This window comes from Gadus macrocephalus, chromosome 21 (assembly GCF_031168955.1).
Source record: "Gadus macrocephalus chromosome 21, ASM3116895v1".
In the NCBI taxonomy this organism is placed as follows: domain Eukaryota; kingdom Metazoa; phylum Chordata; class Actinopteri; order Gadiformes; family Gadidae; genus Gadus; species Gadus macrocephalus.
In genome coordinates, this window is record NC_082402.1 from 15,237,692 (window position 1) to 15,303,812 (window position 66,121).

A 66,121-nucleotide genomic window follows, 5' to 3' on the forward strand; every position below is an offset into this window, starting at 1 on the left:
CTGGGAACAGGCCTGAGGCGCTGGTCTTCATTCCTTCAGAGGTCTGATAGCCATTATGGAGATTCCTGAGATACCAGAGAGATCTTTATTGATCCACTCGGGGACATCTGGACAAAATATGGGGCCAGCTGAAGTGTAAGGAATGTGGGCTATTGTTTGGTGGTGGGATTCTGTGGGATGTGGACCAGCAGGCACACAACACACGTTGTGTGCCTGTCGCACACTTTTGTGTACAAAAGTGTCAAGAAGGCATGGTGGCCTATGAACACGTATAACATATTGTGGGCCCCCCCTCCTCCCCCCAGGCCATCAACAAGCTGACGGAGGTGATGAACCGGAGGCAGACAGTGCAAGGCGTCCAGGTGGTCAATGACACAGAGGTGCGGCGCCGCAAGAAGGAGAACCAGAAGCTGCAGCAGGAGCTGCGCTCGGAGAAGGAGAAGCTCAACAGCATCATCATCAAGTACCAGCGGGATCTCAACGACATGCAGGCGGTGAGCAGTGTGGCAGCCAGCAGACCCAGGGCTAGCCACACGCTGCAGAGGGTCACTGTAGGGCAGAGGGCGGGTTTCCACTCTGCCGAGGCTTAAAAACAATGTCTCCCCCCCCACCTCGCTCTCGGGTGTGGTGACAGGTGATCACGGATGAGGGCCAGTCGCGCCTGGAGCTCCAGATGGCGCTGGACAGCAAGGACAGCGACATCGAGCAGCTGCGCTGCCAGATCACCTCCCTCAGCATCCACTCGCTGGACTCCACCAGCATCAGCAGTGGCAACGACCTGGACGCCGACGAGGCCTACCCAGGTAACCCACGGGGGCGCTTCATCACGGAAACTGACCCTTTTCTCTTTCCTCACTTGTTTCTGTCCAAGTCCTCAACCCTCTTTACTGTCGACTTTTGTATTTTTTCTGTCTAATATTTTCTGACCTTTTTCCATCCATCCCCCGCCCTCCCCTACATGCACACGCCTCCCTCATTCCCCCTCTGCTATTCCTTCTGCGTTCCTTCCTGTCTTCCCCCCTCTCTCTCTCTCCCCATGCTGGGCTGCAGTGCGCGTCACTCACTCACACACCTCCGAGTCCATGTCGTTCACGTACCAGCGCACGCAGAAGTCGGTCAGTATCGGCACGCGGCCTGACCTGCGCTCAGCCCGCTTCCACTCCTCCGGCTCTGAGGAGGAAGAGGAGGAGGAGGGACCTGCCAGGGGGGGCCCACCCTTGGCCCTCACCTGTGGGCGCCCCGCGGAGCCCGAGCGGGCAGGTGACTGTGCACGGCAGCACGCGCTCGTAGTGTGGTGTGACGGGGGGTCGCTGCGGGCTACAGCGATCCCGTTTAGAAGAGTTAAACACAATGAGGCCACCACTGGGCTCCTGGGGAAGAGACTTTAAAGTTGTGCAACTGTGCTGTACGATTTGTCTCCCGGTTATGTGATTTTGTTGACAATAGGTGCCATGTTTCCATAGACTATTTTGGACAGTTGCATTATTTAATTACTCTTACCCAGTGACCGTACTGTAGCTTTAGAGTGGTAGGATCAACTGGCCCAGTTACAATGCAACACTGTCTTAAAGTGGTAACTTGTCGGCAACATTTTACATCCCAAGAATTGCATTATTTTAAAGGGAACCAATTCCTGAATTGACATTTTAAATAACCCATGCAGAATTTTCTAACCATCTGACCTGCAAGTAATGATTCTGCTTCTAACAGAATCACGTATCTCATCTTCCCCTATTGTTATCTAACCCCTTATTTGGGTCATTACTCCTGACTCAGACAGTGATCACTGAGCATTGTTCCACCTAGAGAAAGGCTTGTATGTGTGAAGAGGGGGCGGTGTCTCTCTTACCTTTAAACTTACTACGTGGCCTGATGGTGTTGTTTGCTGCCTTGTGTTGTTTCTAAATCCAGAGAGCTGGTTACTGATGCATCTTTCTCAACATAAATGTTTTCCTGCTCTAGGCGAGACAAGGGTTTCTGCTATTTATGGTTCCGCCACTTTTGTTTATTTTCTTCTCATTATTATTATTATTATTATTATTATTATTATTGAGAGATTATTTTTGCCCTTGTGGTGACACTGCGGCATGCTGTTTTCAGTGTGTTTTCTAAAACACTGTTGCATACCATGATTAGGATTATGGTTGATGATGTGAACTCCTCCAGATGTTACAGCAACAGTTGTACTTGACATGAGCTCCCTGTGCTTCTGGTCTCTTCAGCTGACTCTCGCCTGGAGGGCTGGCTGGCCCTTCCTACCAAGAGCTCCAAACGCTTTGGCTGGGACCAAAAGGTACACTTTCCCCATCCTATTTCTTAGGTTTGGTTGTCGTTCCCGCCATGACCACCACAGAGACCTCGTCCTCTGACCTCGCGTTGTGCTTCTTTCCATCTCGGTGTTGTGTAGTACGTGGTGGTGAGCAGCAGGAAGATCCTGTTCTACAACAGCGAGCTGGATCGAGAACAAGCCATCCCCTTCATGACGCTGGACCTCGAGTGAGTAACTGCAACCCCCGCTTCCCCCCCCCCCCCATCCTCAACATCAGCAAATTACTTTACCTCGATTTCGCTGAATTCATAGTTTTGGTGATTAGATTCCCCCAATTTGTGTGAATACCTTCCCAACCGTTGAGTTTTACCTGATTGTTGTGTCTTGACTCTCGACTCTCTCTCCTCCCACAGTAAACTGTTCCATGTGCGACCTGTCACTCAAACGGATGTGTACCGCGCCGATGCCAAAGAGATTCCAAAGATATTCCAGGTGACACTGCATTAAATCTCTCCCTCCATAGATTAAACTCATTATATTGCATTCATCTCCTCTTATTGGCTGATATGGTTCTCCGGTCAACTACTGTTTGGGCGTTAATGGGACACACCTGGCCTCCGCTTGAAACTGAATGGCAGCAATTCCAGACTTACAATAAGTACATTTGTCAGAAAAAGGAGATAGAATATATCGCTGTCGTAAGGATAGTAAGGATGTAGAAACAAGTACCAAGCACTAATTATCGCTAGGTTAACCCATTCCCTGTATACGAAAAAGAAGGCTAGGATAACATTTTACTGACTTTTAACACGTATTCCTCCACCCCCCACAGATCCTGTACGCCAACGAAGGCGAGAATAAGCGCGAGCAGGTGTTTGCGGCGGAGCCGGTGGCGTTTGGCGAGCGGCCCTCCTTCATCCCCCACAAGGGCCACGAGTTCATCCCCACGCTCTACCACTTCCCGTCCAGCTGCGAGGCGTGCACGCGGCCCCTGTGGAACGTCTTCAAGCCCCCCCCGGCCCTCGAGTGCCGGCGCTGCCACACCAAGTGTCACAAGGACCACCTGGACCGCAAGGAGGAGGTCATCGCGCCCTGCAAAGGTCAGCAGCGCCGGGCGGGAGAGGCGTGAGAGAGAGGCCTGCTCCTCTCATTCAATCCATTCAGGGGATCTTGCTGACGCTTTTTTCCAAAGCGACTCAACCACTCAGGGCGACAGCCAGCTGGTCAGGAGCAGTCAGGGTGAGGCGTCTTGCTCAGGGACACCTCGCCACTCTGCTAGGAGGAGCCAGGGATCAAACTCAAAACAGTTTCTGGGGGCCAGCCGCTTGTGCTCCTCTCAGCAGCCCAGGATGAGGCGTAGCTCATTTTTTTTTAATGGATGCTGGGTTCAGCGTGGAAACTTCAATGATTTATTTAAACTAATACAAACATTGCAAATTCTCCCACCCCTGCTGAGAGCCAGCCCTGTGCAACACTGGGGGATATCGTTTTTATCATGCAAATAGATTAGGTTTTGGTTTCACATTTTGGCACTTGGGACAATTGAGAGAGGGAAATGGAAGCTTTGCTCTCCCAATGCGACTCTGTTGGCCTCAGCCATCAGGCAAACCTATGGTTGAACCCAGTATGGGAGGGCAAAACCCCACCACAGTGCCTTTGACTGCAGAACTCTCAGAATAATGAGCTCACAGAATAAAGATGACTTCCTGTTGTGCAGTGATTATGACACCTTCCTGCCAACAGAGAGACTTGGGAATGGGAAGTTCCTTTTGGTTTAGGTAATTGATGAGATGATGGTGTAGCTATGAATCTCTATACATAAATACATATATAAGTGGTGTTCGGTGCAGGTCCGCACACAGTTTATCTGGAGTTATTCTACCGTAGCCAAACAAGATGTAAATGCCTTCGAAGCGAAAACTATCGAAGAATAAGCCTCATGAACAAAATGCATTTAGCCGCTATGGGCAATGAAACTCAGTCAACCATTGAGTTAATTTATAATTGTGTCTTCCTTTGAGTCAAGTGTATTTTCTGCAGAAGTCAGAATCCAACGTTGGTTGTGATACAGTATGTAATAAGTCCATACAGCAGTTTGACCTGAATAGAAAAGTGATACTCTGAGTGTATAAATGAGAAGATGCTTGTTTTCCAAAGGGGGAAACACCAGGTCCAGGAAGCAAAACACAATCCTAATCACGGTGTTCGTGTCACCAAAATAGGTTATTATCCCAGAGGTATCACAGAGGAAGTAATGAGTAAACTCACCTTGCTGAACATCAGATCGTATGTTCGATCCCAGACTGGGTATTTGAGTCTCCAGGAGCAGAAACGTGGCACAGTTTGAACCAGTCATTTTCCTGCCCAATGTTATCTGGTCCACGCCCACCACGGACTCAGAGAAAAATGAATTACTGAGAGAATAGTTCATATTAAAAACTACATGAAGTAAATTACAATAAATACAAAACCAAAAAATGAAGGCTGGTTAAGCCAAACTGAAAACAAAAAGATCATTGGTTTACTGGTCAGGCCCAGAAATAAAAGCCATTAATGAATAAAACCAGAGGTTAAATTAGTAACAGCAGGGGGAGGGGCCTGTAGCTCAGGGAAGCCCCGCCTCCATGCATGGCGGGACCCTACAGACGACTCTGACCTCCCTTCCTGTCCCTCAGTGAACTACGACATGTCGAGCGCCAAGGAGCTGATCCTGCTGGCCTGCTCCCAGGAGGACCAGCAGCGCTGGGTGGGCCGCCTCCTCAAGCGCGTCCCCCGCCGGCACCCCTCCAGCGCCCCGCCCAGCCACCCGGCCGCCGCCGAGCCCTCCGCACGCTCCTCCCCCATGCTGTCCCCCCGGGGCTCCCCCCGGGGCTCCCCCCGCCTCTCGCCCCACCGCAGCGCCATCCGGCTGCAGAGCAGGACGCAGCCGGCGGCGCCGGCAGCGCCGGCGGCCAGGAAGCCCAGGTGAGCCCCGCTGGTCGGGAGGAGGGGGCTCTGATCCGTCGGAGATGGTTCCTTTATTCGTTTAACACAATGTGGTGCTGCACCCAGCCGCTGTTCTCTGGGTTAAGGAGCGTAGTGAAGCCCGCTGTGATTCACCCACCGGCTTATTAAACCACTGACGGCATTAATGCATAACACCCGCCCGGTGCATTAAGTGATGCTGGTTGGATGTGGTTATCCTAATGGGGTTTTGAATGGGCTTGAACGTTGGAGGCATCTCAGGAGAGGCAGTCACCGTGACCATCAGCAGCACTCTGCAGTAGGCGCGAGGTACAGGCCGAGGGCTGGACATGATCACAGCCGGGCTGATGTTCAGTGACACAGCAAGACCTCCGGTGTGGGGTTAGCTTTATACAATAGTTGTACACCCGCCGTTTGTTAGTTAGGAGTAAGAGCTGCAGAGGTTAAGGATTTGTTTGTTTGTCTTATCATTTAGCTGGCTCGGCCAACACAAATAGTTCCGCCACTGGACTGTTGCCCGGCAACACCTAAACACTTTTCTACACACTTGCTTTCTACTTTGTGTCAACATTACCGCAGGCCAGCCACTGTGTATCATGTACATCCTACTGTACGTTTCCATCTATTGTGCCACCAGAGTGTTGACACCAGAGGCGCTTCAGTGTGTGGTGCTGATTATGATCCTTAATGTCACTGTTATCAGAAACACCTGTGCCTGTGCTGTCACACTCACTCAGCACTCATGGAATGCCTCCAGTCCGATCAAATCACTTGGACGTAACTCGCTGTTATATTTAAGTGTCTGCCTTTATAACCCGTTGACTGCATAACGTAGGTGGAATTAAAAACGATTTTAGAAAATGCTTCTCCAGGGAAACCTGCCAAAACGACCTGGTCTGAGAAGACTTTGGTTTGTGGAGCCTCACTTCCCTTAACTCACTGTAACCCCCCCCTCCCTCCTCTTAGCTCTGGGCCCACCATGCTCCGCATTATTTTCCACTGACCACCACCATCCACCCAAACCCCCTACCCCCCTGGCCCTCACCATCCCTGTGCCCCTCTTGCTAGGATGCTGCGTAAGTAGTAGTGAAGCCTGACCCTCTGCTTGCTTGATTGTGGCCCTCGATGCCCCAGACCTCCTCCTACGTGGGCTGTTTTTTGAACTCATTATTTTTGTTTATACAAACTCACCTCGAGGTGGGGGGGCAACAAGATTAAATCGCACGGCTTCTTCACAACGGGCTTGGCCTGAAAGCAACTCTCTACCGCCACCTGGCGACAGGGGCATGTATTGAGCCGGCTCCACCTGGGACGTGGGCATGTGGTGAACCTGTCTCCAGCTGGGATGGGGGCATGTACTGAGCCTGTCTCCACCTGGGACGGGGGCATGTACTGAGCCTGTCTCCACCTGGGACGGGGGCATGTACTGAGCCTGTCTCCACCTGGGACGGGGGCATGTACTGAGCCTGTCTCCACCTGGGACGGGGGCATGTACTGAGCCTGTCTCCACCTGGGACGGGGGCATGTACTGAGCCTGTCTCCACCTGGGACGGGGGCATGTATTTAACGGGGGCTGAGGCCGTGCTGGAGGTCCTGAAGGCTGTCCTCCGCTGTTCCAGGTTGCTAGAGTTCGGCCTGGGGGACTGGAGCTGGTCGCTGGATGAGGTGGATAGTGATGAGGATGATAGGTTCTTCTGAGGAAGGGCCGGATAAACAGAGGAAAGAGGGGGTAAATGATGACGCATGGGTTTGAGGTGTCGTCCACGTAGCTAGCTGCATGACCTGTGTGCGTTCAGTGTGCATTTGGAGTTTGCATTTTGTCCTATGTTTGTTGTGGTATGTAGATGTATTTTAGTTGCTGAAATACAATTTTCTGTAGACTTAAGATGTCTGAAAGACCTCGAACCACATGGTTAACCACAGAACAGAAGAACATAAGAGCTGGAAACTCCTCAACCTTTCCCTCCAGTTCCTTAGCTCCCTGGTGGACGCGTGGCCGTGCGAAGCCCCTGGCCTCTCTCTTGCCTAGCAAACAGGTTGCTGATGAGATGCATGATGGCACTAGATGGATTCTGATGACTCATGCTCTGTAATTGGCTTTTTTTTATGTGGTTATTTTGGACATCAGTGCATTGCACACAATTCAAGTAATAACTCTTCTGCGGTTCACTAAACGGGTAATGTTCCAGTGAGCTCTAGAAAAGACTTTGTTTCCTTTGTTGGTTTACTTTGAGCTCCGTCTGCAATAGAATAAAGCTGTCCTTTTTAACCTGTCTTCCTCCTGATGTGGGTGTGCATCTTGTGCCTACTGATTTTCGCCTGTCTGTGCGTGTGTGTGTGTGTGTTTTGGTTTCTCACTTTCTGTTTTTCTTTCCTTTCTCCACAGTTAACCCTGGGCAGAACGAGGATGTTTGGATGATTTTAATTTTATTGTACTTTGATTCTACATTTGAGCATATTCTGTGAGGTCCAGTGTATATAGACTGCAAACTGCAACCGACTTATCTACCATCAGATACTGGATCGTCCTGGAATCTTTTTGTGAAAAAGAATAAAGAACATTGGCCGTCTGTTGTGTAATACAGATGGAGGGAAGCCAGGAAGAAACCATATAGACAATGAGCACCAAAGAACAAATACATAGAGGCCTTGTGTGTGTGTGTGTGTGTGTGTGTGTGTGTGTGTGTGTGTGTGTGTGTGTGTGTGTGTGTGTGTGTGTGTGTGTGTGTGTGTGTGTGTGTGTGTGTGTGTGTGTGTGTCAAACAGTGTCTGTTTATTAATAATAACCCAGAGAATTGTAATTAATTTTCTCTTTATGACATGGCTACCAAATCTAACTGCACATATTATATATGTCTCACCTGTAAATGATTGATATTCTTAAGAAAGGGGATAGCATTGCATTATAATCAGTCTTGACATATGGATGTATTCTAAAAAGGACTAATGTTTATTATAATATAGCACACATTATAAAACAATGTGAAGAAACAACAAAAACATTGTAGGAATTCAGATATCTATTTCTCCATCTTCAAAAATAAATGGTTATACAAATAGTTAATATCTGGAAATAAGTCGTTTGGTTGTTCATTATTTCCATCAGTTAATTTCAATGTCGGGAATGTCAAAATGCATAAAATAATATATAAAAACACCACTGCATTCTAGACACTAAAGATGTGTTTTGCAAATCCTAATGGTACCTGAAGCTAGGTCAAACGTGGAGCGTGTTTCGGGGCCATGTCGCTGGATTGTTGGGGGATGCTTGAGGTCTCTGTCTCAATTGGTCCATAAGGTGGATTCCATAGCGTCTCCCTCTCCGTTTGGGCCCATTCTGTCTGACCCACCGTAATGCCTTCACAACAGAGGTGCCTTAATATATTGTTCAACAAATGTTTATTGTGTGGGCTAACTGCTTGTATTTTTGTTTTGTTCAATGTTGCTTTTGAAACTCCTCTCCCCTAGCCCTGTTAGCTTGTTATTAAACCCTTATTATGCACTAATGGTGTAATTTAAAACCAAGTCTTCAGTCATTAAGTCAGAGGCGGTGGCACGGGCGGGCCTAGGCCCGCCTACTTGTCAGTCTTGCCCGTCCAGCTCAAGAATCTGTCAAATCGTGAAATCCTCCATCCCATGTCTTGAGACCGCCGTGTCCCTCCCCACTGAATTCACGTCCCCTTGCTGCCTCCACAAGAGCTGTTAATTATTTTATGTCGAGGCCATCTGCATTGCAATTGTGGGCTGAGAAATAATTGACCTGTCGATTAGTCAGAATTTCTCAGCCCACAATTGAGATGCAGATGGCCTGGGCCCGCCTACTTGTCTGGCTTTGCCCGCCCTTTTTTTTTTTTCTCAGCAATTTGAACATTTATGGTTACGCCACTGCGTTTAGTTGTCGAAACAGCCGCTCAGGACCGACTCCTTTAGCCCCGGACCCCACCAGAGGTCGCTAGACTGCGGCCCTCTGCTGCGGCAGACGGAGCCCGGACACAACGTCCACGACGATGAGTAACGGAGACCCAGGGGCTGCATCATCCCTGCAGTATAAATATCAATAAAATGTATCAATATCAGAAAAAATGGCACCGACATGTCGAAAATAATGTACTTGTACCTGAAGTGTTAATCTTAACTGCACACAAAAGTGTTTCAAAATGTATTTTTCTATATATCGCCTATGAAATCGTTTGATCTTCGTGTAGCAATTAATAGTATATAGAAGTCTAGTTTAAGTATTACCAGTACAGCTTTTAAAGGTGGACTATTACACATTTGGTATTGAATTCTGCTACTGACGCAAGACTTTCCTTTCTCTATTGCTTCATTAAACTTATATTACAACGAGGCATGGGGATGGGTTTTCTCTGCTTCAGAATAGAGAAAAGGGAGCAGCACGCAAGGTGTTAATCCTCCACAGGCTGTACTGTATGGCAGCATAAAGCCTCTCCCACCGTTAGTGAATACTTGCATTGTAGAAAGAACAGCCTGCCTCGACAGATTAGGAGTTCTTAGTAACATTAAACTTGACGGATACTCTGAGGGTTATATGTGTTTTGGCAGCTCAAGGGAGAAGAGAAAAGGTGTAGGGCCTATGTTAAGGTATCATAAAAAAATGCTGTTAAACAGATTTTATGTGCTACTTAATAAATGCAAAGTGGTCAAGTATGTTTATTGGTACGCACAAAACCACACTTGTGTGTTGTATTATATGATAAAAGATGGAACACGGATGATAAATATTATTTGCTAGAAACTTCTATAAAGCATAGTGAAAAATAAAGTAAATATTTGTAACTGAAAAATAGTTGCCAAGTATTTGGTATTTTCACCTATTTTTGTCACCTATTTCTAAAAAACAACTAATGAATGATTCAAATCCAACACAATTATGCGTAAATGGTGGGAGGGCAAATTGAGAAGAAAGGTTTCCACCATATCGAATTGGTGAAAATCAGGGTTATTGGAGGCCTTTCAGTCAATTGTCTCTTGTAGCAGAGCTTCCATTAAGAAGACCCTTTCCTTACACACTGACAATGCTCTGCCATTTAAAGGGAACGCCAAGCTCCCAGACAGCTAGCCTTGATAATGAACTGAGCGCACAGACTTGGTTAATAACCCGTCATATGTATACTGTCTTCTATGGATCGTTGAGAAGGAGTCACTAAAATAATCTATATGTTCACTGTGGAAGTCATAAATACTAATCTCCATCTAAGGTGTTGATGGAGATCAACATGAATATACATTGAATTCATGGAAACATACAAATAATCTGCATACGTCAATTGCATCAGTTCAAGATGTTAAAGATGAATTTCTGAATTGAAATGTAAGCTACTTTTGATGAATTTGAGTGTGTGATTTGATTGCAACATATAAATCTGTAATCACATCAATTCTTCTTAAGGCAATGCTCTTTTAATACTGTAAATACAAACAAGGTTTTTTGGGTTCCTTGCATCATTATCCATTGATGATAGTTGAGATGTTCCTCATTACAGGCAGGTCGCTGTATAATGTCCTGCATTTCCTCTGAACAGATTGTCCAGAGGAGGTCCATCTGCGCATTGCATGGGTACAAGCAGTTAGCGAGCATCGCCAAGATAAATCTTTTAAATCAGCCTAAAGCAAATTGGCAGTCATACATTATGGAGTGCTTCATGGCCTCTAGCGTGTGCCAACCGCTCTCTAAATCACATTTCATACTACTGGTCATTTCCAAGCCTAGTTATGATGTTTCTTGGAAATATATTTGTCATGGGGGGCAGTGGCGCAGGAGGTAGAGCGGGTTGACTGGTAACAGGAGGGTTGCTAGTTCAATGATCCCCGGCTCCTCCTAGCTGTGTGTCGAGGTGTGAGTGCCCTGAGCAAGATGCCTAACCCTGGCTGCTCCTGACGACCTGGCTGTCGCACTGCTTGGTTGACTCCGCCGTCGGTGTGTGAATGAGTGGTTGTAAGTTCTTAGGAGGAAAGCGTCAGCAATATCCCCTACATTTAAATTTGTAAATGTAAGATGTCAATATGCGTCTTCATCCAATGACCCAATATTGCACATCTATTGATACTATTGTTTCACAGGGAGGTAAGTGAACGATCGGAGAAGCCAAATAGCGCGGTAGAAGCAGACCTCCTGTCTGTGGCCTCTGGGACTTCATATGAAATGAGACTGTCCTGCCCAGCATGCTCTAACTGTACTGTGAACACACTGTAACTCTACGTACTGAACCCCTCTACAGTGAACACTCTGTAACTACGTACTGAACCCCTCTGTGAACACTCTATAACTCTACACACTGAACCCCTCTACAGTGAACACACTGTAACTATACACACTGAACCCCTCTACAGTGAACACACTGTAACTCTACGTACTGAACCCCTCTACAGTGAACACTCTGTAACTACGTACTGAACCCCTCTGTGAACACTCTATAACTCTACACACTGAACCCCTCTACAGTGAACACACTGTAACTATACACACTGAACCCCTCTACAGTGAACACACTGTAACTATACACACTGAACCCCTCTACAGTGAACACACTGTAACTATACATACTGAACCCCTCTACAGTGAACACATGTAACTCCACGTACTGAAACCCTCTACAGTGAACACACTAACTACATACTGAACCCCTCTTCAGTGAACACACTGTAACTCTACATACTGAACCCCTCTACAGTGAACACACTAACTACATACTGAACCCCTCTACAGTGCACACACTGTAACTCTACATACTGAACCCCTCTACAGTGAACACACTGTAACTCTACATGCTGTAATTTTATAGGGACCTGTCAATAAGTTATTCTTGGATTGTTTTATATGGGAAGGAAGAATAATGACGACAGAATAATGTGTATTGTATAATCTTAATGGTTTTAACAAATGAACTATAGTTTGAGCAGTGTATGGAATAGTTTGCTTTAAGCAAAATGTAAACAAATAGAAACACCCAAAAGAGTGTAAATCAATAATAAACACAATAATGAACCAGTGTGTGTGTATTTTATTAATCAAATGCTCAGTATAACACAACAATTAAATTACTTGGACATTGTAGCAACAACTGCATAGTTGGCAGAGAACAAAATATTTACCCATTTTAAAAAGAGTAATCCAGCAGGGTAAAGAAAACGGCCCAGAAATGTCCCAACACGGTAAGACATAAATAACCTAATTCATAAGTCACTGGTAAGCCTTAAAGTGTGTATTGGAAGTTAGATACTGCAGTGAAGAATCATATAGGAAAAAAATTCTAATACACGATTATTTAGTTCCTAATAAATCTACACTACAAGTGGCATCTTGAGCCACTTGTAGTGGCTCAAGATTGGGGTTTAACTCATTTCTGAGGACCAGAGAACACAGGGCAAGGTCAGTTCCCCTACCATCTCTCGTTTGCATACGATTTCCAACAGAGACATTGGGAGAGGATGCTGTGATCTGTGGTGGTATTGGATAGCATGCAGTCACATCTGGTTCCTCCTATAAGTAAACACAACGTACAATCTGGAAGAAGGCCTGTGGCGGCTCTTCATTCACCTGTCGTTGATGATACTTCCGTCCCGACGGCAGAGACCCAGTGCAACACAGGGCTCCAGTCGCTCCACTCTGATTTGTACATGGCCTCGCTAGGACGGACTCGGCTGCGCGCCTGGTACTGCCCTCCCTTCTCCAGCCCGGTTAACTCCATCTGGCACAGGGGATCGCACTTGGTTTCCATCGTAATGTTCTGAGCCTAATAAAAAAACGACAAGAGTTTCATAATGCACGTGATGGACCTATTGAGGACGTGTTGCAATGAGTTGTATTGCGTTCTGTTGCTTTGAGTTGAGGTAAATTGTGTACCAAACACACACACACCTACCCCCCATGGTTGACCCACTTTTATCCACTGCAGTTGGATGTCACGCCAGTCAATGAATTGTAATCTAGGGACCTCAGAGAATAAGGAGACGGCGGTCAGGTTGACCTCAGGCGTGCTGGGTGTCTTCAGCTTTACTACACACACACACACACACACACACACACACACACACACACACACACACACACACACACACACACACACACACACACACACACACACACACACACACACACACACACACCAAACAAGAAAAAGGCGTTTTCAGTGTTAAAGTTGGCCCTGGGCTATGAGCAGTAAAGGGAATAAAGGGTTAGGTAATGCTTAGTACTTACTGTAGTCTGCTGGCCTGTAGATGATGGTGGTGTTCACAGACTCACAGTCCAGAAAAATTGTCCACTTCTCAGTGTGTCTAAACCCCTGAGGGGAAAAAAGTCAACAAGGAGAGCACTTATTCTTGAGCCCTTGAGGGTTAGAGTTTTGCTTAGGGTCAGGGTTTGCGTATTAGGGTTACCTGGCCTACCAAGTTAGGGGTAATTGGCTGATTATGGTTCGGATACCTTGGTTAGGGGATGGGGGGGTTAGTGTTATCTTGATGGGTATGGTTAGCGGAAAGAGGGTTAGTGTTACCTTGATGTGTAGGGTTAGGGTAAGAGGGGTTAGGGTTACCTTGAGGGGTAGGGGTAGGGGGAAGAGGGTTAGTGATACCTTGAGGGGTAGGGGTAGGGGGAAGAGGGTTAGGGTTACCTTGATGTGTAGGGTTAGGGGAAGAGGGTTGGGTTACCTTGAGGGGTAGGGGTAGGGGGAAGAGGGTTAGGGTGACCTTGAGGGGTAGGTTGGGGGAAAAGAGAGTTAGGGTTACCTGGTTCATTTTTGGTGGTAAGACCAGGTTGCATGCTCGTAAGGCTGGGTGAGCAGGGTCCCGGGGCCTCATATCACATTCCGATTTATAGCAGAGTTGATCCACCACTGTAATGAAAGCAGTATTAGTGTCAGAGTTTCATTATAGTAATTTCTGTTGTTCTATTCTAATCCTGTTCTTTTTGTTTTTTGCTATGGCCTATGTTATTCTAGCTCTGTCAGTTCAAGTGCTGTTTGTTTCTATGATATTCTAGTTCTAGGTTCTATGTTCTTTTCTATGCCATACTATTCTACTCAATGTTATTCTAGTGTGGTCTGTTTTGTTTGTACATAGTGGCTATTACACTGAAGTAGCAATTCACTATTGTCGGTCAGATTTATTCTACATACTGTACCTTGGACTTGTAAAACCTAATGTATACGGGCCGTACATTAACGGCATGAGCTGATGTGAAAAAGACGCAATCACTGCCCTGGCGCATCGATTACACAGTGATTTGTTATGTGTCACACACTTCTGAAGTTTTGAAGGTCCGCAAGCATAGAGTTGCAGTCCATAGCCAAGTCCCGATATAAATGCCATGATTGTGTGTGACTGCCTGTCACTTCGCAAACAGTGCATCGCAACTATAAATTACGCTCAACTCTCCGTCCCGATGGGAGACTCTGCAGGTTTTTTACACCTTCATACGGTTAAACAACATATCATCATAATGGTGGAAACTAATGATCCAGAGGGGACTTGTGTGAATACCTGGGGCGTATCTTTTCGGTTTTGAGCTTGCATGAGGTGGCAGCCGTGATGGGAGGAAACTGGGCCCATAAAGAGCTGTTCCAATCACAGGAGATGGTGGTGTTGAAGTCACACAGACATTTGAGACCTGGGGGATGGAGACAGAAAGGTGATTTTACAGCTTTCCCGGGACGCTGGGGCTGTTTTGATTAAACGCTTATCCAGAGACGCACCGAACCTGAGCTGAATCCAGAACCTGAAGCTGGTTGGGATTATGCCGTGAGTTCTGTTTAGTTACAGATATATTCTACGAGAAAATGTTTGCGAGCAGTAGCCTACGATTGACCTTTCATAAGAGGATTTCTAGTGTGGCCGGCCGGTCTACAAGGTGTTGATTTTAATCCCTTACAGACCCTTTGTCTAACAATATGGTTTTCCTGTTTCAAATATTCGGTCTACAAGATGTTGATTTTAATCCCTTACAGGCACTTTGTCTATGAATATTGTTGTCCTGTTTTAAAGGACAACATGCATGCATATTTTGTGGTTCATAAATAGCCCCTCTTAAAACCATTGTCTTTAAGCACTTGTTTAACTATGTATTTAACCTTCTAGTTAGAATGGATCATTAATAACTGTATTATGATCAAAGAGTTATCGGGGGAGGACGATAAAAATGCACAGTATCGTAGTACTCACTACACCGAAGGCGTCACAGATAGGAGGTCTAAACTAGGCCACTGGGACCATGCAGGGGGCACACACATGAAGGCTCTACTGTCTGGTGATACACGTCTCCTCTTGAGAACTCGCCAAATCCCGCGGGAACACGTCCACTCACATGGACAGGAAAGAGGTCCGAGAAGTGTGCTTGTGATATAGCTTCTGGATTTAAGGACACCTCTCTTATGAACGGTGAACAATGTTGAACATTTCTACTGACACCAATGTTCCAAGGACCGCTTACAGCCTGTGTTTCTCCAGGTTAGGACTTGTTGCTCTGGTCAAGTAGCCGTTCAAGCCATTTCAAATGAATGGGAAGAAAATCCTGGGTTTATATCTGATTGTTATTATTTTAATCCAGATTTCTGAGTCAACCGTTATTTCTTCCTGTTGTCTGTTACCAGCGTAATCACAGATCTTCGTCTCAGTCCCCCCCCCCCCACGCTACCCAAGCTGAGCCTGATAATATCAAACAGGTTGGAAAACATTTTTGCCCTGCCGACTCTATAGGGGTCTCCCCACTCGCTTTCTGCAAGTTGTAGGGTTCCATTACCCATGGTGCATTTGTTTTCAGCTCAGCCCCCTGAAGGCATCCTTCTCTCAGCTAGCCTCGTTAGAAGTTTTGGGTGCGGACGGACCAGTTACATTAATCCCTTGATCTGTGAGTGTGTGTGTGTGTGTGTGTGTGTGTGTGTGTGTGTGTGTGTGTGTGTGTGTGTGTGTGTGTGTGTGTGTATGTATCTTTGTGTGCATGTGTGCGTGTGTGTGTGCGTTGTATCACTGAAACCCATGGAATGTGTGTGTGTGTGTGTGTGTGTGTGTGTGTGTGTGTGTGTGTGTGTGTGTGTGTGTGTGTGTGTGTGTGTGTGTGTGTGTGTGTGTGTGTGTGTGTGTGTCTGTGTGTTTGTATTGATAGACATGTTATGTGTTTATACTGACAAAAAGTAGTCCAAAAATGTAAAGGTTATTTTCTACTTACTTATTATTTATTTATTTATATTATCAGGAGAGCCTTTAGAGAATAAAATACGTTCTTCAAAAGTGATCCGACACTATACAACAACACAACAAGTCACATTAAGCCTCCACAGACAACAGGTAACACATCTTAGTAGAAACAAATGTTTCTGATTCACCGAGATATCCCAGGTAAATCCATGCTAAAACAAGTACAGGCCGTAATCTGACTCAAGGCCCGGCTGGATGAAAGAAACATGAAACAAGTCCCTTCATTCTGAAGTCAGTCTGAAGCTGGTTCCACGTCGAAGGCACAAAACAGCTGAAGGCTTTTTTTCCATTGCTCTATTGGTACATACAAATATATAGAAAGGGAAAGTCGTGCAGGAACGGCCACCAGAGTCCCTCCTACAGAGAGAGGCAGATCAATACGTTATTGATGTGATCAGGCCAAGAACACTGTTAGAAATACTAATGATAAAGAGGCCAAAGCTGCGCCGGGCTAGTGGGGGCCACCAGGCGGTCACATGCAAAGTGCAGTGATGTGTCAGAGTGTGTGCATTAGTGATGAACCTTAGTGCACCGTAATACACTGCGTCCACCATCCCATAATGCAGCCCATGCACATGAGGGTAAAACGGAAACGTATTCGAGGAGCGGCATAAAAGTAACGTTATCAGCCGTTACACTTATTTAAAAATAAGTCCTAACTTCACTGTCTTGATCAGATTTGAATGTGTTCATTAAAGACTTCAATAAGGAGACAAAGATATGTGTAGCCTTTTCCACCTTTTCACTCTCCTATCCCTCCGACAATACCTAAGGGCCCTTTTCTGGCTCTGGAGAAAAGAATGAGCTTGTTTGTGTTTGCATTAAAGACAAGCTTTAAACTGCATAAACGGTGTAGTGCAACATCAAAAGCATTCTGTTAATGTTCAAAGGCTCAGAAAAAAGCATAAACAATGCAGTGCATAATAATATGCATCTGCATAAAAGTGAAAATTAGCCTACAGAATATTGTTTCCAAGATGATGAATCTAAATCTTATAAAGACTAGGTCCTGGGCGATTAATGAACTTTGACCATTGGGTTCTACCAGACAAGTCATTTAAGAACCAGCCAACCGACCAATATCTAATGACCTCTGCTTCAAAATACGACGATCAACCGTGTCGAAAGCTCCACAAGGCTTGAAGGAGTGAAGCTGAGTCAAGTGACTTATGTATTACCTTCATTCCTGAAGAGAGACTGAAAAGAAGAAAGGATATCCTGAAGATGAAGGAATTCCTAAAGCTTCTGACTAATCATAGATCCTAGTCCTTTGGCAAGAGGAGACTGTTTTGAAAAAGGAATCAACGTGCTTGCATAAAACAATTGAACCCTTCAGTATGATCATACAGCAACAGTGTCATTAATGCCACAATCAGGGAGTTCATGAGTGTTGCTATTCCCAGACATAGACTTCACTGTTCTCCTCAATAACAACCACAATGTTAAACCACAATAATTACAAAATGTAATCATCTATTCAAACTTTGGCTGTATTGACATGCAGGAACCGTGTAAACCTTTACTCTTTCACCCTCTTTTTGTCTCTCAAACATCAAAATCAATCCAAAGTACAAAACTGTACAAACAAGGGCCAAACCAACTGTCTGTTCCTTATAAATGTGACCATTTCCCCTAAATTGGAGAGTAGAACTCACAAACAACCATTTATTTTAAACTTTGGATAAACGTTGTGCAAAACACTTATTAAAGAAATCGTACATTTCCATTGTGACTCAAATCCCAGTTGCGTCACCATGTTTTGGAACTGTACGTCCTCAGCTGTTGGCTGTACCATGGCTGGTACTGATTAACTGAGTCAATAGGGACTATATCTGAGCGACAGGTACCCCTAATAACCCAGTCTTTTGGAAATGGGGACTGATGGAGCCGATATGACGCACTGTTTGACTGATGTACCTTTATTTTCGGACAGTAAGTTATTCAAATATATACATATATTCAATATGTATTCCTTAATGATCTTTATTAAAACACATTTTTAATGCTGTACGAATACCTATTTTCACTAACAAAACGTATTTAATCAGTGTATTGTTAAATCCTGGTCAGACCTTTTGACTCTGAAATCCTGGGGGTGAGGTCTAGTATTTGAATCCATTTGATTTCCAAACGCCCGTCGGCTGCCCTTCCCTCCCCTGCAGCGATGGCTCCCCGGCTGCTGCTGGTGTTGCTGTGCTCCACCCTCCTCGGCCCCGGGGCCACAGGGGCCTGTCCGGCGCTCTGCCGGTGCTACCCCCGGCGGGCCGAGGTGGTCTGTTCCGGGGTCCCCCTGACGGAGTTCCCCTCCGAGGGTCTCCCCGCCAACACCACCATGCTCACCGTCCAATACACCAACATCTCCGCCATCTCCGAGCTGCAGCTCAGCGCCACCCCTCTGCTGGAGGGCCTCCACCTGTACGGCAACCAGCTGAGGAGCCTGTCCCCGGACGTCCTGCGCGGCGTCCCCCTCCTGCACACCCTGGACCTCACCGGCAACCGGCTGGCTGACCTGCCTGCCGGCGTCTTCGGCCACGCCGCGCTCACCACCCTGGTCCTCAAGGACAACCTGATGGAGGCGGCCGAGGCCGAGTGGTTCCCGGACCACAGCAGCCTCACCTGGCTGGACCTGTCCGGGAACCGCCTGACGGGCCTCCCCGCCGCCCTGCTCCACAAGCTGCCGCACCTAGAGAGCCTGGACCTCTCTCACAACCGCCTGGAGAAGATCCAGGCCAAGTCCCTGGACACGCTGGTCAAACTGGAGAGGTTGAACCTGCAGGGGAACAAACTGGTCCGCCTGGAGCCGGCACTGTTCCACCACACGGCCAACATCACCAACCTGTACCTCACCAACAACCGGCTGGAGACGCTTCCCCCGAGCCTGTTCCAGGGCCTCGGCCACCTCAAGGTCCTGGGTCTGGAGGAGAACCAGCTGGGGTACCTCCCTCCAGGGCTGCTGGATCAGCTGTCCTCCCTGGACGAGGAGGGCTTGGACCTGACGGCCAACCCCTGGAGCTGTGACCAGAAGGTAGAGTACCTGTGGAGATGGCTTCAGAAGAACAAGGGGAAGGCTTTCCTGGCAGACACCGTGCGCTGTGCCGCGCCGCAGCCTCTCGCCGGCCGCGCGCTGCTATCCTTGACGGAGAGCGAACTGAACCTTGAGTCCTAACTCATCCGTGGCTTGATATCGACGCGTGTACTTTCTCTTACCATTGATTTTTTTTGCTTTCATGAACACAATTCTTCCTTTTTTACCAAACTAATAAAATGTTTATTCCGCTGCTCCATGTTCCAACACATTTCAAAGATAAGAGGAAGTCTATCATGATTATTCAAATAAATATAATTAATTAGATCATTCAATTTAATCACATAGCTCCATATAGCACAGTCAACATATATATGTATACAAAAGTTTACATGTATTCTTGTGGTTAAATGGACCAACGTTGGGTTGTTAAATAAATAAAGATTGCAAGGCAAAATTATCTCTGGTTTGAAAGAGCTGCTCCATTGGCTTAGCTTTGTTTATCTTTTGCAACATTTTCTGCCCACGCAACACCGGGCCTCAAAAGCAAGCAGGACTAGCAACAAAACAACAGAAGGCACCGAGCAAGAGAATCGAGCAACAAATCTGACGCAAATATGGGGTAAGTCATGTATGATTATTTTGTCTAATCCACTACAAATAAAGGACTTTCATCAGGATTCAATTAGTGATAAGAATCAAATCATTGTGTAGATTTTGGAACATAGTTAATCATTCATGAGTCATCTATTCATTCAGCCTGACACACATTTACAACAAATCCACTCTGTTATACTGAAATATCTCAATGAGTTCCTCAGTCCAACACTATCAACATGTCCCCAATGTCAATCCTGCTCTGTTTTGTGTCCACACAGCGGTCCAAAGGTCCTCCTCCACTTCCTCCTGGTGCTTGCCGTGCTTAAACACTACGGCTGCCATCTTGGCGGTCTGGGGCCCCCCTCCTGTCCGGCTCAGTGTGAATGCAGCCCCTCCACCTGGAGCACCGGGGTGTCCTGTACCCAGGGTAACCTCTCTCAATTCCCCGTAGACGGACTGCCCAACAGCACCACCAGACTCTCCATCCAGTCCACCAACCTCAGCGCCATCACCGCTGAGGACCTGCGCGCCGCCCCGGGCCTGGTCTATCTCCAGCTGTACCACAGCGACCTGGAGACGCTGCCAGCCCACCTCCTCCAGGGCCTCCCTCACCTGACCACGCTGGACCTCACAGGGAACCGGCTCGCCTACCTGCAGCCCAACGCCCTTCACCACGCGCCGCTCCGCAACGTCATCCTCAAGAACAACCTGATCCAAGCGGCCCATCCCGACTGGTTTCCCCCCAACAGCAGCGTGACCTTCTTGGACCTCTCAGGCAACCGACTGACAGAGGTCAATTCATCCCTTTTCCGGAACCTGCCCGCCCTGAGGAACCTGGACCTCAGCGATAACGATCTGCGAGGACTGGGGGCGGACGCGCTGAGGCCTCTGCACCGACTGGTGTCGCTCAACCTCGTCGGTAATAAAATAAGCAGCCTCACGGCCGCCACTTTTGCCAGCACCCCTCAACTCACGCGACTGTACCTCCAGAAGAACCTGTTGCAGGAGCTCGACCCAGATCTGTTCCAGAGCCTCCAACGGCTGGAGCTCCTGTTGCTCGATCAGAACCGCCTGCAGAGCCTTCCCTTCGGCCTGCTGGGGAACTTGTCTTCCCCTGAGGAGAAGTGGGGGAGGCTGGTGAAGGTGTTCCTCACGGGGAACCCCTGGGTGTGTGATGAGGGCCTAGAGTACCTGTGGAGGTGGGTCACCACCTTCCCCCAGAAGGTGGGCTTTGCGTCGGACATGCAGTGCGCTTTCCCCAAGGCTTTGGAGAATAGAACAATCGTGTCTATCAAAGAGGAAGAGCTGGGGCTTGGCATGAATGTTACTCATAATCTCTGAAGTCTAACCAATTCGGTTTTTCATGAAATTACTTAAATGTGAATTGAAGTATTATTTGGTGCCCAATAGTGATGGCCAAGCAGTATTTCCCCTGTTGTTTCTTACTGGATAGACGGAATGATAACGCATTACATAGTGTTGCTTTGTTCTTGCCCTATAGCGGTTTTAATGAGGCTGCCCTGTTTTAACGATGCTGTGGGAGTTTGTGTGTGGGCAGTAAAGAGCTGAACCTTTCCCTGCTGAAGTCACTTGTGCACGTTTACATCACTATCAAGGTGTCTGTTGCTCGGTCGCTACGCTACGCTCTCCCTTTCTCATTGACGTAGTCTGGGTCTACTGTGCTCCAGCAGCCTCTGCGCTCAAAAAGCCTTGCTCACTTTGAGTGCAACATATATATATACACATATATATATACATATATATATATATATATATATATATATATATATATATATATATATATATCATATATGGACGACTGTTATACATATGTAAAACACCTGATTCAGTGCCTGTTACTTAATTAAACCCTGTTGCTCCTCAGTGAGCAACGCTACTCTTGTTGACGTTTCTTTTGAGGCTCTCGGGAGGGTTCGATCATCATCTCAGGTTAAATGATGGAATAATGCACTGATGACAGCATTAGTAGAGGACTTATTTAATTCCTTATGTAAATAAATAATAAATTGATATTTTAATGTAAAAGAATGGGCTTTATCCAGCTATATCATGTGAGCAAGGTAGGCTACATTACCTACACTTGAATGAACGCATTGAGGAACAGCGTATTTAATTTAAATGTATTTATTTTCTGAACATACTGCCATACAACTAGACCATATGCCTTTGGCAAAGTATGATTAAAAAAAGGGAAAGAAATTACAACAAATGTAGCTCCACGTGGAACTGACAGGTGTGATGTTTGTCTGCATGAGATTTGTGGCATTATTGACCTCGATATTGAGTTTAAATAAATCCTACCTCTAACAAACTGTTGTCTCTCCCCTTTTTCACTGCAGTGGAAGCATATTGTAAGGCCAGAAACGTCATAAATCATAAATCTGGAGATAGGCATGGCTGCCTCTCTTACAGAAAACCCATTTTCCCTCAATAATATCCTATGCAGTGTTTCCACTGGCAAACAGTTCAATTCAAACAGTGCATTTCATCTCCAAGATGATTATTCCTATTGTCAGAGGCAGCAATGACAGCCAGCCAAAAGGCCACCACTGTTGAATTTGATGACAAAGAAGATTAAGGACAAAGAACAGATAATACACACAAAAACACAAAGTTAGTATTTAAAGCTTCCCGAGTCTAGCCCCCTGAGGTGAAACGTTAGTCCTTTATCTGCACTGCAGCAGCCGGCTTCGCCTCCTCTATCGCATCGCACGCCCCGCAGACCTTCAGATCTCATCTCGGCCAAAGTCGTCTTTTGTGTCTCGCGATAGCTCAACGCAAAGCTTGAAAGTGAGTGAGGTGACTTCGGGCGTCATTAACACACCACCTGCAGCAGCTGGGTGAGAGCAGCGGGTGAGATTAGTCACTGCTGCCGGAGGTTTCCGTTGCCGATTAGCATGCAGGAAAAATACTGACATCTAAGCCCTTCGCACCGCACGGTGGAATATGAGGATAAATTAAACTGTAGGCGATAGTCAGCGTCCCCAAAGTCTGCAGGGCTTTCTCTCTTTCTTACATTAAAGGTTTTTTATGTTGGTATTTTGTGTTGCATGTCTTCAACAATGCACTTCATTAAAAGAAAAAAATCAAATGTTATGGAAACAGGCTAATAAAAAGGAATAGGCCTAACTCTAATCCCTACTTGTATCCATAACATCCATAGTTTTATAAAAAGCATTAATGCCTGAATGGGCACCTTCGTGATGGAACACATCGATTAGTAATTGTCAACGACCACCGTGTACTAAGGTGGACCTAAGGTGGTCCTAAGTGTACTAAGGTCCTGCTTCCTCTGGCTGTTATATCATTGCATCTCTTGTGTGATTGGTGGTTGTATTGTATATAGCATCTCGTCAACCATTCTCCAGGGAAACGTTCAATTAGGAGAAACCGTCCTGATGGATGCTGCATTTTATGCAACGCCATGAAGCTAAGCTGTTTAAGTGCAAGACGACAGAACCAGGCTGAATACCAGGCATAAGTCATGCAGGTGTAGCGAGGGCAATAGTGGGGAGGATTGAGGGGAGAACCGACAACGCCACCAGGGGAATTACACCCCTGGAAATCAGTATAATATGGTAGGTTAATTGTGTTGAATATTATGGACAACACAATACTGATGAGGCAAGCAGATTTGTTTAACTGAACGGACAGAGACGGTAATTCCAAAATAAACCAAGTCTTTATTTAAATGGGAACAAAAATGTGCATGAACTGGAACTGCTGAAAATAAGGATTATTGTAAAACTCATAAATGAGATAGCTAAATAAGGAGAACATATTCATTTTAATCAGTTAAGATATTTTGTACATAAAATCACATTCTAAAATAGCAATCCAATACTAAAACAAAACCTAAGTGTGTAGGTTTTGTTTTAGTGCCTAGGGGTGCTACCACTCACCTCAAGTGCCTCACATCAATCATCACTGCAAACTAAAACCGGTGGAATAACGCATTGTATCCCAGTGCTTACTCTCATGCAAGTGAAGGGACCTCCCCATGGGTGCCTAGCCTCCCTACAGTTTGGCGCCCAGCTCCAGCCTAAAGAAATGGAACTAATACAGAATTAAAAAACATTTAACCCCCAGTTGGTTTAATAAACCCAAAATATTGTAACCAACAACACAACAAAAACAACAACAACACTTGGTGTGGCCCACACTACTAACCTCACGGGTTTGAGGGAATGAGTCCAAAGTCGACCAAACTGCAGGGGGCTATCTTAAAGCTAAATAGGATGAATGGGAAGCTCCTACTAAAGTGTCCATCCATCAAAATGCTACTCACATAGTTGCCGCTACAGCAGGGACACAAGCCATACTAAGGCACAATGGCCACAGCTACCTTAAGGACAATCTGGGGCTGCATTCAAAAGCACTATGCTAGGGTTTCTAGCCTGCTACACAGGCACTAGTAGGAGATGCATTTCCTTCCATTGTATGCATCGATCATGGGTGCTACTCATGTGCACACACGCACACACACTCAATTTGTCACACTCCGTCATCCATTGTGAACGTCCGTATGAATAGTTTATAGTATGGATGATCTGCCACTTGTTGTTATATGGATACACACATGAGCTAGTGATTGCACTAAACAAGGCAGTCTTTAAACGGAGGCAAGGGCTTTGAAATCGGCAATAAATCAACATGAAAAAGAATAAAAGATTTGACCATAAAGCCTCAGCGGCAGAAGGCAGGGCATTTAAACGGCACTTGATATACATGTTCAAACTCATGACCATCAGCCAAAGGTCACAGGAAGTAGATCCATGTATGGAGATTTGTGATAATTAGACCTTCCAGAGTGGGGGGATGCTGACTATTGATTTCCTGTTGTTCGTTTTCAATTGACAACCTGAATGCAAAGACAAGGTCATGCCAGTTCACCTCTGGTCCCTGGCAGGGGTCAAACCCAGATATAATGATCTCTGCAGCGGCAAATCGTCTTTAACGCCTCTCTCTGAAAAACAAACCGGTGTGTGTGCGTGTGTGTGTGCGTGTGTGTGTGTGTGTTTGTGCGTATGTGTGTGCGTGCGTGTGTGCGTGTGTGTGTGTGTGTTTGTGCGTATGTGTGTGTGCGTGCGTGTGTGCCGTGTGTGTGTGTGTGTGTGTGTGTGTGTGTGTGTGTGTGTGTGTGTGTGTGTGAGTGTTTCCTGTGTGTGTGTGTGTGTGTGTGTGTGTGTGTGTGTGTGTGTGTGTGTGTGTGTGTGTGTGTGTGTGTGTGTGTGTGTGTGTGTGTGTGTGTGTGGGACGTGCAGGGAGTAGCAATTCCATTCCCGTTTTGCGTTGGAATGGGAGATGACCTCTCATTTTATTGCGAGGGCAGATTGAAATGCCAATGCTTCCAGTGTGTGATGACACACTTCCCTTTTTGTCCCACGGAGAACAGAATGCCTTCAAACAGAGTAGTTTACTGATAGAACGTCTTCATTACCCTCCTCCTCTTGTTCTTCTATCATCGTGTGTTTGGAGGATGCATTCACACGTCAGACCTCAACCACAACAGGGTGCCTCGTTATTAACCTGCTGACCCAGTCATGGATTATTCTGCTTTCACCACAGTTACCAACTGTGATGAGCTATAGATCAAATATGTGTCTGCGGTGCTTTGAGCTAATTCTTTTTGTGTGGTCAAGCAACAGCTGGTCGATAGTTGTATTGGATGCTTGTTTTTAATGCTGCATTTGTAGCGCATCGATTCGGAACTGTGTCCCATTATTTCAATGAATTATCACCTTTGTAATGCCATTGACCAATCAGGATCAATAAACAACGCTTCGTATAATAGGCATTGGTTAACCAGCGACAGCTAGCCTGCAGTGATAGAATGCTTATCTACCGGAAGATCTAAAATAACCTACTTTTTTACATAGACAGCCAGAGCATGTTTAATATTTCATCGGTTTTCTTTCCCCTCTGTCTTGACACTCACTGTGCTAGTGTTTTTTTTCTCGAGGTTAGAAAGATAGATTTTTCTCTGAAAAGAAAATTGTTTTCTCTGCATGTAACGCTCATGCTGCGAAGATGTGTTATCTAGGGAACGGCGGGGACATTAGAAATCACTTAACAGAGGTGATCGTGTGGGTATGTGAGTGGGATGTGTTTGCTGTGTGCAGTAAATTGTGTTTGTGTGTATGTAAAGTTGCGGGTGTGAGAGAGGGTGACTTCTCACATGTTGCTGGGGCTTAAAAGCCTCAGGGGGAAGGAGGGTGAAAAGAGAAAAGAAAATGCTTGGATGAAGACCGAAGCAGCGATGCTAAATGCTATAGAAGCAGGGACGTCACTAGGATTTAGAGGCTGGGGGGGCTTAGCCCCTAGCAGTGCCCGAAATGCAAGCGATAATTTTTCATAACATCATTAAAGTGGTTCTTTAATTCATATTACAGTAGAGAGTACAGCAGAGCATGTATCAGGGCCTGTTTTCTGGCTCACTCTCTTTTCTTTACTTGCCTTAAGACCTCCTGCTTCCCTCTCCTGAGTCTTCAGGATGTCCTCTTTAAAAAATATATAAATAAGCTAAAAAAAATTACGAGTTGGTATGATTCAAGTCTACATATTGGGGTGAGTTCAAGGAAAATAGTTTAGAAATAAATCCAACAATGCAAATGAAAGAATATATAGGCTAATTTCATAAACTCACTCTTTCCAAATAAAGTTTAGGCCTATTTCTGCCTGCCACTGATATTTCTCTATTGTGTCTGAAAATAGTCTATACATTGAACAGAGGTGAACATAATGGTGTGGTGCATCCCTGAATTAGTTTAGTCACTAATGAAATTTGACAACACAGAACAATTGAAGTCTGAATCTTTCTGAAATATTTATTCTGCCAAATAATACGGTATGTGAAAAAAGTAGGAACAAAAAATAAAAAATATAGATAGCTGGCAGCAGTTATGTGGGTGTCAAGCATAATGGGACTCGATAAACTAATTCTGCCGGACGGACTTAATCGGCTAGGTGGCTACATGACGACGGGACTCGATAAACTAATTCTGCCGAACGGACGTTATCGGCTAGGTAGCTACATGACGACCGTATCGGTAATCGGACGGAAGTAATCGGCTACATGACGACCGGGACTCGATAAACTAATTCTGCCACGTTAAATTACCCCTCATCCCTAGCCCCTCCCGCCAGTGCTCTCGGAAACTATTTTAATCCAAAAGACAACTTCTAATTGTATTAGTATTTATTTCAACTCATACTCTGGCTTATTATGTTAAGTGTAGGCATGTTACGATTTCCTTGACAAAAAAATTAATACATAAAACAACTGATATAGAGCAAAACAACTGATATAGAGCAGATTTATCTTCCACTTTTATTCTGATAAAGTTACAAGCCAGCGCTGCTCACATGATACTGAATACTGCATGTGTGATGCTTTAGAGTCTACAGATGATACAACCCCTATCTGCTCACCATATCCTTAAAGCCCTGCTTCATAACCAGTATAGTAATGCGTCCTTAGGAGTTATTAACACCACCGATTGGTAGGGCTTTGTTGTTTTCCCACCGTTTCTTGCAGAATAGGCAGGTTGCTCTCTGTGATCACCGCAGGCTAACCCAGGCTGGGGACCCCCCACGACGTGGCCCCACTGCCGCTTGATCAAGGCAAGGACACCCATCATGACTCGCCCAGGGTCTCAACCTAATCACGTCCTAATCCTTCTAATCCATACATACACATCACCGCCTTCAATTAATAAAGAAGTGTCGTCGGATTAGGTGTAGAAAAGCTTGGAGAAATTTCCCTCTAGTGTCTACAGATGATGTCGAAGGTGACCGTATAAATACTAAAAGATTATATGAAGGATATTCAGGATCCATTACACTTTATAATTGCCCGTACGATAACAGGAATTCAACCGAAATTGGGCACAGCTGAAGTGCATACGTTAAACAGTAACTATAGACAATAGATGTTCAAACTGCTACAGACAGAGCTTAAATGGTGTCGCAACAAATCAAAGAGAGCGAAGAAGGAACGTAGGCTCATGTGTCTTCTGGAATGTATATCTCGACGTTGATAATGGCCGCTGGCGCGAGCTACGCCTGTTATTCCCCTGCTGTTCACACTGTGATCCAGAGCTGCAGTAATCCCCCTCTCGTCTCCACGTGTCTGGGGGGCTTTGGGCCGTGCCTATATCGGACCCATCACCTGTTGTTGCTGTGGGCATTGTTGGCGGGGCTGGCCGCTGGGCTGGCCGAGCCTCTGCTACCAGCGACCCAGAGCCCGCTGCTCAATGTGGAGCTGCCAGGGGAAGGTCAAGGCAAAGGAAGATCATGTATCGCTCCGTCGGACTGAGGGGGCACGGTGGGGATGGAGGTGCAATGTCAGATGTTAAAGAGGGAGAAAAAGCTTGTTATTGTCGTTGTCAAATAAACATTCTCGCCCTCACGGGTAGACCATACAATGTACACATTTCGCTTATGGATAGGGAGTAGGATGGATAGACTAGAAAATGTAAATAGCTCCACTTGGAGTCTTTCGCTCGGCGCGGGCTCCACTCTCATGGCACACTTCAATAATGCAGAGCTGTCTTACTTAGGGACACACGGGGCGCCCAACACATCTGAGTTCATCTGTGTCGACTGTGTGGGAGACAGGGAGCGAGGCTCTGGTTGACTCCATGAAGCATCGTTGTTCTCAGACGGGATAATCCTCACGGACTGGATCATCAGCAGCGGTCAGCACACGTCTTTCAGGTCTACGTGATCCTCAAAGGCCGTTTCCCTAATGAAATACATCTCCATACATCTATTGCAAAGAGTGACAGGAGACATTTACATTACATTCAGGGTGAGGCGTCTTGCTCAGGGACACCTCTACACTCAGCTAGGAGGAGTCGGGGATCGAGCTAGCAACCTTCTGGCTACAGCCAACCTGCTCTACCTCCTGAGCTACTGTCGCCCTTTGTCACAGACCCATGTTACAGACCCATGTTACATAGCAGATACCAATTAAACAGGCCCTTCCAACACTGTCTCATGCCTTCTGACGTCGTCTCTGTTGGGGCAGTGGCAGTGGAGTGGGCATAACCAGCGACTGGGCTTCAGAGGGACCTGTCACACTCGCTCTGTTCTGATGTGAGTTGGACCAATGATGTCATTGGTGCAGGACAAGAACAGCATCAAACCAAATGAACACAACAGAGTGAGTGTACCTAAAGTAGCAACCTACACCGCTTTCAGAGCATATGCTATGCAGTACAATGTATATCTGCAGTACAACATAAATGCACTGGAGCCAAAACACCCTCGCAAACACACACACACACACACACACACACACACACACACACACACACACACACACACACACACACACACACACACACACACACACACACACACACACACACACACACAGACACACACACACACACAGACACACACACAAATATGTTAGAGCAAAAGCAGAATGCTTATCAGTGACTGCAGGGACAGGAATTTGGGACTTTCTCCCTGGACCCTGGAAGACAGTTTACAGAAATGGATTGATTTGGATTGACGTCTTCTCCCTCACTATCTGGGTCAGCACAGCTGTTTGGGGACCAGCCTAGGACAGTAATTGTGATGATAAGAATAACCATAGGAAAATGTATAAACAAACTATAATTTCAGGGAACCCTTGCACTTTTAGGTTAATTGAAGGACAGAGGGCACACTTCACTAATCTCCGGCATTGTGCTACGCTGTGGAAAAACAATATGGCTTTACAAAGAGACAGCAGCAATAGCATGGGGCTTATTTCTATTTTATCTGAAGTTCTGAATCCTTGACCTTGGACCTTCAGTGTGCTTGTTTGTTGTTGCGGAGGCCAACAGAAGCATATCAACTAAATGTGTTTGGACATGTATTGTCCAGGGATTATTAAGTGTCAAAGGGAGTGCTTCATGCTCAGTGACTATAATGGAGTGAATTCCGCATCGGAAATGTCTCGTGGTACTTAATTAAGTTTTTTAATAGTTTTGGAAACTGTTCCAACAATATAACTGACAACAATATTTATTTTGGCCCAAAATAGGCGTCAATAATAGATCATTATTGGTATAATTCAGACATTCATTCACCATGATGGCACTGAACTATAATTAATATTCCAAATTAATTGACTCCCTAAAGTTAATAGTTTCTTTCCGTTCTGTGAGGATGTTTTCTGGTGGATGCCAAGAGCCCCAGGAGGACAAACCTTCAGGTGGGGAAAGAAATGTAGAAGGAAGTGAAAGAAAATAGAGCGGCTGTATCTTCAGTCCACCCTCCTCCTGACCGCTCGGGGGAGGGTCATGTTCAATCTTTTCTTCCCGTTGTCACCGCCATCGTTTTGTAAATCACCCGGGCGGACGGGGCACACAGGAGGGCCTCGTTCAAGTTTGGCTGGAAGAATTAAAGAGTGTTGCAGGTCGGAAAAGGTTTTCTCCTTTTATGTCGACTTCTATTTCTGTATCTGTGCTCAATGGAAGGGGGGGAATTAGCTGCCCCCTCTGTCTATCTCTCTTTGGTCTATCTCTCTCTCTCTCTCTCTCTCTCTGTCTCTGTCTCTGTCTCTGTCTCTGTCTCTCTCTCGCTCTCTCTCTCTCTCTCTCTCTCTCTCTCTCTCTCTCTCTCTCTCTCTCTCTCTCTCTCTCTGTCTCTCTCTCTCTCTCTCTCTCTCGTCTCTCTCTCTCTTTGTCTCTCTCTCTCTCTCTCTCTCTCTCTCTCTCTCTCTCTCTCTCTCTCTCTCTCTCTCTCTCTCCCTCGCTCCTCCACAGCTGAGCATGGCTATATGTCAGAGAGGGAGGGGGGGTGTGTGAGGGAGGGGGGTGGGTGGGTTGGGGGGGGCATGCCGCTGTTCGTTATGCGTCCGTATGCTCATCCAATAACTGCATCGGAGCCTGTTTTGCTGAATATGGATTCCCATGGGTGTAGTGTGTACAGACTCCATCAGATTTGAGTGCAGCTAGATTTGCACTGCAATATTAACAATTTTCACACTGTTCCCATTTGATTAGGCTTGTTTGACGTGTCGTTCACGTGTCGTTCAATGAAATATATTTGCACGTGTGTTAAGGTCAATTAAGTAAACAGTGGGGCTTTGTATCGCCAGGATTTCCAGCAAACTATGAGACATCTTGAACGTGGAAACAATCTAAACATACGTTTTCCTTGATTTCTCTTTTAAACAAGGGCGCCCTCGCTGCTCCAGGTGTTTAACCTTGATCGTTGCAGAGCTTGCAGAGCTGCTTGTTGACAACCCCATAAATCTGCAGTACACGGTGAAAGTTCATCATATTTCACAGTAATACTACCCTCAGACAGTCAGGGACTTACTAGAGGGATCATCTTTCCTGAAAGAAAGAAAGATATATATATGTGTGTGTGTGTGTGTGTGTCCTGGTGAAGTTGAGCACACTATGAGAGGTCATTTGTCTCATTGATGTACACACACTTTGAGCCAACATGTTTAATATTCACAGCTCTTCAGGGCTTCTTTCAAAGTGCGTTTTCACTCACTGGCACAGGTCTACAATAATTACAAAAATTGCCGAACTACATTTCATCAAGAGGAGAAGACGAGTTTTGCCGTTGGTGGTGCATGTTTGCGTTGTCATGGTTGTCGTGTGGTGTAACGCAGCCCTGGTCGGCTCTTCCTGTGGCTCACCAGTAAGTACATAACAGCTTGTGAGTCAGCTTCATCCACAAGAGAGCTTCACCGCACAAATGTCCCTTCAAAGCAAAAAAAGAAACAATAAAACACCACAAACACAATATAATTTCACACACCTGAGATGATGGTGCGCAGTATTCAAACCATCCTCTTCAGCAAATTGGACTGCAGGGTATTTGACAGCAATTTGAGACACAAATGAGACAACAATGAGAGTGGAACTATTAAAAATGTCAGCCACAGAAACAACAAAACATAATAATTAAATGCCATCAAGAGTGTTCAATAAGTCTAATGTGAAAATATGGCTGATAATTCTCTGCAGTGCACCTGTTACCTTAGTTTAGCTCAGTAGCTTCTTATTCAAACTATAATGATAATTCATCCAAGATCTCCATCTTGTTCATCTCATGTGGTGGGAGTATATTATCTTGTATTATTTCCACTGGAGGTAAAATTATAGGTTATGTTTAATTATACTGCCGCTTGTTCTGTGTTTTCATATGCACACGAACAGTGGTTGTGTGTCTGACAGTCTGCATGTGTGTGTGTCTGCGCACACACACACACACACACACACACACACACACACACACACACACACACACACACACACACACACACACACACACACACAGTCGCTTGTCTCTTTGTTAGCTGAGTAGGTGGGTGGCAGAGGGAGGGAGGGTTATATTTTAAGGCCTGTGTGTCTAAATTCGAACGTGACAATACACGTGTTTGCCTGTGCATTTGTACTATCCTGAGAGAAATGGGCAAGGGAGGAAGAGAGAGCGAGGCAGATTGAAACAGGGAGTCACAGAAGGAGGGAGAGGAAGACCGAGTGACAGTGACCGACTGCACAATACCCATCTAAAGCATTGCGGCTCCATCCATCAGAGGATACAAAGGGGGTCGGTGTCCAGGATTTGACATACGTGGATCTGTTGCTTCTCCCTGCCAGGGCCGATAGCACCACCACCATCCTATTCACATACAACTCTGTTTGTGTGTGTCACTGTGTGTGTGTGTGTGTGTGTGTGTGTGTGTGTGTGTGTGTGTGTCTGTGTGTGTGTGTGTGTGTGTGTGTGTGTGTGTGTGTGTGTGTGTGTGTGTGTGTGTGTGTGTGTGTGTGTGTGTGTGTGTGTGTGTGTGTGTGTGTGTGAGAGAGAGAGATTGTGTGTGTGACTGCGTGATTGTGTATGTGAAATTGTGTTTATGTGTGTGTCTGAGAGAGAGAGAGAGAGAGAGAGAGAGAGAGAGAGAGAGAGAGAGAGAGAGAGAGAGAGAGAGAGAGAGAGAGAGAGAGAGAGAGAGAGAGAGAGAGAGAGAGAGAAAGAGAGAGAGAGTGTATGTGCGAGAGGGTATATGTGTGAGTGTGGGGGCGGACAGTCTTGACGAGTTGTTGTTGCTCCCCCCCCCCCCCCCCCCCCCCGCCTACAAGCGCCTAACTTTGTGGTCAATATAACTCCTCTGAGAGAGAGAGAGAGAGAGAGAGAGAGAGAGAGAGAGAGAGAGAGAGAGAGAGAGAGAGAGAGAGAGAGAGAGAGAGAGAGAGAGAGAGAGGGAGAGAGAGAGAGAGAGGGAGAGAGAGAGAGAGAGAGAGAGAGGGAGAGAGAGAGAGAGAGAGAGAGAGAGAGAGAGAGAGAGAGAGAGAGAGAGAGAGAGAGAGGGAGTGTGAGAGAAAGCAAGAGATCTGCAAGCTGCTTGAAAATAGAAGATGCAAAATGGAAGCCCATCCTGGCACATTTTTCAGCAACACTGAATAATATTTCCCCCCCAGACAAAGTAGTAATACTTTCTCCAGTAGTGATGCTGGCTGTGTGTGACTATGGTGGGACAGTTTTCCATTCCACCCCGGTCAGCAGGGGCCAGGGGTCATTTGATATGGTCTGTTACAAATGTTACCATAGGATATAACATCATTTGCCTATAAGGAATGTGCCATGACGCTTTTATTTACTAATTTGAACGAATGACTGACGTGAAAAAAAAGCATTACAATAAAATATCACACGCACACACGCACACACACACACACACACACACACACACACACACACACACACACACACACACACACACACACACACACACACACACACACACACACACACACACACACAACCGCGCACACGAACACACGCAAACACATACCCTCCACTCCTCCATAGACATATGATTTATGCGTTACAGTTTGGTTATGTGGACGGGTCGGTTATATAAGCGCGGACGGCGGATCACCGCAATACAGATTGCGGCAAGCGCACGCGCTCCACCAGTCTCATCCCCACGGCCTACTTGAGTTTGTGCGCAAAAAACCTGCTATTAATTTAGTCAATCTGTCTCTTTGAACATGTCATTGACAGGCGCGACCTCAATTTAAAGTGCCGACCCGCCACCTTTCCTAGTTGATCCTTTTCATTCCATCGGCTATACAAGCAAGACAAGCGAATACTGCAGGACTGCACACACACACACAAACTTTAGGCCGCCGATGCGTTATGTACTCAGGCATAAACAGCAACACGGGTGAAGTCCTTGGTTAATCCGATATGTGTTTTTAGTTTCCTCTGTGCCACGTCAAACTCATGTTCATTCCGCAGACTCCATCCCTCCCTTTGCGCATGCTGTTTTACCTAAGGGCGCGTGGGCCTCGCTGTGAGCAGAAGTCAAAGGCCTGTCCCAGATCTCCGACCCCGCGGCGGACCCCTGAGAGCACCGCGACCCCGCCATCAGGTGGTCGTCGCTGGTGCGCAGCGCCATCAGCTCCAGCTCGTGCTTAGCCGCGGTCTCCAGCACCTGTTGCTTGTTGTAGAAGATGACGAAGTTGTTGATGATGGGGTGGATTGGCAGCGCTATGGCGATGACCCCGCAAAGGAAGCTGACCGCCGCGTTGCACCGACCCAGGGTGGTCTTGGGGTACACGTCACCGTAGCCCACCGTTGTCATGGTGATGACGGCCCACCAGAATGACTGAGGGATGCTAGTGAACAAGGTGTCCGGGTGACTTTGCTCCATGGTGTAGCCCAGCGCGGAGAACAGGAACACCCCCACGCCCATGTACATCAGCAGTAGGCCCAGCTCCTTGAAGCTGCTCTTCAGCGCCGACGTGAGGGTCTGCAGGCCCGACGAGTGGCGCGCCAGCTTGAAGATCCGCGCAATGCGCATGATGCGCAAAGCCTGCACCGCCTGTTGCACGTTGGCCAGCTCCATCATGGCTGTGCCGAGAGATGTTAAAGTCCACACTACGAAGAACGGCATGATGGCCATGAAGTCGATGATGTTCATGAACGACAGGACGAACTTGACTTTGTTGGGGGAGGAGATCAGACGCAGTACGTACTCCACGGTGAACCAGCCGATGCACAGGGTCTCGATCAGCTCCAGCGTGGGGTGCTCCGTGAGGTTCCCCTCCGCGTTCTCTATCTGCACGTCGGGCAGGGTGCCCACGCACATGACAACGGAGGAGACCAGGATGAAGAAGAAGGACGCGATGGCTATGGTGCGCGCGGGGAGCGAGGACTCGGGCTTTTCCATGAGCCTCCACAGGATGGTCTGTAGGCGCTGCCAGCCAGTGCCCGACGGGTCCCCATCTCGGTCCACCAGGATGGTTTTCACTTTCTCCGCGATCTCCGCCAGCTCGTTCTCCACGTCGCTCAGGTTGCTCTTGCAGCACTCGTCCAGATAGTCGGGGTCTATCTTCCAGAACTCCATCTCCTTCATGAAGCAGATGGGGCAGATGCCTCGCTTCATGTGGATCTCCCCGTAGTAATATAGCTCCATGATGCACTTGAACGCATCGGGGTCTCGGTCGAAGTATAACTCCCTGGAGTCCGGGTCGTAGTCGTCACACAGTGAGGAGAGGTCCTCAGAACCCGCAGAGGAACTCTCCACGATCCCTGCCAGACGGGTCTCCGGGAAGCGGGTCAGCACATCCCCGTACAACACCTGTTTAACTCCCCCTATGTTAACCACAACCTCGGTCTGCTCGCTTGCCCCGGACGATCCGTTGCAGTTAGTGTACCGTGTCCTCGGGAAACCCCACATGATTATCTTCTTCTCCACATTGTCCGTCTTCAACAGAAAAGTGTTATAGCAAGCCATGGCGCCGTCCGTTGTCTCACCGTGCTCCAAACTCGGTGTCTGGGTGTTACGCATGCATCCGAGCCTCACCGGTGTGTGTGCTCAGAGGAGGAGGATGAGGAGGATGCACCACTCCGCCTGTCTCCTCCGGGTTGTGAGCTCAGAGAGGAGGAGTACGCACCACTCCGCCTGTCTGCTCCCGGCCGTCTGCTGGTTGATGCGCACCACGCGCGCTATGGGGAACCTAGAGTGCGCGTCGTGCATTCCGGCGCGCGCCAAAGCTCACATATGAGAACATCAGTCAGTGAATGTTAATGTTAAAATGTTCATTTGATTTAGTGACGATGAGGCCCTAAAGGGAGTTAGTATAGGGAGTGTAGAAACTAAGAAGACACGACTTTACTTTACAGAGAGAAAAAAACACTAACAAAAAACGAGGCACTACGATTAGTAAGTGAACCATAATCTTTAATAATTATGTAGGGCACGGTGACATAAAGTCGTAAACAAAATGTTATCACATTTTACAATCAAAAGGGAATGGCCTTTATGCTTTTGGTTGACGAAATATCATAATTAATAAACCGACCTAGGCCTATATAAGATACATTAACTAACTAACAGCTTAAGCCAACCCTCCTAAACAAATTATAAATTAGTTATTATTTTTCAATTAGGATATTTTGTCAAATATATCCGACCTCCATACCAATAAACTAATGCGTATATTGAATATGAAATAGTTGGATGTGTGTTCAATCAGACACGAACTCCGCCGTGGGACCGTAGTGTTTGTTTCCATCTAGTGGTCACTGACAGCCTTACATAAAGCATTCAACAAGATCCATCAGGCCTCTGTTGAAATGGCCCACTATTAGAAATGCTGATTATTGATTATTGTTATATCATTAATATCATACAAAAGTTGAAGAATTTGCTAAAATACCCAAGTGCCATGAAAACAATCGAATGATAAACATTTGGTGGGCTACAATCCACTATTATTATTATTATTATTATTATTATTATTATTATCTTATCGCATCAAAGGTCTTATAAAGTGTATTATTTGGTTGTTGGAGAATACACAGACATGTATTTCCCATCACCACTTTGATCATAATACAATCACTGAACTATAGAACTTGGACAAAATAATTCCTCATAATAAGACAGATACAGGTGGATGATTGGTCAGAGGTATACCTTCGTGTCAGACGGCCTATGGCAGCTTCATACACGTGGTTCACACTTTCACTCACAAACTCTGAGGGCGGTTGTTTGTTACTGTTTTTGTTTCTTTTGTATGATATTAGAACCAACAATATTTTTATATACCGCTCTAGCTGGGCCGGGGCAAATTGTAAGTTAACCTAAGCCTTTTCAATTCTCTTTTTGTTTCAACTATAATTCGGTATTTTTTTTATTCTGTCGCCCATCCATCCATTCATAGACGCGCTCGTGTCGGGTTCCTCTCCTCCTATATACCGGTAGTGAAACTACACGGCGCTCAGTGATTGGCCCGACAGGAGCGTCGCCGCTGACGAACCAATCAGCGCGGGCCACGGTAAGACTTCGCCTTCTACTTTTCAGGCGGCGCCGCTCAGAGGAGCTAACAGAGAGAGGAGCAAAGAGAGAGACTAACTTGCTGAACCATGGGCTCACTTTTAATTGGTAAGAAAATGCACATGTACTATCCGGTTTAATATTTATCATTAGTTAAATCCAGAGAAAATGGTTTGTGGGTTAAATGTTGTCGTGGTTTTAGGATAAGCAGCGATTGGGCGACGTTTCTATCGGCCCTGCGGTACAGCAGTGGGTTCATAGTGAAAACTATACGGGTTTGGCTGACTCTTTTGTCCCTTAACTTATTGAATATGCTCTAACTTGCTGTGTTTCCCGTATTGTGACGATAGAATCGTTCATAGTGATACTTATCTGCATACTTGTGCAGATGTACAGGCACATCGCTTGTTGTGTGGGGTTGCATTGTGTGGGTTTAACACTGCCGTTGTATGTTGTACACACCTTTCTGTGCGTCTGTCCTTCCCCTGGACTTGGTGGTGCAGGTGTACTGGGCTTTACACTGCTGTTGTAGACACCTATGTGTTCCTCTCCTTCACCTTGGCGTGGTGGTGCAGATGGCCAGATGTACTTAGCGGCTGCATTGTGTTGGCCTTACACCGCTGTTGTGTACATCTTTCTGTGTTTCTGTTTTTCCCCGCGGCGCGGTGGTGCTGCAGGTGTACTGGGCTGCTCTCTGGTGCTGGCCGTCAGCGGGTTCTACTCGGCCAGGGACGATGTGGTGGAGCTCAACCCCTCCAACTTCAACAAGGAGGTGGTCCAGAGCGACAGCCTGTGGCTCATTGAGTTCTATGCGCCATGGTGAGCCCATATGTGTAACCTTACTGTGTGACCGTCATAACAATCATACCATTACACAAAGCTATGTGCATATCCCTGTTAACCAATAAGCTGGTTGTTAGTCACACTGTGCATATATTGTAAGTGCGGCATTGTATACACAAAGGTTGTAAAGACAACATGCATTGCTCACAGCTAACAACCGTAACATGTTAATGCAGGATACTTGTCCGTCTAAAGATGAATGGCACCCAACAACACAGCAGCCGTTATGTTATTTGTATTGGTTGAACCTGTTGATGTCCGTTGATCGGAACCCCGGCGTACATTTGATTCATTGTTCACCATCAGTGACTGACACGCAGCTTGCTCTCCTGGTTGCAGGTGTGGCCACTGTCAGAGCCTGACGGCGGACTGGAAGAAGGCGGCCACCGCCCTCAAGGTAAACACAAGGGTCACGGTGCCCTTTTCAGATGGTTACACATCTGATGGTGATGATATCAAACATGTTGACCAACTGTGTAGCAGCTATCTTTCATGTTGGAGTTTTTCGCTCTGTTCATTCCTGGCTCTATATGTTTTCAGGCGTTTGTCATAGATGTTTAGTAAGAGTAGCTGTTTATCTGCCTGCTGTTGCAAGCCTCGCTGGCTGTGTCCGATTGGGCATTATGATAAAAAAGTCTGCATCCTCAGTAGTATTGGACAGTAGGTGTAAATATAACCCTAGTATCCATCCCCCAGTTTAGTTTTTAAAGAACATCATGATTGCTTGTGTCAAGAAGATCACTCAACAGCCACATATGCTACGCATTGCTCCATGGATGGCTCACAAAGAGCTTATTTAAATATCATTATTTAAATATCACACTTTAATTTTGCGTGGGCAGGTTCAGCACTTCAAGCAAATGGAACCACAAGAATATTAATGTTTTCATACACCACTGTTTGTTTTTGTACACAGTAGTCATAGTAGTCCAAATAATTGTAGTAGGTGTAACTCTTATTACTTGTTATTAAATAAAAAATACACGTATCACACCATACATCTTTTATTACAGAAAACACAATGGGCCAGATGAAGGAATTTGAATTCCACTGAGTGAGTGTGTTTGCTCCACCCGTGTCTCCAGGGTATTGTGAAGGTGGGGGCTGTGGATGCTGACCAACACAAGTCCCTGGGCAGCCAGTACGGGGTCAGGGGCTTCCCCACCATCAAGATCTTTGGAGCCAATAAGAACAAGCCGGACGACTTCCAAGGTGAGCTGCACCCGATGGCTTTGATGAGTTGTTTTTGCTAGCTTTGGTCTGTGATTGGTCAGTTGAAACCCCTTGCCTTAGTGAAGTGGCCCCTGTGTGAGGAACCTTTCGCCAAAACAAATGATCTTGAGAAAGTACAGTCTTACTTTGACATGGACTTGACCTGCATAAAGCTTCCAGTGTAGTCCCCATGATGATGCATGCGTGAATTGCTCGGACATGTCGCGCAGACGCGCATGGCCATGGCATTTAAAGCTGCCCTTTCTTCCTAACGTTGGTGTGGACGCACAGTTCACGCACACTCTGCCCGGAGCTTCAGAATCTCTGAGATGTGTGACATGCGACAAATCGCCGTATGAACTATGAGTGACGGTCGAGTTGATGTCATTTTGATTTGAGCAGCCGTAGTCAGTTCACAGGGGTGCTATGAATAAGGGTTAGGTGGACGCATGTTTGCATAGATTTTACTGCTTGCTAGTGAGGATTCTTAGACCTACTTGACTGGACGTAAATGGTATTTCAAGTGTGAGGGAACCCCCTGTTTCAGAGGGTTACCTGAAACAGGGAACACTGCGTTTAGAAAAAGGTGTGTTCTAGGAAGGAGAGGGGACTTGTTATCACTGGATGTGACCTGTGGCCACCCAGTGATATTTTATAAGGACAATGAGCGATGTTGAATACGAAATGAATCACACACTTAGCCTTATACTACTACTACTAAGTGTCCCAGACATGGACATCAAAATCCACCAAACTAGTCGTAGCAAAGGGCCATTTGCTACACACCACCTAGTTGGCTGCCACACTCTAACTACGTGACTTTTAGTGGGCTCTTTTTTTGTTTGTGTCATAACTTTATGGCTCCCACAGTCTGGTGAAATGCTGTCCTCTAACCTCTGCCCCCCCCCTCCCATCCCCTCCCTCCAGGCGGACGGACCAGCCAGGCCATCGTGGAAGGAGCCATGACCGCGCTGCGCTCCCTGGTGAAGGAGAGGCTCAGCGGCAAGTCAGGAGGTTCTGACTACAGCCGACAGGTACAGCCCCCCCGGCACAGCCCAGCACCAGGGGGTGTCTACAGGACAGTCCGACCAATAACCTTATAGTGCTGATTCCTCAAGGGACTCTGCAGTCTGACGTCTTTTCACTAAGTTGTTAAGCATTGTTTCGATTTGATCTTCCTGTAAAATAAAAGGAGATCAGCATGTTTTTGATGTAAGTAGCCGAGAGCTTTATGTCATGAACATGACACAAACGGAGAGGTCGTGCATCACAGAACATAGATGGACCGCCCGTCCTAAAGAGGCATATAGATCAATCATAACCAACAGAACACACCAACCTCCCTCATAACACACACTCTAACCCCCCTCATAACACACTCCAACCTCCCTTATAACGCACACTCCAACCTCCCTCATAACACACACTCCAACCTCCCTCATAACACACACACCAACCTCCCTCATAACACACACCAACCTCCCTCATAACACACTCCAACCTCCCTCATAACACACACCAACCTCCCTCATAACACACTCCAACCTCCCTCATAACACACACTCCAACCTCCCTCATAACACACTCCAACCTCCCTCATAACACACTCCAACCTCCCTCATAACACACACACCAACCTCCCTCATAACACACACCAACCTCCCTCATAACACACTCCAACCTCCCTCATAACACACACCAACCTCCCTCATAACACACACCAACCTCCCTCATAACACACTCCAACCTCCCTCATAACACACACCAACCTCCCTCATAACACACTCCAACCTCCCTCATAACACACACCAACCTCCCTCATAACACACTCCAACCTCCCTCATAACACACACACCAACCTCCCTCATAACACACACCAACCACCTCCCTCATCACACACACTCCAACCTCCCTCATAACACCCACTCTGATTAGTCACTTTGGTGAAAAGCGACGGCGGACTGACTCATTGATAAATGGTGTCTTTGTGTGTGTCCTCTAGAGCGGTGGTGGTGGTGGTGGTGGTGGTGGTGGAGGTGGAGGAGGCAGCACCAAGGATGTGGTGGAGCTGACCGACGACAACTTCGACAGGCTGGTGATGGAAGGCGACGCCGTGTGGCTGGTGGAGTTCTTTGCCCCGTGGTGTGGACACTGCAAGAGGTACGGCTCTGTGCCCCGTCCCTTTCTAACTCCTCAAACACACACACGCGCACATGCAGATACATTCACACATACACACAGGCACACACACTCATGCAGATACATTCATACACACAAACACACACACATACCCAGATAAGCACACACACACACACACGAAGATGCACGCACTCGCGCAGATTAACACACACAAGGCTACTCTTGCAAATGATCACAGGTACTTTTAGGGTTCAGCGTTAGAAATGGAGGAGTTTGTACTATGTAACTGCATTGGAGCGTGGCAATAAAAGTCAAAGATAGCTATCAGTAAAGTAATGACTCAAACAGCATTCGCATTTCCAGATGAATCTGGTTTTGTGGCTTTTTATAGATCCACAGTCAAATCAAATGGCTTTAGTCTTGATAATGATGTTACTTAATTGGAGGGCTACTTAGGGAACGCGTGTTAAATCACCTGGTCCTATGTCAGTGCCCATGTGTGGCCCGCGCCGTGTAGCCTTTGAGCCCTCCTCACCACGGTGTTGTGTGCAGCCTGGAGCCGGAGTGGGCGGCGGCGGCCAGCGCGGTGCAGGAGCAGACCAAGGGGAAGGTGCGCCTGGGGGCGGTGGACGCCACCATCCACCAGGGGGTCTCCAGCCGCTACGGGGTGAGTCCACCTTCTCCAGTCCACTGTGGGCCGCGTTCCTGATCCATGGGCAGTTGGGACAAACTATTTCCCACGGGTTTCATGACGTACTGTATTCTGAACCCGATGCCATGCAGAGTAAATGGAAAATCAGAAGCGTGTACATGGGGCTCAAACGACCCACCGCCATGTTCTGGGCTTGTTTAGTTCTTAAAACCCAACTGATGGATGTATATTAACGATCAATGGCTTGAGGACACGCGAGAGCATGCGAGGTGTGTCTAAAGAAGACTCTGAGGGTCACCTGTCTCTATCTGTAGATCTATAGATTTACCATAGGTCTAACAATCGATCTTCCACTAACCACCACTTCATATTTGTTGATGCCCCCGTTTAGAGATGACGTTATAATGTGTCCATTGTTTCTGTCGTTGTGTGTCTAGGTCCGAGGATTCCCCACCATCAAAGTGTTCCGTAAAGGGGAGGAGCCTGAGGACTACCAAGGGGGGCGTTCCCGGGGTGACATCATTGCCAGGGCGCTGGACCTGTTCTCTGACAACGCCGTTCCTCCTGAGCTAATGGAGGTGTGTGTGTGTGTGTGTGTGTGTGTGTGTGTGTGTGTGTGTGTGTGTGTGTGTGTGTGTGTGTGTGTGTGTGTGTGTGTGTGTGTGTGTGTGTGTGTGTGTGTGTGTGTGTGTGTGTGTGTGTGTGTGTGTGTGTGTGTGTGTTATTGTATTGTATTTTTGTTTTTTTATTTTAAGTCTTCATAGTATCTTTTATTTTGGTATCCCCTGTGGTAACCCGGTGCTCGGTTGGGCCAGGTTCCACGGATGAACGACACTTTTAGCGTGCGGATACGCCGTTAAAGGCATTTATTTACAATCAACTTAAATCAAACAAGGAGCTCGCAGTCTCTAGGGCCTCCGTGGGCCTCTAGCCTCTAGCCTCTCCCGGACACGAGCACTTCCTCCTTGCTCCCGTGCTGTGCTGTGCTGCCCTGGACCTCCTTTTAAGATGGCTCCTCTGCCACCGGCCAGGTGTCCACCAATCACCCTGATTGGGGAGGCGAAAGGGATGCTCAACGTCGCCGGCTGGTGGGTGGGGGGTGGTATACCCCGTCCTTCACGGTCCCTCTGGCCCGTCCAGGCCGAGGTTTACGTGGCGGGATGCCACACCCCCTGTATTGCAGTTGATTATGGATATTTGGGTTGGGTATTTGAATTGAGCGACAACCAAATTGTTGTGTGTTTCAGATCCTCAGCGAAGACAGTCTGAAGACCTGTGTGGACAGCCAGCTGTGTGTGATTGCTGTGCTGCCACACATCCTCGACACTGGTCAGCAACACCTCTCCCCTCGTTCCCCCCTTTCTTTTCGGCATGCTACTTAACTGTATAGTTCCATTTTTTTATGTGAGCCTTGAGCAACAAAGTTATACTACTTTATAATCAGTTGTTTTTCAACTGGGTACTATTTAGAATTAGTCCCTAAGCTGTATCCCTAGCAAAGAGAAGGCAAGGTTTTAAGCCGTTAAAACAAAAAAAATCTTGTACTGTGTCCTCCTATATATATAATACATCATCTGTATGTAAAATCCCCTCTGTGGTCCTCATGCATGTGTTTCCTCCCAACAGGTGCGTCCGGGAGGAAAAGCTATCTGGAGGTTGTGATGAAAATGGCTGACAAGTACAAGAAGAAGATGTGGGGGTACGGTCCTTCTTTTCGTTGTATTCGTTCCTATCAATAACTCCAACATAATACAGCCAGAGACTCAAGACTCGCGTGTTAAGAGTTCACCTGGACTCTGCATAGCCTTCTCCCTAACCCCCAACCGCCCCTTCTCCACCCTTGCTCTCATAAAAACATCCCATTTACGCACTGATTGTATGTTGTGTGCCCTGGCACATAATGTACCCACTTATTGTATTTTGTACGGCCTGGCCCTTAATGTATACACTCTTATCCTATCTATCTTTTTTGTATACGGGGAATGGGTTAACCTAACAATTGTGAGTGCTTTGGATGAAATCAAGTTTATCAAGAAATAAAGTTCATGTTCACTTACCCCCACCCGTGCCGTGTCCGTAGGTGGCTGTGGACCGAGGGCGGGGCCCAGATGGAGTTGGAGAATGCTTTGGGAATCGGAGGGTTCGGCTACCCAGCCATGGCTGCCATCAACGCCCGCAAGATGAAGTATGCTCTGCTCAAGGGCTCATTCAGCGACAGCGGCATTCACGAGTTCCTCAGGTAGGGGGCGCTACCGCGCTGCTTATTAATCTCCCCTGGCTCCCAGAAGTGATGGCCACTGAAGGGAACAGGGGGCACAATTAGAGAACAGACTGCCTTCAATCAAAGACAATTCTCTAATATGGCAACATGTTGGACAAATAAAGCTTTTAAACTTGAACTTCGAACCTTGCTTTCCTTCCGGTCTGACTACAGTCAGAAAGAAATGTGCACCCTGTTCACTTCAGTGGCCGCCACTTCTGGGTGACTCTCACCCTGTTCACTTCAGTGGCCATCACTTCTGGGTGACTCTCACCCTGTTCACTTCAGTGGCCATCACTTCTGGGTGACTCTCACCCTGTTCACTTCAGTGGCCATCACTTCTGGGTGACTCTCACCCTGTTCACTTCAGTGGCCATCACTTCTGGGTGACTCACCCTGTTCAATCATTGCTAATTATTATTATTTTTCCAGGGATCTCTCTATGGGTCGTGGTTCCACGTCAACAGTTGGGGAGGGGGCGTGGCCCAAGATCACAACGGTAGCGCCTTGGGACGGCAAAGACGGAGAGGTAGGTGGACCAATGGGGAGAGAACTACTGGTTTACTGCCACTATTTATGACTGCTACTTATGTTTTTATGGCAGTGGTGTGCTTCTGCACACCAGCACATTACTCTAGCAAAAAAGTAGTATGTAGTAAAAATAATATTTATTTAATTTTTTACGACCACACACTCTGCGACCCATTCAGAACAAGTCTTTCGGGTAGCCACCATTTGAGAAGCTGGTCTACTTATTCATTGTGGGAACGCAAGTGTTTTTGGAAATCCAAAACGTTCGAAAACCAACAACCTACATGATCTCCTCTTTGTTGTAGGCTATCAATGTGTAACTAACTTTATTTCAGAAAACGTGAACAATATATTTAATTGATATAATTTTTTCTTTGGGGTCGAGCAAAGTATGTAAGAGTCAAAATTATTCTGATCTCCAAAGAACCCAAAATGTTCTGCTCCCAACATTGGCTGTGTGAACCCCAACCTGAAGTGAGGTACCAAAGAGTCTGTCATGTCACCCTCTGCCCCCCCCCCCCCCAGCTTCCTGCGGAGGAGGAGTATGACCTCAGTGATGTTGACCTCGACGACGTCTTCGAGAAGACCGAGTTATAAGTCCGCGCTCCTGGCTGCGGCCCACCTGGCCCTGCTCTCCATCCAGTTTGTTCCAGTTTGTTTTTGGTCGGGGTCCCGCCGTACCCCCTACCCCAACACCACCATATTCCCTGGAGAGACGCCGGTGGGAATGGAAAACCCCTGCCGTTCCTCACGTCACCCTTGTCAGACACTTGGTGGGGGTCGAGACTCCACCTCACGGACCTGCTGAAGAACTACATAATCACACAGTCGCCCTCCTAGGTGGAGGAAGAGGATGGATCTGACCAGCCTCTTCCCCTCTCACTGCCCCCCCGCTTTATGCCCACCTTTCCAAACAGCAATTTTTGTAAAACATTTGAATAATTATCTACCATGAGTTTATGTCCAGCCTGATATGAATTTAGGTTTTGAGTGAGTCGCTTGCTTTTGTTTTAACGACCGGAGGAGAGTGCTCCGTCCGGGACTGAAAGGTGGGGTTATGTGGGACGTCTGTGTAGATTTTTCTTACACGACTTTATTTCAATTGTGTGAAAACAAAATGACATTTTTGTTACAAAAATAAAAAGGAATAAAAACATGCTTCCACATTTCATATAAACGGAAAAATTAAAATATCTGTAAATGCTGCAGTCGCAGTTACAGAGCGCATGCAAATACCAAAGGCAAAGAGAGCAACTACTGACCAATCACGGCCCTTGTAGTTCCTGCTGATACACTCATCTCAAAGAGCTTCTACTAACGCCATCTAACGTTCAGTCAATCAGGGCTCCTCTTAGTTGAATCATATAGTCATAATACTTGCATTGTACTGTAAATACATTCTGAACAGTACAAATATTTATCCAAGATGGCACTTTAAAGCAGGAGAAAATATCTCAAGGAAAGGTATCGGGGGTAAGAAAAGGTTCCAATAGACCAAGCATGTAATAGCCCAACAGAGAGATGGAAAGGAGAGCAATATTAATACAGCATAGATAAATATATCGTCATGTAAACATTAAGACATGCGGTGACATTTATCAAGGGTACGCCATTAAACTGTCCTCTGGTCCTATGTGTGTTTATGTGGACCAATTTATTCTGTTTAAACAGCGGCCGAGGATTACCCTGGACATCGTGTGGAGCATGGAGACCAAATACTGGCAGAGTCTTCTGTCTCGATGCGTATCACTATGGACGTGTCTTATTGTGTGTGTGTGTGTGTGTGTGTGTGTGTGTGTTAGTGACCTCCGGTCAGCGGTGCCCAGTACACAAAGAGGAAGACATCAATCCCACGATGTTATGCTAGTGGGACTGAGAAGGGGACTTTCTTTGACCGTGTGTGTGGACCATCAAGCTCTCTAGTGTCTTCAGAATTGGCGAGACGTCCCCTGGTCGGACTGCAGCAGCCTGACGATGGAGGGGTCGCTCTTGGCACCTTTGATGAACTCCTCCAGGGACAACCGCCCTGTGGGGCACAACCTAGTTTACTCCACTGTACATCATATTGTTTGTACATTATATTGTACATCATATTGTGTGGATTGGACACAACTGTCCAATGCACTGAAAATGATACAAAGAATTTTGTTTCAGGTTATTCAACTTCACAACCATATGGAGTTCCCAATGTGCCCATTGGACTGCTTATTGCAAAACAGTGGGCAGGTTATCGTTAACCAATAGGTTAACAGTTATTTGAAATTTGCCATCACTGAGCACAGTAATGACTTACTGTTACATAAAGATGTGACCAAATAATATTGCTGGTAAACAATAAAGATATTATTTTGGATTCGTAAAATCTATAACTAAATCTATAACTATTTGTATCCCTGGTAACCCGTAAAGGTATCTTTTTGCCCTTCTTGTCAACGATAGGCTGATGGGCCCCTTCTTACTTGTCTTCCATCTGAAGTACACTTCTATGTGTATTTTTATATGTACAACCTGGCATCAGCCTCACCGTCATTGTCAGTGTCCATCTGTCGGAAGATCTTGTCCGTCCGTTTCTCCGGTGTTGATTCATCCTCGGGCATCTTCATCACCGATGACACCATCTTGTAAATCGCCTGATTGGTTGGGGAAGGAGGTAAGGAGTGGTTAATTAATATGTTAATAGACGAAAGAAAACCTAGATTTATTCTGTGTACCCAAAGTGTTTCTTTAAAAGGTGCTATGGCATGCCACCAGGTGTGTGATTAGCCGCTACAAGCCGTTTTGGAAATCTGCCCCTTATGACATTACAGGTGGGACTGTCCACCTAGATGTGTGACGGATAGATGAGCAATGTTTGCTTCAGTCCACTGGGTAGGCTGGCTGATCTATCCAGTACACATCTAGGATATGACATCACAGGTGGACACGCCCACCTGTGATGTCATAAGGGGCAGATTTCCAAAACGGCTTGTACCAGCTAATCACACCACACCTGGTGGCATGCCATGGGACCATTAACTATTTTGATCAATTACCAATCAAGTTAATATAGATTCTTATTTCTTTAGCATTACTATGCAAACAGAATGGTTTTCAAATCCCTTTGTTTTCAGTTATTCACTCTGCCATGAATGTAGATTACTTATGTGACGACTAGCTCCAAAGCTCTGTTTGTGGTGGTTGGTTTACTGGGATGTGTGAACGTCTGGCCTGCCTAAATTGAATGCTAGAACTAACAAAAGCATCTATACCCGACAGGGGGTCGCTGTTTCTTCACATTCGTCTGTACAAACACAACCCACTGAGCCAACATTCATGTGGAAAAAGCTGCTCAGTCCATCCTATTTGCAGAGTAAATATAGCCACACGCTGATAAGAGAAGTAGGGGAAAATAGAGAAGGCTGCCTACTTACAGTTGGATTACTTACAATGATTTCTGTAACACTAAAATATAATATAAGTTGTACTGTTGTAAGTTGTACTTCCAAATTCAACTTAAACAACATCTTTCTTTGAGATCTGGATGATGATAATGTTAAGTGGATGTGTCATCATTCCAAATCTGACTATTTAAAGGTGCTATGTGTTAGATTATCAAGTATTATATAATCCACCCTTTTAGTTAAGCACAAAGTAGTAAGCAACAGAATGTGAAGAAAAAGTTTGGATGTTATGCCAAAGGAATTTATGTTTTGTGTTGGAGAGATAATTACTATATATAATAATAACAATAATTTATAGTATCGCTATTATTGAATGGCGGCGAAAGGTAGGGATTTAGGGAGCAGAGAAGTGTTGTTTAGATAACATTTTTTCCTTATTAGATCCACTTTCTCTCTTCTCATCATTCCATTCACCTGATCGCCTCAGGGCAACAAAGATAATTCAAGACCTCCAGTGAATAACCACTTACGACCACAATCCGGTACTCTCTCTGTCACACGATTAAACATCAGAGCGGCCAATTAAAACGTGAGGAGAGGAGAGAGCTGGACCACACCCACCTGGACGATCTCCAGCATCTCGGCCCGGCTGATGTAGCCGTTCCCGTCCAGGTCGTACATGCTGAAGGCCCAGCGCAGCTTCTGCTCCAGGCCGCCGCGGGACGTCACGCTCAGCGCGATGATGAACTCCCGGAAGTCGATGGTGGCGTCGCCGTTGGTGTCGAAGGTGCGGAAGACGTGCTCGGCGAACTTTGAGGCGTCGCCGTACGGGAAGAAGTTGGCGTAGATCTTCTTGAACTCGTCGACGGTGAGGTGGCCCGTGGGGCAGTCCTTGAGGAAGCCCCGGTACCACTCCTGCAGCTCGTGGTCCGAGAACTCGGTGTTCTCCCTCAGGTCGTTCAGGACCTCGGGCCGCAGTTTGCTGTTCTGCTTTCCCATGATGCCGCGGTGGCGGGCCCCTCGTATCGCACGCAGACGGACGGACACAGAGACAAACAAACAGGGAGACGGATGGATGGACCAGCTCTACCCGGCGTCTCTTTGTGCTGGCTGGCTTGAGCCCCCCCCCCCCCCCCACAACGACCCCTGTCCTGGGCGGTCCCCTGGCTCCTGGGCGGTCCCTTGGCAGCACGGGCCCCTGGCAGCATGGGCCCCTGGGCTCCTACAGGGGAGGAACACGCCTCATTACCTCCCTGCCCAAGGGGGTAAGACATCAAATATGCAGCAGCTCAATGATTCTGTTGTCATCCCTTGGCGTGACATTCATACTGTATACAAAACCTGTGCTCTAGATTCATCTAGCGTGGGAGACAAACTGGGATTTCGCTGAAACAATCGGATGAGGATAGACCAGATCTTCTCCATAAGGAGAGCGCAAGAAAGAGGGTGCGCAGTGGATCTCCATAAGTGTCCGTAGGGAGGGAAGGAGGAGTGCTAAAAACTGGACAATCTGCCTGAGAGCTCATATCGACCCATCGCTTCCATGCGGAGCGTGTCCTGGGGGCTCCGATCAGTCTCAATGGAGCCCGTTCCTCAAAGGTCAGGGAGAAGGCAGATGGCCATAGTAACCCGACTGGACTGCTCATTAAAGAGCACTGTGTACTTCTGAATGCATAAAAATACGTCCAACAATACAGAATTAGGGCATTTAGCAGAGGCTTTTGTCGAAAGCGACTTACAACCATTCATACACTCTTTCACACACCGACGGCGTAGACAACTCTGCAGGGCGACAGCCTTGATTTTTCAGAACTTAAAGTTGGGTGATGAGATCAGCGTACACGTCTTGCATCAAACAAAAAGGTCATTTAATAATATCTCTATCATACAAAGTAATCATTAAATACTGTATTTAGAATCGAAAATGCTTGGTTAGGAATGAAATAGATTGGAAGCCTTAATTTTTTTAATAGTATATATATAACATACTATATATATATATGTTCCATATACTTACATATGAATACATGTCTTTTGGTGTCAGACCGGATGTTTGTGTGGATACGAGGACACATGTAAACAGCTCATGCAGAAACCCGCCACAGGCAGCATATTAAATATTGCAGGGAATAGATTTCTATCAACACACCACCCGGAGATCTGGCTGCTAGTGCGTAGGTTGCTAAGGGAAGGCGTGCCTTTAATGTGTCCGTGAATCCACGTGTCTGTGTGTGTTTGTTTAGACATGAGTATATGATAGTGAAAACAATTAAAAGTAAAAGAGAGCTTCCTGTCTGCACCACATAGCAAAGTAGCTGCTGCTCCCTAACTTTTTCACATAAAGTTGTTAAAATATATTTTTATGACCTTGTGCTTTTATGATGTGTGTGAGACTGTGTGTGTGTGGGGGGGGGAGAGAGAGAGAGAGAGAGAGAGAGAGAGAGAGAGAGAGAGGGGGGGGGAGAGAGAGAGAGAGGGAGAATTGTATAGAGTAGGAATTTAATTGTAGATTAGAGAATAGGATTTTCGATGTGCGTGAAGTAATATATGAGAAATTACACATGAAATAATGTTGCTTTTACGAGTTAAAATGTACAAGTAAAAGTGTGAATCTTTGGAGTGACGCATTAAAAGCTAAGACGGCTTGCTTTAACCACCCCTTATTGAAATGTTACGAAAAGATATATAAGAGGGGCATCGATCTTCAGAGGGCGTACGCTGTTTTATAAAGGTGACTCACAGGCAACGTCTGTGAGCAAGGAGCACGAGAGAGAGAGAGACACACACGCACACTGCCTGGCTGAGACTGCTGGAAAGATGTTCATTCCAGCCTGAGATAAATATAAACACAGAAACACGCTCACACGCTTTCCTGCTGCGTAGACCACACCCATTCCATCCCTGCAGATGGGCGGATGAACTCAACATGCACATAAACACACCCTATCTGACCTAGCACTCAGCTATCGTTGGGCTAATGTTATTAAAACCACAGCATATTTTAAGCCCTAAAAAGCTGCTTCATTTAAACTTTAGGTACTCAAAAAGTCCACATGCTTAGATATTTATACAAACCACGTGGGAAGTGGAGACAAGCTAAAATCACAAAACCTATCACCGTTTAGTAGCATTTCAGACATTTTGAACTGAGACAGTTAGACAGAAGGTCATTCTTTAGGCCTGTCCCTTAAATCTGCACGCACAGACACACACAGACAAACGCACACCACCTTGCCTTTCCAACACTAACTCCGCCCTTCCAATATACAACAGGATGAGGTGGGCTTTCACTGCTTGGTCACGTAGGACTGACTTTTTCCAAGACCCCTCCCGCCTCCCCCCCCCCCACCCCCCCCCCCCCTCAAACCAAGGAGATCCCCTTTGACTCATATTTTCCATCCACACATCTGGTTCATGACCCCGCCGCCTCAGCAGGTAGGTCCCGTCATTACCGCAGGCGACACCCAACTAAAGCACGTGCTCCAGACGTCGAGTGAGGGACAGCAGAGAGGAGGCACAGAGCGAAGGCACGTCGGGGGGGGGGGGGGGGGGGGGGGGGGTGCCACGCACTGGAAAGAATGTTTCCACAGCTCGGACCCTGTGACGGTTCAAAGAGCTCAGGCTGAATGGTTCTCTGGCGAGGATCGGAAGAGACCATCTCGCTTCCCGAGGAGCTGTCACTGCGACTGCTGGATGTGTGTGTGTGTGTGTGTGTGTGTCGAAGCCTCATCTCTACTCATTATACACGTATGTGTGTATGGGGGTTGAAGTTTGTATCGTCTGTATCTGAGTCTGACCCACCCCCCACTTGGAGAACAATTCATCCACTCCCACTGGGAGACACCTGTGGAATCTGAAGCATTGAGCGGTGAGGTGACGTGGGAGGAGGGGGGAGGAGGGGAGGAGGGGAGGGGGAGGAGGGGGGCAGGATGAATGGGAGGGGGAGGAGGGGGGAAGTGATGAGGGAGGAGGGGGGAAGTGATGTGGGAGGAGGGGGGAAGGATGAGAGGGGGGGGGGGGGGTTTGTTTGACACACACCAGCCCTCTTTGAGAGATTGCTTTTTCCACGGCCATTGTTTGCGGTTGCCCTTGGTTAGCGCATCGCAGGGCCTCCATCTTGTACCCCCCCCCCCCTCCCCTCCACGCTCCCCCTCCCCTCCACACCTCATGATTGCACCACCTTTTCCAGGTGGAGGAGGGAGACGCAACGTAAAGGGGGGAGTTGGCTGTGGTGTTAACAAGAACGCTTCGCACACCACGGGTCCTTCTACACACTCAAATAACAGAGCTGGGTTCCTCGGTTTCCTGTTCACACTCGTGACTGCCACGGTTTTACTCACTCTTCTCACAATCATGACCAACACGGTTTAACTCACTCTTCTTCTCACACACATGACATCGAGTTTTAACTTACTCTTTTCACACTCGCGACGTCCCAGTTTAATTCAGCCTTCTCACACTCATGACCGTCACAGTTTAACTCACTCTTCTCACACTCATGACCGTCACAGTTTAACTCACTCTTCTCACACTCGTGACCGTCACAGTTTAACTCACTCTTCTCACACTTGTGACGTCACTGTTTAACTCACTCTTCTCTGTTCGACCTCCCCATGCCTTCTTCCTCTTTCATTTCTAGCACATTAGGGACGGCGTAAACAACTATTAGCTTTTGTTCTTTATCCCTCTTTGTACTCTTTGAGGTGTCTCATTAAATATGAATACCAAACAGGCCACTGAAGGAATTCACCGTTTGTACAACAGGTCATAAGCAACTATGTGTGTGGCTGGTCCATACGTGTGTAACAGAAGTTTTCAACTGACGATTTTTTTACACAGCTGTGTTTTGTTTCCAATTTTATTTTGAGCTCTATAACATTTTGCAAGGTCCAGACCTCGGAGAGCTCACAGATGGCTACGGGAATACACGTGCGCACAAATACAGAAACAAAACTTTTTATGTGGTAAATCATTCCCTATGTATTCCACCTACAACTGTATGTTGGTCAGGTAACAGGTGAGACTTGTTATTACAGTGTAACAGACATTAGAACAAAAAAGAGGGTAAAAGGTAAGCTGCTGGTATCAGAGAACCCATGGGATGTCAAATACACAGAGCCCTCTCTCTCTCTCTCTCTCTCTCTCTCTCTCTCTCTCTCTCTCTCTCTCTCTCTCTCTCTCTCTCTCTCTCTCTCTCTCTCTCTCTCTCTCTCTCTCTCTCTCTCTCTCTCTCTCTCTCTCTCTCTCATAACCTGAACAATAACAGCAAAACCAATCATGACGCGTTATCCGTTCCGTGCCTTCCCAGTGTAGTCTCCCAGAATAGAACTGGCACTGTGATGATGTCAGAGGTCACACTGAACATTTCCCATCGCCAGCTACTCGAAAACATATGTGCGAGTTCATATTATTCAAAGCGTCGGCGCGACGCATCCTCTGATAAGACCAATACAACGGCCCCACAAGGCCACTCCACATGGGCGCTGGTTCATGAGTCAGGGTGACGGGTTCGGATCCCGGGTCGGACCGCAGCGTTGGACCTCGTGCATCTGCAACCTGGTATCACGCGATTTCGTGCTCGTGCTCACAAAAATGTATGTATTGAATCGTGTCTCACTCCCAGAGCACGATTGTCCGACTTCTTTCGGAACACAGAAACGAACGAAATTGGCATCTGAGCCCTCTGGTTTCCATGTGAGGGCGGGAGTTGTCCAGAGTGGAAAACAGCGGTTTCAAGTTGTTTATGTGTGTATTTTTCACGAGCGCTGCCGCTTCCTTCCCTGGTTACCTTACCCCCTCCCCCTTGGATGTGGTACGAAGAGAAGGTTGTGGTGCTGTATGACTAGTCCCCTGACACACCAGTAGCCAAGGCAACAGGGTAGCTGTGCTTAGGGCTACACGATGCGAGGGAGGAAGGAGATGTAACCCTCTGAAGCACATGAAGAGCATGGAGATGGGATTTGCAATCTGTAGCCTACATAGTGCATGCTTATTTTCTTCTGCATCAAATAGCAGAGAGGGAGCTTATTTTTTTAACACCAGATCGTTATAATAATCTATTAGGCCTACTAACTATCATGACATTTCAGTTGTAATATTTGTTCTAATACAAATTCTTTCAAATTAAAAAAGGTACAAAGGTGTGAAATGTAATATATTTAAAATAGGCCAATAATAGGCTGTAGCAAATACTATGCTCATACGAGGTTCGGTCGTACCCAATAGCCTACTCATGCTTTTACCACACACGCCACCCCTGTAACGGGATCAAGTAGGCTAAACTCCTTCAGAAGGTGAATTAATAAAAGATCAATCTTGATTTGGTAAATCCTATCTACAGCTGTTTAACCTGTTAAGGTTTGACCCTGCTGCCTCGTTTTCTAAACAATGCTGCCAACTATGCAGTCTTTCAAGAAAGCGCACACCTTTTTGTAGAATCCCATGTTTAGACTAAATCAATCTGACTAAGTTAACAACAACTTACCTTTAGTAAACAGTGGGGTGCTGCTGATTATAAATCCGCATCGGCTGAGTATCCGCTAACCTCACTCCTACCAAAGGGTAGAAAGTGGAAAACAAGATCAGTATGAGTACGCCTTTACTTCAAGAGACTTTCGTTGGTTCGGGGAATTATAAATCGCTGACAATATTGTCTTCTTTTAATAATAATCCCTTCGGTAGTTTTCATTGCCAAAACATTTTCCACAGAAGCAACAGATGATTCGGTGGAAGATGTGGCACAGGACGAGGGGCTCGTTTTTCACTGGAGCCGCCCGGTTCAAGCGGGGGGTTTCCTTTTTTGTAAAAGCTTTAAATCGATAGGCTACTCCCTCGGATATTTAACGTACTAAATATAAATTGTAATTAAATTAGCTGTATATGAAACATAACAATTAGTCTAAGTATTGTAATCGCTTTTATGTGGCCCCTCGATTTTATTTCCAACCCCCCTCCCTCCCTCCCATGTGCTATGGACCAGTCCACAGTCGCTCCTTCGATCAGCTTGTTCAATTCCCCAGCGCCCTGAACTATCTTTACTTTAGCTGATCTGTGACGTGCCCCTCAACCCAAACCGTTGAAGAATTTTGTGTAGTAGGCTTCATTCGTTCATGCAATGGTTAATTGAAGAGGATAACGGCAGTCATTTAAAAAAATAGGCTTATTAGAAATCATTTTCTGATTGACCAACCATTATTTGCGCATCCAGCGTGGACTGTCCAAAATCATACACTTAATCATGAAAAAAATAAAAAGAATACTTACTTGGGTTTAACTGAGGTTGTGACGTTGAGGATAGGGAGGTTGTATGCCAGCGCTTAAGAGGTTGGATAAATAATTAACTTTGTGGATGTGTGTGCGTGGGTGTCCGCGCGTCAGTGTGCGCGCTCCTTCACGCACTCAGAGGCCATGTGTATGGCCCTCTGAAGCCTGACACCCGCTTCATGGCCTCGGTGTGTACAATACACATATATCCTCTTGCTGAAGATAGATGCTTCTCTAGTTGAAGTTTAAATTGTATTCGTCACGTGCACGATAACAACAGGAATATTTCTTCATGTCACGTATAATAATAGCATGTCTTTTAACGATGTATTTAATTGCAGAAGAGAAGTAAAACATCAGTGTTTTTGAAGTAGGCTATAGTATAGTTATGTCAGTACTTTAGCACGTTCACGATCATACACTTTCCAATACTTCCAGTAGAGGTCACTGAGGAGCTAAATCAGTAATGTAGCTACGTCAACACATCATACACTTTTAAATGTTTCCAGCAGAGGTCCCTAATCTCATACATTGCTGTAGATTGTACGGTTATTTGACTCTCATTCCAATCGTGGCCAACAGAAGCACCCCTTCACTCAGCCACCCACCGTCAGAGTTCACTGAGGAGTGTTCAACCAGCGTATACTCAAGTTATACCTAAACCGAGTTGCCTAAACACACATATATATTTATATTTATATATATATATTTTTTTTTCTTTTTACTTTACTTTATTTACTACATATATATGATATATAATTATGATATACTTATTTTACTTATTTGTACTTATCTTTATTTACTTTATCTTGCAACGTTTCTGCTATGTGGCTGTTGAGGAACCAAGCCTAATAATTTTACTCTTGTACTTGCACAATAATGTAATAAAAGTAATTCTGATTCTGATTTGTATTATATACTGAATCGATACAGGACATATAGAATACTGAGGAGGACCGTTCAGTCCTTTAAGTCGAAGCCACCTGTCAGGGGAACTCCTTCCAAATCGGTCCCAATTTTTATTTTCTTAATTTGTAAGATGAAACACAACTACCCCATGCATTCGAAAAAGATAAACGTATTTTATCTCCTCCGGTAATATAACAAACATTGTTCACAGCAGTAATTAACAGCTTCTGGGGGAGACTTCACAGTTATACTCTTTTTACTCGAATTCATAAATACTATTTATAAAAAACTTTGATTGTGTTTATTTATTTTTTGTGATACATTTTTTATTTTATGATTTATGCAACAAACAGATAGTGATTGTGTTTATTGAAGTCATCTTACATATTATACATATTCGTGGTTGATCTAGAGTTCTATCACACTTGGAAAGGACCTAGAGACGTGTTTTTATTTGTAAAAGGGCCTAAAGGGTTAGATTATAAATGAGGTGGTTCCAGCACAAACAGAATTAACATAATCCCTGACAAACAAAGCATAAGTGTGAGATCATGGGTTGGACGAGAAATCCTGACGGGGGGACGGGACGGGGGGGGCAACCCCTAGTGGCCATCTTTTTTCTTGGCTCATGATAGGCCTCTGATCTTTGTAAGGCCCGAACAAAAAATTGTCTTTGGCCTACGCCGATCAGGGGTCCAGTATTAAAAAAATATATATATTTGCTGCCATGATAGGGTTCAGCCCAGGTAAGCCCGTGCATTAAGGCGGCCTTGCTGGCGAGACCTAAAAGATGTCAGCCGTTGTGGAATTGGGAGCAATTGTCTACTTAAAATGAGGAGTGGTTTAATTGAAACACGAAATACGCTGACGATATCTGTAGTCAGAAACAATATATGGACACACTACATATTGATCTGTCTACCTTTCCATTGAACTGACTGTTGGACAATCCTCCCTCAAGGATACTACACAGACCACTGTCAATATTTGAAGAAGCCAGCAGGGTTTCCCAAGGTCCCTGAAAATAGAAGTTCTTTGACTTGGTGTGGTGGACTTTGATTATCAGTTTCCGTATCTCCATGGCTATAAGACTTTTATTTGATTTAACAGGATGACGACGTCCCATTAGGCCTGATCACGACAGGCTCTGTTTCTAGTGATATCCAATGTAATGAAAAAGGTGTCTGTCATGGATCCATACTGTTACATCCAATGGCATGGAGTGTGTAGAAAAGGGGTGTGATGAGACGACACAACAACAGTTGCAAGAACCTCAACAGCAGTACTATTTTTTTCATCCTTTTGTCCTTGTTAAAACCTACTTCCACAGATCCTATTTATTTCAAAAAGATTTAATTCAAGAGAAGAATGGATTTTATGTATTTTGTTGGGGTATGGCTAATAATTGTGGCTAGGAGCTACATTTTAGGACAATGACACACACTCAGGGAGGGTTTTAGTTTGAGTTTCATAACAATAATATTGAAATGTCATGATTTCTATATTACATTTATTTTATCGAATGCCACTGACCATAAGTGCGTTCCCCATAAGGATGCAACCGTGAAACTGAAATAAACATGCTTGTATATTATTGTTGTTTCATGTGCTACATTTTAGAAACAAGAGATAGAGAAATAGGTTTGAAAAAAAATTATATTGCTTTCATCACATATCTTGAATACAAAAAATTAATGCTAATAAACACTTATATGTTACACATTTTAGAATAACCACATATTTAAAGTCTTACTTCTAATAATATTCTGTCTGTCATGCATCTTAAAGTAACACAAAGTACAAAAAAGTAATCGGACAAGCTAAGTGGAACAGTGCTGCCTTCGTAGAATCACTAAAGTGTGTCATCAGACTGAAATAAGTACCAGATAAGATAATCTGGGGAACGATACTGACTCTATAGATAACATGCAGTCATAAAAATAAAACATGGTGAAAGTTAAGGTGGTTTTGGACATCACTTTTCTTATCAACCTGCAATGACCATATGAGATAATGTTGGGGGGACAGGGAGAAGCGGGGGGAGGGAAAGGGGGTGTTAGGGTTTTTTTTACAATCCTGGAATTAAATGATTGCGAAGATTTTTTGTTTTGTTTTGCAACTAATATATTTAGTAAAAGAAATCTGCATACATTTTTGGAGTCATAAAGTGTTTATGGCGGTGCATTTGGAGGTAATGGAAACATAACATAAGATAGTAACATGTGCAAGATAGTAACCCTAACCCTAACCCTCTTGCTCGTACAAAAGGAGATAAAGTGTGCACATTTTTATCAAGTTCCTCAAGACTCACCTGTATGCAACGGTATTCATGATGTCAGCCATGTCCCAGTATTTATTTTCCTTTTAATTGAACTAGAAGGCTCGTTCAATATACTATTTAAAGAACTGCACTTTTTATAGACTTAAATACGTTCTAATTGTGTCTGTGTGTCATACATTTTCAGTGTGAATGCAGCAGTAATTGAATGTTTTTTGCATAAAGAAGCTTCAGTATACATGTTATTGTTTATTAATAAATCTTCTAGTAATAGTAGTAGTAATATGGAAATATGTCGGTCTACAATTTTGCTTAAATAAATTTGAAAATGGTAAAATCATGCAAACAAAACCATGCATTCTTCGAAGGCTGGCAGAGTAGAATAAATTCAATGTAAAATATGTGTCCTTTGCTTGAGTGCTTATATAACGACATCAATGAGCACTAATGATTTGTCCTACACAGGGACCTTTACCCTGCGATAGACTTGCGCAAATAGAGAGGGCTAAGGCCTGGCTGGCTGTCTAGTCTGGCTTCTGGGTCATACAGTTTAAAGTCAATGACACAGTCACAGTCTGCCACTAATCACTCTATGTTGGTGACAGGGGATAAACCTGATTGGATCTCGTCTTAAGTATATGTATATAATCATAACTGTGCGGAAGACAGAGTATAGTTCAGTATGTTACCATCAGCACTTCAGTGAATGTAAATATTTACAACAAAAACTATTTCGAAAAAGGCTGTCCTTATTCCCTGATTGTGTCCAAGAGATTACTGGTCACCACCAGCCAGCCAACTCTGTCATGCCTTTGTCCTCTAAGATCAATGAAATATACTGTTAAAGAAGGTTTGCTAGAAAGACGTATATAGTATTTACATTTCGTTCCTGGGTTATTTTATAATTGTACTTATTTTCACTCACTTTCCTTTTAAAATTCTGTGTGATCTGCTCCAACGTTTACCTACATTTCCCAGAATAATTCCTCCGCACCCCTCCTTAGTGTGCTCAAAACTCAAGTGGTTGGATTGCGGAGGTAGAAGGCTTACATCATGCAGGATTTGGAGCCATTTGTGACTTTCCTCCTTCCTGGTGATGTTCATACCTGCTGTTGCAATGGCCGATTATTCACACAGTAAAGCAGAATACAATAGGACACAGGATGCAATGGAACTAATAAGCACAGCTTTTTGTATTCATTATTTATTTAATGAGGATAAGCAAGTGCAGACGAACGTTATTAAATGCATTTTTACAGAGAATGGCTTTTATTTCATAACGTTAACTACATTTGTACATGCAAAATAATGAACTTGCTGATATTTTGGACTCTGTCTATGACTATCACTGTAAATGCAAATACAAAAAAGGAGATAGACCTTTCTGCAGAGTTTTGCAATGGGGCATTACACAACTTTGGAGTGGACTAAATCTGACTAATGCAACACCAATTTGCAAGCACAGTTCTTTCTAGTTGGAATCAACTAAAAGATCCAATTCACCGAGCTCTGAGGGTGCACATGAGATGTTTAATGTGTTTTGTTGTTGACACAATAGCCAGGAGAGTACATTCATGTAACCTCTTTGACATTTCAATGTCACAATTCATGTTCCCCTCGTTTATACATTATGAGCCAGTTGAGCTTAAATCGGCGGCTGACTTTTAACTTAATTTTAAATGCACTAGTGAAACCATAAACTATTAAGTAAAGATTGAGCGAACTAAAAGCAGATATTGATATATAAATAGCAGCAGCAGCAATGTATGTGGGCAGAGCTACAAATTTACATACGACAACACAAATTGTATCTTTATTTAACCCACCCTGTGTAGGGCAAATCATTCGTTATATATCGTTATATAAGCAGCACTCAAGCAAAGAAATATTTTTACATTTAATGTATTCTACTCTACCAGCCTTCGAAGAATGCATGGTTTTACCATTTTCTAATTTATTTAAGCCATATTGTAGAGCTACATATATTACTACTACTTTTACTAGAATACTCATAATTTATTGATAAACAATAACATGTATACTGAAGCTTCTTTATGCAAAAATCATTTAATTACTGCTGCATTCACATTGAAAATATTTGACACACAGACACAATTAGAAAGTATTTAAGTCTAGAAAAGTGCAGTTCTTAATATAGTATATTGAACAAGCCTTCTTGTTCAATTAAAAGGAAAATAGAAACTGGGACATGGCTGACATCATGAATACCTTTGCATACAGGTGAGTCTTGAGGAACCTGATAAAAATGCACACACTTTATCTCCCTTTGTACGACCATCACCTCCAAATGCACCGCCATAAACACTTTATGACTCCAAAAATGTATGTATGCTTTCAAAAGCAAACTCCTTTACTATATATTTTAGTTGCAAAACAAAACAAAAAATCTTCGCAATCATTTAATTCCAGGATTGTAAACACACACATTACACCCCCTTTCTCTCTCCCCGCTTCTCCCTGTCCCCCCAACACTCTCTCATATGGTCATTGCATATTTAACCAACCTTTTGTGAATTATAGAATAAAGAAATAAGCAGAAGGAATACATCTTATCAGTCAAAGGCTGTCAATTAAATCAGAGATGCAAGTTATTTGTAGATATGCTGAGATAGATATGATGAGTCTAGACAGCTATCAGCTAGGAATTACAAAAAGATGCCATTGAATTTATCATTGTGATTTACATTTGAACAATCCTTTCTGTGCAGTTTAGTATACGTATACATATCCTTTGTGATATAACAAAAGAGATTAGAACCTGAATGAATGTTTAATTGAGCTAATTCAGATTCTTGCAGAAACCAAGAGAAATGCACAATTTGCAGTATAAATAAATCATATATTAAACTACAATGAAAACACTTCTGATAAATCATATCACAATTGTCCTTCAATAACATTGTTTGCTTGCTGATTTTAACAATAAGAGAGGGTCATTTCCAATACACTACTTGAATCTCTTCAGAGCATCAAAGGTCAGATACCGCTATCATTTTCACATATGGAGGGACTTTGCTTTGGGACATTTGTTGATCAATCACGGTTCGTCTGTTGCTTAACAATGGTTTAATTGTATCATTGATCAATGTTACGCCCCTTCTTTGCATATGAAACAATGCTGGTTAGTCTAGATGTTTAAAAAAATTAAGACCCTAGCTCTGATAATAATTATAGTAAACCTAATTAACCCACTTAAAAATTTGTTGCACATCATCTAAATCTAAAGTTAAGTACTGCACTGTAAACTTTTGTGCAGTTGCAATGGACTGCCTTAAGTCTATCATATTTAAATGAGAGAAGAAAGAAAACTGAAATTCCCTTCTCCTAAACCAACAATTATTAGACATCTTCATTTTTCTTTAATCACCAATCAATCAGAAAGCATTGTTCTGTTTGTAACGGTGGCCTTTGCTTAGCCAGCTTTTGGCTCTAAGACAATATTCAATGTGAACTTTCTGCCTTTGTCCTTCCACACTGGAGGGTGCAGTAGACTTTGAGCCTTACAAAGTACTGTACGTACCTTTTGGCAGCCACCGTGAATGAGTACAACTGAGGGTATAAAAGGCCTACCCTGATGTTGCGGTATCAGCCTTGTCAAGCTTCCAAGAGCAGAGAGACTCAGAGAACCCAACATGGGGGAATCAAAGCTCTGCATTCTGCTTCTCCTGAGCGCAGTGGCCCTGGCCTGTAAGTACCACTTGGGATATTTCTGGGGTCGCAGTTACTCAATATTTTATATTTATGTATGATGATGCTGAACGATTTGATGATGCCATAGACTTTGCAACAAAAACCTTTTTCTATTTTGTCACAAATTGTATTTATTTATTTAATTGTTACTGTGTTATATTGTGTCTTAAATAATTCAATAATTTATATCTAACTTGTTTTTCAACAATTATTATAGTTGATGATTTCTATTATATTCTATTGATAAACCCTTTAGCTTATTAGAGTGGTCATTTTGCATTCGAAACATTCTAAAATACATTACTCTTCTACCCTACAGCTGCACAAGTTGATGACCTCCCAACATGTTTGTGTAGGTTTCACATAATATTTGATAGTTGATGGGGAAAATCGTTTTTGTATGTTTTGCATACATCCAATTGACCGTCCCGTTGACAGTATGAAACCTTTTGATCACCTTCTATGTCTCTTTCCTCATATAGTGGATCAGAGATACAAGGCTCTACACAAGTATGAATATCTGTATGAAACCGAGTCTCTTAATGCAATCAATGGAGCCTCCAATCTCCAAAATGGACCCAAGGCCTCCTGCAAGGTTAGGTCACACACCGCCATCCTTTTTTCCATCTTCCACAACATAAGTGACAATATAGGTGAGAAAAGTTAACCTATTTTATTCTTCAACCAGGTTGAGGTTGAAGTGCCACAATCTTGTTACTTCATCATTCGTACCACTGGTTGTAGTCTGAGTGAGGTGGTGGGCACGGGGGCTGACGGTAGCCCAGTGTTCGCACCGGCTTCCTCATCCGACGCCTTCGCTGCTGAGATGGAGAAGTAAGTGAAAAAATCGTTTCACATCTTCAGACATCATCAGATATGGTAAACTGGGAATACCCTCCCTTCATGTAAGTAACAAACTGGATCTAATGTATCTGTTACGTTCTCTAGGTATCCCCTGAAAGTAGTGGCCACGGGAGTTTATGATGTGAAGCTCTACTCTGAAGAGGAGGAGACGACTTCCATCTTGAACTTCAAGAGAGGAATAATCTCCGCTCTGCTGGTGCCTCTGGTGGAGGATGATAAGAACAAGGACATGGTATGTTTGCTTCACAAGAAAGAGTTATGCAGAGCGTAATCAGCGAACATACAGTGATCCAATATATACAGAAAATACTGATGTATTATGTCTCATACAGCCCACCATCTATGGCCAATGCAAGACCAAGTCCACCATCAATGAAAGACATACAATCGCAACAGACATCACCGTGAGCAGGGATCTTTCTAGCTGTGACAAATTTGTCCCAATGAGAGACCAAACAAGCTCCTTGGCCCTTATCTCTGGGATGGTACGTTACCCTACCCACTGCATGCTTGGTTGAATGACATTTGTTCACAGTTAAAATCCCTTAAGTTCAATGATCCGGTTGGCTAAATGTTTGTCTACTTGCAGCACTACCCTCTTGCCCAGCTGATCAGGAGCTCACAGACCTGCCAGTACAAGTTTGATAATGACAACAAGCACATGACCTCTGGTTCATGCACTGAAAAGCACATCCTGGTGCCCTACTCTCACAAGTATGTCCCAACTTTACATTGCTCAATCACCCTCAGGGCCCTATCTTGCATCCGGCGCAAGTGACTTAGTCACTGGCGCATGTGTCGTTGCTAGTTTACAACTGGCGCAGAGCGTTCTTTTCCCACCAGCGCCACTCGCCGGTAAATTAGGGATTGATCATGCGCCCCAAGGGGCGGTTCGGCGGAAGGAGGAGGCGTGTTCTGGCGCAAACGCTATTTTGCCGTTGCTGAATACCATTGCGCTACTGACCAGGAAATACCTGGTTTAAAGTCAGTGGCGCGTTGTTCAGATGCTATTTTAAGGGCGGATGCATACATGCGCATGCGATGCATACGGATTGCTTGTGCACCTCGCGCATACACTTTGCTTCTCTCATCTACCTAGCCGCACATTCTTGGTAAATTATTTGGGAAAGAACAGCTGATGCAGCGGTAATAAGTTGTACTTTTAAATCAATGCATCTGCAAACACCGTACAGCAAACACATATTTTCTTGACACAGACATCGTATAGGCCTACATGCCCATAACTTTTAGGATTGATGAGTATTTGATCGTGAAAAACATTGTTTTACCGCGAGTGAGTGTTAAAAAGAATGAATGAATGCGGGCGCGCGTGTGTGCTCTGTTTAAACACACGCAAACTAAACACGTAACGCATAATACAATCAATGGCAATGTCTATTACCGCGGAGACACATGCATATTAGGATAGCATACAATACTGATAAGAAACAATGTTTATAATGTATTGCGTATTTCATTAAATAGATCAGTTACCGCATATCATATGTTATATTATTTACGTTTTCTTTGGCGAAATTTATTTGAGGACTCAGTATTTCTGAAGTTGTGGAAGAAAACCCCTTATTCCATGTGTGAATTAGGCCATATTATTTGGCAATAAACTGAGCCATTTGCAGTTTGAAATGCATGTGCATCTGTCTCATCGGAGACTGCAGACGCGCTGTCAAAATATCAACTCGTCCGATTCAAATGCGCTCATGGCTCTTAAAGGGGATGGGAGCTGGCACTCTCATTGGTTTGTTGGACGTTACGCCCAAACCACACCTACGGGTAATTAGGCTGCTTCAGACCAACCCTTTTGACACTTGCGCCGCGACGCAAGTGTCATTTATCCGCCTGTAAAATAGCGATAGCGCCGTAGAACCGCCCACAAAGCTACTTGCGCTTTGCGCTTTCCACTTGCGTTTCAGACCGTTAAAATAGGGCCCTCAATGTTCGACATGCCCATACATTTGAAGGACCCATTTTGTATTGGCTAAATTATTGGTTGTTTGTTGTAGGGGAGAATATGGAGTTACCAGCATTGGAAAACAAGTCCTGACCCTGCAGGACGTTTCGGCTCACAACGACAGAATCTTTGACTTCAGTAAGTCTAGCGCTTTATAAATAACTTTTGTCACAATATCTATCTATCTATCTATCTATCTATCTATCTATCTATCTATCTATCTATCTATCTATCTATCTATCTATCTATCTATCTATCTATCTATCTATCTATCTATCTATCTATATATATATTGTGCGGCATTGTTCAGAACAGCAATGCACACGGTTTAATAGGCAATAGGAAATGATTGTGTTGTGTAATGTCAGAATAATTCATAATTGATATATTTGCAGATGAGGCCAACGAGAAGTCCCTGCACATGGAGGCTGTTTATGACAAGAGTGTTCACCAGGACAAGGAGGCTGGTCTGGCTCTCCTTAGAGAACTGGCCACTTTGCCAGATACTGAGGGTGCAAGAAGGCCCAACCTCTTCTTCAGGCTGGTACAGATGTACCGTGGGATGAAGGCTGAGACCCTGAAGAGCGGTATTACCGAGGCCCTTGAGGTGTCTGTGCCACTGACTTTCCAGGTTCTGGCCCAGTGCGGTACTGCTGAGTGCAGCAGCGGCATCATGCACATCTTTAGAACCTATGACACGTCTGCAACTGAGGTT

At 45.3% G+C, this 66,121-nt stretch overlaps 6 protein-coding genes and 1 long non-coding RNA gene across 16 annotated transcripts in view; 4 read left to right on the forward strand and 3 right to left on the reverse strand.

Moving 5' to 3' along the window:
- Positions 1-9,581, forward strand: part of LOC132449679 (rho-associated protein kinase 2-like) — a 38,085-nt gene extending 28,504 nt beyond the window's left edge. The window contains exons 25-35 of one of the 8 annotated variants that reach the window (XR_009523627.1): positions 306-494; positions 635-803; positions 1,051-1,260; positions 2,223-2,293; positions 2,408-2,496; positions 2,683-2,761; positions 3,102-3,369; positions 4,945-5,233; positions 6,200-6,309; positions 6,853-6,962; positions 7,620-9,581. Coding sequence is in view for 4 of the 8 variants with exons in the window: in XM_060041443.1 (XP_059897426.1) it covers positions 306-494; positions 635-803; positions 1,051-1,260; positions 2,223-2,293; positions 2,408-2,496; positions 2,683-2,761; positions 3,102-3,369; positions 4,945-5,233; positions 6,853-6,931 (1,443 nt within the window). In the remaining 4 variants the exon portion in view is untranslated. Of the gene's footprint in view, positions 1-305; positions 495-634; positions 804-1,050; positions 1,261-2,222; positions 2,294-2,407; positions 2,497-2,682; positions 2,762-3,101; positions 3,370-4,944; positions 5,234-6,199 lie in introns of all 8 variants that reach the window. The other 7 variants (XR_009523626.1, XR_009523625.1, XR_009523628.1 and 4 more) reach the window with 7 other exon arrangements.
- Positions 9,582-18,219: 8,638 nt separating this feature from the next.
- LOC132450364 (insulin-like growth factor-binding protein complex acid labile subunit) lies at positions 18,220-21,666 on the forward strand. Its single transcript, XM_060042453.1, has 4 exons — positions 18,220-18,373; positions 18,604-19,600; positions 19,907-20,088; positions 20,518-21,666. Exons 1-4 carry the CDS (start codon positions 18,313-18,315, stop codon positions 21,405-21,407), a joined length of 2,130 nt encoding a protein of 709 aa, XP_059898436.1. The 5' UTR covers positions 18,220-18,312; the 3' UTR covers positions 21,408-21,666.
- An 11,527-nt stretch (positions 21,667-33,193) lies between these two features.
- LOC132449824 (potassium voltage-gated channel subfamily F member 1-like) lies at positions 33,194-36,068 on the reverse strand. The gene has a single exon (XM_060041654.1). The coding sequence runs from the start codon at positions 35,902-35,904 to the stop codon at positions 34,339-34,341; it is 1,566 nt and encodes a 521-aa protein (XP_059897637.1). The 5' UTR covers positions 35,905-36,068; the 3' UTR covers positions 33,194-34,338.
- A 1,291-nt stretch (positions 36,069-37,359) lies between these two features.
- pdia6 (protein disulfide isomerase family A, member 6) lies at positions 37,360-46,188 on the forward strand. The gene is made up of 13 exons (XM_060041119.1): positions 37,360-37,503; positions 38,073-38,214; positions 38,578-38,635; positions 39,324-39,450; positions 40,378-40,484; positions 41,453-41,610; positions 42,142-42,256; positions 42,679-42,819; positions 43,489-43,570; positions 43,868-43,940; positions 44,322-44,480; positions 44,934-45,030; positions 45,558-46,188. The coding sequence occupies exons 1-13, from the start codon at positions 37,485-37,487 to the stop codon at positions 45,627-45,629; spliced, it is 1,350 nt and encodes a 449-aa protein (XP_059897102.1). The 5' UTR covers positions 37,360-37,484; the 3' UTR covers positions 45,630-46,188.
- hpcal1 (hippocalcin-like 1) lies at positions 46,106-55,754 on the reverse strand. Of its 3 annotated transcripts, XM_060041121.1 has the most exons (5): positions 55,676-55,754; positions 54,897-54,963; positions 49,034-49,634; positions 47,557-47,662; positions 46,106-47,058 (listed from the first exon to the last, which is right to left on the reverse strand). In XM_060041121.1, exons 3-5 carry the CDS (start codon positions 49,409-49,411, stop codon positions 46,961-46,963), a joined length of 582 nt encoding a protein of 193 aa, XP_059897104.1. In that variant the 5' UTR covers positions 49,412-49,634; positions 54,897-54,963; positions 55,676-55,754; the 3' UTR covers positions 46,106-46,960. The 3 variants fall into 3 exon arrangements, with proteins under 3 accessions (XP_059897104.1, XP_059897105.1, XP_059897103.1); XM_060041122.1 differs by lacking the exon at positions 55,676-55,754 and having other exon boundaries at positions 49,034-49,431; positions 54,897-55,248; XM_060041120.1 differs by lacking the exon at positions 55,676-55,754 and having other exon boundaries at positions 54,897-55,225.
- Positions 55,755-62,418: 6,664 nt separating this feature from the next.
- Positions 62,419-66,121, forward strand: part of apobb.1 (apolipoprotein Bb, tandem duplicate 1) — a 16,340-nt gene continuing 12,637 nt past the window's right edge. Inside the window, exons 1-9 of the mRNA XM_060041442.1 lie at positions 62,419-62,570; positions 62,893-62,925; positions 63,056-63,168; positions 63,262-63,407; positions 63,522-63,669; positions 63,770-63,922; positions 64,027-64,151; positions 65,459-65,544; positions 65,802-66,121. The exon at positions 65,802-66,121 is cut by the window's right edge and continues 128 nt beyond it. Of these exons, the coding sequence (XP_059897425.1) occupies positions 62,516-62,570; positions 62,893-62,925; positions 63,056-63,168; positions 63,262-63,407; positions 63,522-63,669; positions 63,770-63,922; positions 64,027-64,151; positions 65,459-65,544; positions 65,802-66,121 (1,179 nt within the window). The 5' untranslated portion in view covers positions 62,419-62,515. The remainder of the gene's footprint in view (positions 62,571-62,892; positions 62,926-63,055; positions 63,169-63,261; positions 63,408-63,521; positions 63,670-63,769; positions 63,923-64,026; positions 64,152-65,458; positions 65,545-65,801) is intronic.
- LOC132449681 (uncharacterized) lies at positions 64,026-65,543 on the reverse strand. The gene is made up of 2 exons (XR_009523630.1): positions 65,399-65,543; positions 64,026-64,195 (listed from the first exon to the last, which is right to left on the reverse strand). It is a non-coding gene; the product is annotated as an uncharacterized LOC132449681 (long non-coding RNA).

Excerpts from the sequence above, each read along its gene's own strand:
- LOC132450364 (XM_060042453.1), top strand. The coding sequence starts at position 18,313 with ATGGGGACTGATGGAGCCGATATGACGCACTGTTTGACTGATGTACCT. Across the intron at positions 18,374-18,603 it reads TGTACCTTTATTTTCGGACA|CGATGGCTCCCCGGCTGCTG; the intron begins GTAAGTTATTCA and ends CCTCCCCTGCAG. Across the intron at positions 20,089-20,517 it reads AAATCTGACGCAAATATGGG|ACGGACTGCCCAACAGCACC; the intron begins GTAAGTCATGTA and ends AATTCCCCGTAG.
- LOC132449824 (XM_060041654.1), bottom strand. The coding sequence starts at position 35,904 with ATGCGTAACACCCAGACACCGAGTTTGGAGCACGGTGAGACAACGGAC.
- pdia6 (XM_060041119.1), top strand. Across the intron at positions 44,481-44,933 it reads GGCATTCACGAGTTCCTCAG|GGATCTCTCTATGGGTCGTG; the intron begins GTAGGGGGCGCT and ends TTATTTTTCCAG. Across the intron at positions 45,031-45,557 it reads GGGACGGCAAAGACGGAGAG|CTTCCTGCGGAGGAGGAGTA; the intron begins GTAGGTGGACCA and ends CCCCCCCCCCAG.
- hpcal1 (XM_060041121.1), bottom strand. The coding sequence starts at position 49,411 with ATGGGAAAGCAGAACAGCAAACTGCGGCCCGAGGTCCTGAACGACCTG. Across the intron at positions 47,663-49,033 it reads AGATGCTGGAGATCGTCCAG|GCGATTTACAAGATGGTGTC; the intron begins GTGGGTGTGGTC and ends CCAACCAATCAG. Across the intron at positions 47,059-47,556 it reads GATGGACACTGACAATGACG|GGCGGTTGTCCCTGGAGGAG; the intron begins GTGAGGCTGATG and ends TGTGCCCCACAG.